A 57,779-nucleotide genomic window follows, 5' to 3' on the forward strand; every position below is an offset into this window, starting at 1 on the left:
AATGGCACACATCTATTAATCCTCCTAAATGTAATAGTTACATTCTTGTCCAAACTCTAAAAACAAAAACATTTATTTTTAAAAGCTTGTTACTTTTGTTTTTAGTTTTTAAAGTTTTTAAACCTTTGGTTAAATGTAGAGAGGAAATTTGAAGATAGAAGAAGGCTGCATACTGACTTGATTTTCAAAAACAAAATAGTCAAGGTTAAGGGCTAGCCAACATAATTAAAAAGTAATAAACAAATAAATAAATAAAACAGATTCAAATATTAGAAATCTGTAAATGCAGGATTTGAATGTCAGCGACTTTAGGTGCCCTACGTTCAAAAACACAGAAAACACTTAATAAAGACCAAAAACGAAGTTTGGATGATATATTGATGTTTTGAGGGGGGGGAAAACTTACTGAAGGCAATACAAACTCGAACTTACCCATGAGGAATTTGCAAGGATCGAGTTCCCCTTGTGAAAAATCACCCTCTGTATTGTTTTAAAAAAAATCAATTAACCTAAATAAAATGGTTAGTTACGGCCCTCATTTGCCTCGGAAATAAATTTCATTAATGAAAGGCTGCAACTTCTTCCTTGAAGTGGTTGAGCAAGCTCTCAATGCTCATCACTGAATGATCAGCCTTATCTCTCACTCGAACACTCACCTGCCAAAAACTCAATTACTTAAGAACCGTTTAAAAGGATAATTACAAAAATAATAATAAATTCAACTGATCTAAGAACATTTTTCAGAAAATTTCAATTTAAAAAAAGGAAACTGTGATGAAGGGTGGAGCAATAGAAGAAAAACTATGTAGGAACAATAAATAGGCTAAATATCTTGTTTTCTACAAAGACAACAAATTTTACTAAAATTTAAAGATTGATGGAAAAACCTGTCCAGTGTTGGCCTCCTCCTCACCAACAACCAGTATGTAGTTATATTGTGCCAACTGTGCTTCTCGTACCTGCAAGAAATTACATATAGCGATTACAAAATACACAAACTTAAACACAAAATCATGGAAAAATTACAAGGACAAAAGTAGATTGGACTCACTTTCTTCTGAATCTTTCTGTCTGTCACATCCACATCAACAAAATAACCAGCATGATGAATTAGATCACGCACCTACAAAATACAATACCATGATGTACCATGGTCTGTAAACATGTACTATACCATAATAGGAAACAAGACACGTGGCATACTCAATTCTTATGGAATGAATTTCTTACTAAGTAGTTCCTTAGCGCATTATTGCCGAAATTTTTTAATACTAACAGTGACTTAGAAAAAAAATAGAAATATGAAAGAAATCAATCCAATAGATTAAATAAGTCATAACATGCGCTACCTTCAGTGCATAGGACTGGGATTTCTCTGATACAGGGCAAACAATTGCTTGACGTGGACTAAGCCAAAAAGGCCACTTCCCCTTGTAGTGCTCCAACAATATAGCAAACATCCGCTCAACAGAACCTAAAATAGCTCTGTGAATCATAACTGGGCGTTCCCTCTTAGCCTCGTCCTCTGCAGAGTAATACAATTCAAAACGTGCCGGAAGTTGGAAGTCCAGCTGCAAATTAATATTCAAAATAATATTCAGAATTTGTATTATATTTCTGCTGTTGCATTAAAGCAAAAGTAACGAACGAGGAAACAGATTAGGAATATAAGCACACAATACCTGAAGGGTTGCACACTGAAATTTCCTTTTCAGTGCATCAGATACACTAATATCTATCTTTGGTCCATAAAATGCACCATCTCCTTCATCGATCTGTATCAGATGCATTAGAAGTAGACAGAAACCTTAACAGTTCACTTACAAAAGTGGAAATTAAAATGGAGTGCTCATAGGCATATGTAAGACTTCAAAAAAGAAAAACCATGTAAGATGTAAAGAGCTAAAAGAGAAAAATAGATTATATACATATAAAATATAAATCTATCAAATAAATAAAAATAATCCAAATTGTCGCTGCTTCTGTTCAGATTAGTTATTATTCATTAATATCAATTCAATTGTAAAAATATTATTAAATAGCATGAGAAGATGATTCAATAGACGTTCTAATAAAAACTAAAATAATCTAATTTTTTTTGTTAATATCAAATAAATTATCACGATAAAAGATATTAATCCTGAATCAAAAAAATAAGATAAGTTAACTTTTTTTTATAAACTATTTCTTTTTAATTAAAAACTATACGGTTCTTTAAATTTAACTTTAAGTAGGTTCAACCGTATTAGAAGTACCTGCCATGGTTTCCCAAACTCATTCAGTGCTTCTGTAAGAGCAGCTTCAGCCTTCTCCCACGTTTCCAAATCTCCAAGGTATTTCTCTGGCCTCTGCAGCATAATAATAAATATTTATAACAAAATGGAGAGATGATACTCAAAGCACACTCTTACAAGTAAAGAATAAAAAAGCACATAGATTGAGAGTTGAGCAGAGAGTAACGATGTCTCTCTGATTCCGCAAACTCTTAGTTCTTTCTGTGTCAAAACTGCATGCAAGAGTCTTGATCTAAATCTCGAACAAAAGAGTTTAGGATATCGTGTCTGTTCTTAATCTTTGGAAATTGATGGTTCGTGATCAGAGTTGAGAGGATGGGGTGACCAAAGATAAACAAGAAGTTGGGATCATTGAGTTTAGAGAGAGAGAGAGCCATTTTTTTTCACTAATCACCTTAGTTGACAAAGATTACATGTTTTCTTTTTAAGATTTAGGATATATAAGGAAGATCATATGATAGTGCATGAAAATATCTGTCACTCAAGTGCAGAAATGATGGGTTATAATCATCAAGCCTAAAGGTTTCATGTTTTCAATACCCACAAAGTCAGCATGGGCATTATAGACAGTATTGTTTCAAACAAGAAACAAAAGAAGTCGATGTTTCTAATATTTTCACTCCCGAGGAAAAGTGGAAGGCATCCTATCTAACAAAAAAAAAATGTATCAACACTGCTGGAATTCAAGTCAAATGAGAGTAAAAATGAACGTAATTAAAATTATTTTAATTATTAAATATATGCGTTGTCACCAATTTCCCATTGATATATAAAATTGCAAATGGGAAGGGGGAAGGAAGCCCCAAGCCAAAGAAGTTGGAAAAGATACTCCAATTGGTCAAAAGAGAATCAATATTATATGAATGGAAGAATTTAAACAATTTACACCAAGACAGCGATGAAAGTAACATGCTCCAAATAATATTGAACTACATACCGTTGATAGCTTCAGCTCAAATGTGAACCCAAAAATGTTATAAGCATATTTGATGAATTCTAAGACGGCCCTTACTTCATCTTTTATCTGTAAAATGAACACAAGACAACAACAGTGAAGCAAGTCTTAATAGTTTCACAAGCAATATTGTCAGCATATCAATTAAATATTACTAACCTGGGACTCCCTGCAAAATATGTGAGCGTCGTCCTGCAAAAAAGTTGGACCTTCATAAGTAGATGTACACATGCAAATCCTGAAACAATTCACATACCTTAAGGACCAAGGTAGAGAAACAGCACAAAACTAGATTATGGGATACTGAAAATATTATATACTAGCCTAGTTCTATGTAAACACCAAGATCTAGAAATACCTGTTGAAATCTTCTCACACGAGTCAATCCAGTCAATGCCCCACTAGCCTCATTGCGATGCAAAACCCCAAAATCAGCTAATCGAAGAGGAAGTTCTGCAGAGCAAAAGGATGAAATGACCGATTGAGAATATCCCGGAATAAATTTTAAAAAAAAAAAGAGGATAAAGGATTAAATTCAATGAACATAACTAGAATGCGAAGATTTGAAGTAGGTGCATTCAACTACCATTACACACTGACTAGGAGAGTTTCAAAAGAGATAATAATAACAGCTTTACTTGCAAGAATGCACATGAACTTACCCCTATATGAACGAACTCTATGCTGGAACATCAAACAGTGACCAGGACAATTCATTGGTTTCAATCCAAATTCCTGCTTCTCTATCTGTCCAATAATTTAAAAATGAGCTCAAACCAAGCATTACATGGCCATATATATGGGACAATTAATTCACTCTGCCAAAATAGGTAAAGAAATTAATGCTCAAGAATATCACACATGCTCACACAGTTTGCAAAACCCATGGATTGCATTTTTAAAAATGAAAAAGTAACCATGTAACCAGTAGTTCTTGTTTCTTCAACAAAAGCTAATATCAAAAGGATAGATAAGATTTGAGTTAAAAGGAATAGAGTACAACAAATGGATAAAATAGATATCACCAAATTGTTTATAGGAATGATATTAGAGAGTTAGAGGGATATTAAGGCTGTATTAGTAATTAGTTAAGAGAGTAATCAAGTATGTTGATTATAAATAGAATGAGTCTGGAAGGAGGAAGATAGGCAATATTTTGGAATATGAATTAGGGCTTGAGAGTATCTCAAGATTAGGAGGGTCCAATGTAGAAGTACCTAGAACACTTGGTTTATTTTGTAATTCAATTATCTTTTATCTTTCAATATATTAGAATTACATCAGTTTCCCAAATGTTGCAACACACATCTAGATCTGAAAAATAACTATACAATTCGTAGCTAATCTTGCAAGTGAAACTTTATTTACAGCTTACCAGCTTTTGGTTACTTCTTCATTTTATGATGTCACACCTATTCTTGGTGGTGAAACTTTCTCTAATTTTTCTGTGTTTGCTTGCTTCTTTTCTCTTCTATGGTGGAACTTTAACCAAGTGATTCATTTTTTAATGCCATAATGACGTCACCGTGAGGTCGGAGAAGATTATTAAATGTTTTTCAGGAAAAGGAGCGGCAAATGATGATGTGAAGAATCTTGTTAATTGGAAAATCATTTATCTACCCATGAGCAAAGGAGGCCTACACATTGGTAATGGTTAAGCCCCTGATTGATAAAACGTATTCTCGAAGGGGTAGGAAGGGAATGTAGTAAGTTTACAATTATGAAGGAATCATTTTGTGTATGTTCTCAAGGTTCTTATAGTTGTGGCGAGTTTGTGCATAGGGATGATTTTGGTACTGGAGTGAGTCTACAAGAAGTGGAAACCAGACCTCTCTCTCTAGAGTTTAGGAGATTGTATCTTGTCCTCTTAAGTGAACGGGAGCATAGTTATTCTCTCGGATTCATAAATCTCATTGTATATTGAAGAGCTCTCAATTGGAAAGAGAGGCTGAACATATTTTGATCCTTCTTTGTGTTATTTTGGTCTATGTTTGTTGTTTACTTGTATTTTCCAGGATCTATTTGTTAGATATCTAACAAATTGGTATCAAAGCACATCATCCTGGGCAAAGACAGACACGGTCGCAACAACAAAATGAGGATCAAATGAACGAAAAAAGAAAAAAAAAAGAGATATTGGGAGTGAAGAATTCGGTTATTGACTGGGTGAAATCAAATGAGGAGCTACAAGGAAAGGGGATGTTGCTTGCGATGGTCACAAAGTTGTTTGGGAAGAATCACGCTTGTGTTGACTCTAAATAGCAGATCATCTCTAAAACAAAAAACAAATAGAAGGTTTGGAAGGGGAACAATCATCTCATACCAAATGGGAAGAGGGACCTATTGAGTCTAATGACTGGAGAAAGTTTAAGAAGCTCGAGATGTTCGTCTTATTCAGCACAAATCTGAATGCCTGGTTCTTCGGAGCTAAAAGATATTTTAAAATTTATGAACTACTGATTTTGAGAGAACTTTTTATTTGATAATCAATTTTGACTAAGATATGGTAGATTGGTACTGTTGGATGAGTAATCGAAAGAAGTTTCGGTCCTAGGACGACTTGAAAGAGAAATTGTCATCCAATTTCACCCCACGCACGAAAAGTCGTTGTGTGAGAGCTTTCTCATGGTGAAACAAACTGACACCATATTTGAGTTTAGGCAGCTATTCGAAACCTACTCAGCGTCGTTACCAAAGTTGGCTGAAAATGTCCACCAGAATACGTTTATGATTGGGCTTCAACAAAATATTAAGGCTAAGATTATCACCAATGAACCGATTGGGCTGGAAAGTATTATGCAACAAGCCCAAATTATTGAAGACCATCATTTAGCCCTCAAATTGGCTTCAGAGGTTGTCCTTTTCAAAAAAAGAAAAAAGAAAAATTGGCTTCAGAGGCATTGGGTACCGAGCCCCAAAAACAATGGCATGGAATCTGCCCAATATCTTAGGGCAAATCTACTAATGTGGTTAACCCAAAACTGTACCAGTTAGGGCTATTATTCTTCCAAATTAAACCATTGTTCCAAGGAAAAATCAATCATCATGTCATCTCTCCGATGTCGAATTTCAAGCAAAGGCGGATAAAGGACTATGTTTACGTTGTCACATGAATTACTTCATGGCCATGATGCAAAAATCATATGTTACATGAGTGTTGGTGTGAACGATATCGATGAGATTGAGATTTTGATAGCTCCTACAAGAAGGACAAATCAGCCTAAAAATTGTGAAATTAAACCTACAATATATGTAGGTTGTTCATCCTTGAGCACAATACACAGTGATCTCATAGATAAAGTATGGAGCTGTTAGGTCCCCCTGTCATTCACACATACAAACGTAGGGGCAGAAAAGGTAATAACCAGGGGGCAGCTTAACCTATTAGGTTTATGGAAGGAATATTCTGAAGTAGGACCGGGGGCAACTTAACCTATTAGGTTTATGGAAGGAATATTCTGAAGTGGGACTGACAGGAAGGTATAGGAGTATATAAGGAAATGTTTTTGGGATTGCTGAGGCATCATGATAGAGAAAAGAGTAGCCGCAGCTTGTGGAGGAGAAGGCCAGCATTCTCGAATTAGCTGGAGAGTTATCCTTTAGTGTGGTGTTTCCTTTGTTAGAGGATAGTATATGAACCTTGTCTTCCGCTATAACTATATCAATATATAAATACAGAGTATTGTCTCTGTTTATCTATTGTTTGTTGGGATTCTATTGAGTGGCAGGTGTTGGGACCTTACAAATTGGTATCAGAGCTCCAAAAAATCCTGGAGAGAACATGAGCAATGGCACAGAGACAACTAGAAGAAAGAATGGAAATTAGTTAGAAGGAAATATTGGGATTGAAAGAGTTGATCCTTGGACTAACTAAAAGCGTGGAGAAGTTATCAGAGGATGTGAAGGAAAGCAGTATGAGCAAACGCCAAGAGGAATCTTGTGGGTCTGATGGGTCTGGGTTGAAAATGAAAGGCAAGATGGAGGAAGCTAACATGATGTCGGGCTTCATGGGCGGTGTTCTAGATAGAAACAAATACAAAAAGTTAGAGATGCCCATTTTTGCAGGGTGAACCTAGAATCTTGGGTGTATAGGGTCAAGCATTATTTCAAGATCAACGACATAGCCGAAGCGGAGAAAGTGAAGGTGGCAGTCGTCAGTTTTGCACAGGACGAAGTGGACTGGTTTCGGTGGAGCAATAACCAGAAAAGATTCACATCCTAGGAAGATTGAAAAAGAGGATGTTTGAATATTTTAAAGTTCCGAGAGAAGGTAGCTTGGGAGCTCATCTCATACGCATTCAACAAGAGGAGTCGTATACAGAGTATGTAAAAAAATTCCTCAACTATTCCCCGCCATTACCGGAGATGGCAAAAAGCGTGTTGATGGATGCATTCGTAACAGAATTGGAGCCGTCTTTGCAGGCTGAAGTGAAATGCAGGCACCCATTAACCTTAGAAAACTGTATGAACGAGGCACAATTAATCAATGACCAAAACTTAGCCCTAAAATTAGCATTAAGTGAATTGGGCAAGGATAGTGGGTCGGGTAAGGTTGGGGCCCAAAGTAATATTAAAAACGATGAAAAGGGGATGAGTGCGGAAAAGAAAGAAACGTGAAGAACCGAATACGCAATGAAGCAAATTGCGATTCCGATCAAGGGAAGTTATGCGCGAGGGGAACGACCGATGAAGAGGTTGTCGGATAGTGAATTCAGAGCAAGATTGGATAATGGTTTGTGCTTTCGTTGCAACGAAAAATACTCTCCCAAGCAAGATGCAAGATAAAAGAAAACAAAGAGCTGATGTAATTATTTTAAATGAAGAGGAAGGTCGGGAAGAAGCAGCAACCAACGAAAATACGAAAACGAAGAGGGAGACTGGAACCGAGATAATCAAACTGAAAACATTGGAAGTGACGGGAGAGACGAAAATTGCCCTCCAAACCATTTTGGGTTTTACATCCAAAGGAACCATGAAATTAAAGGGAAAGGTGAGAGACCGAGAAGTGATCATACTTATCAACAGTGGGGCGACTCACAATTTCATTCATCAAGGAGTTGTCGAGGAACCTAAATTGCCACTCGAGAAGGGAACTAAATTTGGGGTAACGATTGGAGATGGGTCTATGCTGGAAGGGAGAGGAATTTGCAATCATGTGGAAGTCAAGTTGCCAGAGTTGACTATTGTAGCAGATTTTCTTGCCTTTGAATTGGGAAAAATTGTTGTTGTGCTGGTTATGCAATGGTTGAGCACTACCAAATTCATGGGTGTGCATTGGCCCTCGATGACTATGACAATTAGGATTGGGAAGTCAAAGATTATACTAAAAGGGGACCCAACATTAGAAAAGACAGAATGCTCCTTAAAAACGATAACCAAAACATGGGAGGTAGAAGACCAAGGATTTTTGCTGGATTTTAAAAACTTGGAAATTGAAGAGCGAACACCATATGACAGTGAGATTGAAGAGAAGGGAGATGAATCCAAGCTACCCATGATTAGAGAACTTTTAAAGCGGAACAAAGAGATTTTCGAATTACCAATCGAATTACCTCCAAAGAGGGCGGTGGATCGCTGAATATTGACAACGGAAGGGCAGCAACCTATAAATGTTCGACCATATACGTACGGGCACATCCAAAAGGAAGAGATTGAGAGGTTAGTTGATGAAATGTTAAAGGCGAGGATCATCCGACCAAGTAGAGGCCCATACTCCAGCCCTGTGTTATTAGTGAAAAAGAAAGATGGAGGGTGGCGTTTTTGCGTAGACTATCGAAGATTGAATCAAGTGATAGTGGCTGATAAATTTCCCATTCCAGTAATCGAAGAACTTCTTGATGAGCTACATGGAGCCGCGATTTTTTCAAAGTTAATTTTACAATCTGGGTACCACCAGATTAGAATGAGGGAGGACAATATTGGAAAGATGGCATTTCACACTCATGAAGGACACTACGAGTTTATGGTTATGCCGGTCGGATTAACCAATGCGCCTGCCACCTCCAGTCATTGATGAACCAAGTTTTCAGACCGTTCTAGAGGCGATTCGTATCGGGCTTTTTTTTATGATATTTTAGTCTACAGCTCGGATGTTACTGAACATGAAAGACACCTTGGTGTGGTGTTTAATATTCTAAAAGACAACAAGTTGTTTGCCAATGAAAATAAATGTGTCATTAGGCACTCCCGAATACAATATTTGGGCCACTGAATATCGAAAAAAGGGGTAGAGGCGGGCGGTGAAAAGGTGAAAGCAATGGTTAATTGGCCACAACCAAGGGATGTATCTGAATTCAGGGGATTTTTAGGCCTCACTGGCTACTACAGAAGGTTTGTTAAAAATTATGGAGACATTGCTGCCCCACTCATTAAACTATTGCAGAAAAATGGGTTTAAATGGAGTGAGGAAGCAACTCAGGCTTTTGAACAGTTGAAGCAGGCCATGATTTCCATCCCCATGTTAGCTCTTCCTGTCTTCTCAATACGTTCACCATTGAAACAGATGTATCAGGGGTTGGGTTAGGGGTCGTACTATTACAGAAAGCTCGACTTGCTTATTTTAGTCAGAAATTATCTCCCTGTGCGCAGGCCAAGTCCATATATGAAAGAGAACTTATGGTTGTTGTGATGGCAGTACAGAAATGGAGGCATTATTTGTTGGGTAGAAAATTCACTGTACTTCCAGACCAAAAAGCCTTAAAATTCTTGATAGAACAAAGGGAAGTCCAACCCCAATTTCAGAGGTGGTTGACAAAACAAAACTCCTTGGGTATGACTTTGAAATCTTATATCAACTTGGGTTGAAAAACAAGGCGGCAGATGCTCTATCCCGAATGGAACCACGAAGTGGAACTTAACACAGTGACTGCTCAAGGGCTGGTTGACGTCGATAGGGTTTCGCGGGAGGTGGAAAGCGATGAGGAACTCCAAAACATAATCAATATTTTGAAAGAGAATCCGAAAGGGTAGGTAAACTATAAATTGGTGGATGGACGCTTACTGTATAAAGGAAGGTTAGTGATATTTAGAACGTCAACTTTAATTCCAGCACTAGTTCATACATTCCATGATTCTGTTCTAGGAGGCCATTCCTTCGAACTTACAAGAGGATGAATGGATGAATGGAGAAATCCATTGGGTTGGTATGAAAAATGATGTAGAAAGGTATGTAGAACAATGTGAAGTATGCCAAAAGAATAAAACGGATGCCCTTTCTCCGGCTGGACTTTTACAGCCCTTACCCCTACCTAACCTAATCCTTGAAGATTGGACGATGGATTTTATAGAGGGACTTCCAAAGGCAAGGGGATTCGATAAAATCATGGTAGTAGTCGATCGTCTGATAAAATGGCCCATTTTATCAACCTTAAGCATCCTTTTACAGCAAAGCAGGTTGCTGAAAGATTCATTGAAGAAGTGGTCAGTAAGCAGGGGATCCCGAACTCAATTGTCACCGATCGTGAAATTATTTTTGGCCATGGGTACATCTCTAAAAAGAAGTTCCACATTTCATCTCCAAACCGATGGCCAAACCGAGCGTGTCAATTGTTGTCTCGAGACCTACCTACGCTGTTTTTGCAATGAGCAGCCTAATACATGGCACAAGTGTATACCATGGACCGAGCTGTGGTATAATACCACTTTTCATTCCTCAACTAGAATGACCCCGTTTCAAGCCGTTTATGGAAGGCCTCCACCACCACTAATTTCATATGGAGATCGAAAGACAGCCAATAACAGTGCTGAAGAATTACTCAAGGAGAGGGATTTGGTGATTAGTGCCTTGAAGGAAAATTTAGTAGTGGCCCAAAATCGAATGAAGAAGCAGAGTGATCTCCATCGTAGAGAGTTGAAGTTTAAAACAAGGGACGAGGTATATCTCAAATTGAAACCGTATAGACAGAGATCGTTAGCCCAGAAAAGGAGTGAAAAGTTGGCTCCAAAGTTCTATGGTCCTTATCGCATTACGGAGGAAATTGGAGAAGTTGCGTATCGCTTGGATCTTCCTCCCAAAGCCATGATCCATAACGTGTTCCACATTTCTCAATTGAAACTCAAGTTAGGGCAAAACCAACATGTTCAGAATTTACCACCAGCATTGACTGAAGAGTTTGAATTACAAGTGGAACCCGAAGCTGTTTTGGGAATTCGTTGGAACAATGACATTGGGGCTAACGAGTGGTTAGTGAAATGGAAGGGCTTGCATGACAGCGAGAGAAAAGAGTAGCTGCAGCTTTTGGAGGAGAAGGCCAGCATTCTCGAATTAGCTAGAGAGTTATCCTTTATCTTTGTTATTTTCTTCATGTTGATATTGTCTAGTGTGGTGTTTCCTTTGTTAAATGATAGTATATGAACCTTGTCTTCCGTTATAACTATATCAATATATAAATACAGAGTACTGTCTCTGTTTCTCTATCGTTTGTTGGGATTTTACTAAGTGGCAGATGTCGAGTCCTTACAGGAGCCACCTCTACTTTAAATCTGAGAAGTTAGTTGACAAGTTCAGTTACCATTGACAGACATCTCACGAAGGAGTGATCATGGGAACTAGGCCAACTGTAAAAGGCTGAGGAATTTAGTAAAGGCTTGATACTTAGTTTACACAAAATCACAACGAAAGGGTTCTTCTCTATAGCTGGAAGATTAACTCTGATTAGATCAGTGTTGAGTGGCATTTTGATGTATTATCTTACGTTGTTCAAGGCCCCTAGCTTGGTGTGCAAGGGCATTAAAAAATACATAAGAGATTTTCTGTGAGAAAGGATGGATGAAGGACACGGTTCCCATCTGGTGAGGTGGTGGGGCGCTCTGTGAGTCAGGGAGTTTAGAGATTGGTAATCTTATAATCTGCAATCGAGCTTTGTTGCCAAAGTGGCTCTGGTGCGTTTCTCTCTTGAACTTAATTCTTTATGGCATAGGATTATATAAGACCTCGGATTATATAAGACCTCTGATCATTCACCAATATAAAAGAAAGGGCAAGAAAGTCATTACACAGGCACAAACTCAGGAGAGAGCTGGAGAAAAGAATGATACTGGTGGGTTCCAGTTCCACGAATGATTGAGGAATAAAAATAGAATGTTTTAAGGATTGGTGAGGTTAGGTTTTATTATAGAAAAATGATGTGTCTTTAGGGAGAAGCTGCCAGCCTTCTCTAAGGTGCTAGGCTATTTTGGTGTGTTTTTTTGTTATTTTTCCTTGTTATTTTCCTAGTATGAACTTTTGGTTGATTGAATATAAGCAATATCACATAGTACTGTCTCTGTTTTTACCTTTTATTGTGAGTAAGCATGGTTCTCATCCTTTTGAGTGGATGACGAAAGAGGTTAAAAACACTTTCCAAAATCCTAGGAAGGACCAGTGGGTGGAAAGAACACTTTGGGAGGACGAGTGGGTGGGGGAGAATTCCCTTAGTTCTTTATTTTCGCACATGAATCATTTATCCTCCTCCAAAAATTGTACTATTTCAAATCTTTTGGTGGGATTTGAGAATCCTGTGTCTTTTTCTTTTAGGTTTTGTCGTAATTTGACCACGGGGAAATGACAGAGTAGACCTCTCTTCTTACCTTGCTTGAGAGGTGCTCTTTTAGGGAGGGGAGAAGGAATGTTCGAGTTTGGAACCCTAATCCTAGTCAGGAATACACTTGTAAGTCTTTGGTTAGTTTGTTATTGGATCCCACTCCCTATGAGAAGTCAATTTTTGATGTGGTCTAGAGGACTAAGATTCCTCAAAAAGTTAGGATCTTTATCTGGCAAGTCTAGGTAAATACCATTGATAGGCTTGTTAGGAGGAGAACTTCACTTGTTGGACCTTTTTGTTGCATGCTTTGTCGGAAGGTGGTTCACAAAAGAGTCATTATTCGGATCCCATTATCAACCGTCCTTTTTCTGGCCTTGTTCTGTTAGTCAAAAAGATAGATGGGGGTTGGAGATTTTGCGTTGCTTGGATTATCAAGCGTTGAATCAGCCCACAATAGCCAAACCGTTTCCCATACCATGAGTGAGGAGCTTTTATGTTACTTTGTCGGTGTCGAGGATCATGGTGATGCACCCAAGAGAACCAAGTTTAACTTGGCATTGAAGAATCATTCCCACTTGCTGGTCATTGAGTTTGTTTCAAGTCATCATATATTCCTCACTTTGTATGGTTTGAGGTTGCTTGAATGAAGTTCTATTCTTGGTGCTCTCCTTGAGTACAAGGTGTCTTCGACCCTGAAGGGTACTTTTAAAACATACTCACAAAGGGTAGAAAGGGAATTTAGTAAGTTTACCAGTTGTGAAGGGGGCTATTCGGTGTACATTCTCAGGGATCTTATAGTTCTGGTGAGTTTGTGTGTAGGGATGTTTTTGGTATTGGAGTGAATCTACAAGAAGCAGGAACCAGCCTTCTCTATAGAGTTTAGAGGATTTTATCTTGTCCTCTAAGGCAAAGGGAGCATAGTTATTCTTTCAGAACCATAAATCTCTGTATGTTGAAGAGCTCTCCATAGAATAGTGAGGCTGAACATATCTAGATCCTTCTTGGTGTTATTTTGGTCTCTATTTGTTGTTTAATTGTCTTTTGCAGGAACTATTATGTTAGATACCTAACAATAAGTTGAAAGGAAAGATTTGAATCTCCTTGCAAAATGGGTATGGCGCTTCATGAATGAGGAGATTACATTGTGATTCCGTAGAATTGTTGTCACCAGCAAGTACAGTGTAAAGATACTTCAGCTGTACCTTTATATATATATTCACTTTCTTCAACAGTAATCAATAAAACTTCCAACAGTCACAATATAGAGTTCGAAATACAGCAGAAAGCTCCAGAACACAAGGTTTAACAACTGACGTGAAATAAAACTAAGAATCAGGAAATTCTAATAACACTAAAGCAACAATCAACAATCAACAATGAACAATGAAGACCAAGAACAATGGAACCTGGACTCCTTGCTTTCTCCCTTCTCAAGGAAGAACAGCCTCCACCCTTTCCGAAATGATCTTCAATGCCCTTTCTCTCTCCTATTTATTCTAATTTCTAACTAACTAGTGGACCCCACAGACGGATGGTCCTGCCCTTATTCTTCTCCCCAGCCCCACGTGTAATTCTGTCATTCCCTTTCTTTTTCCTACTATACGTGATGAATATCAGGGGCCCAGCTTACAGTTTTACTAATGGAGCTAGGCAGGCAATTTCTTTACAGAGAGAAAGACCTTAGGATGGGAATGATGAGTGAATTTCTTTGGTTCATTTAGCTGGAAAAATGTAACAATCCACAAAACAAGTATGCCTCCAATTAGTAGATATCATTTCAGGGCCAAACCTCAAATACAAACATATTCTCCTTGTAATTTGAAGCATGCCCAGAAGTTTCCCATAGTTGCATATTGTACATATTTGGTGACAAAACCTGCAGAAAAAAATAAAAAGTGTTACTAAAATATATGGAATTTTTTTAACAAGGACCAAGATATTGGATTTGACCTCTTCATAGCCGCGATCCTTATATTGAGCTCGCATGAAGTCCATCAATTTATTGTAGATTCGAGCCCCATGAGGGAGGAAGAACCAACTTCCTGGGCTAAAATTGATGTGAATTACAAGAACAGTTATATGACATGGGGGTGAACGTTGTGTCTTCAAGTACATACCTGAGTGGATGACAAAAGAAAAGCTCCTGTTTTGTACCCAATAACCTGTGATCATACTTCTTTGCCTCTTCAAGCAAATGAAGGTACTCCTACACAAAGAGATTGACTTCAAAAGAAGGTAACGCCATTAAATGCAAGGAACAAAAACAACACACATTTGAAACTTAACTTGCCAATTAAAAACCTAACCTTATCAAGTAATACTTAACCTTCCCACTTGTAATCAAAATCATCATTTTAAATTTTCATTCATAACCCAATGGCTCAACACACCCTCATAGAATTAGCAAAGTTCACAAGGGCTAATGACAAAAAAAGCTACCAAAAGCACCTTTAAACGCTTTTGATCAGGATATGATATCCCATAAACTCTTTGTAAGCTTTCGCGATCTTTATTTCCCCTCCAGTAGGCTGATGATGCCTAAAATTTCAAACTGTCAAGTCTTACAGCATCATAATATATAGACATATATAAGAAACACTCAACATTCCATTAACAAAAACAAGGAATATGTATATATAAGGCAATAAGATAAGAACACCTGAGCACTCAAAAATGGGTCTATAATACCACACAACCCCACTTTCATAGTACTAAAAGAAAAAATGGAGAAGCTCTTACGTAATTTGCACTACAGGGAGCAGTGTGGTGTACAACCGCTCAAAAGCTACAAAAATATGTTCTCGTCCTTTTAGAAGTATATTGTCTTTTTTTCTCCAATTCAACTCAAAGATAACTCCCGTAGCACTCTTACAAAACAGTAATTATGGGTTGCCGTTCAGTCACCTATGATACTAGAACCAATAGGTCAAAAAATGGGTTTATGCTGCGTTTTGTTATCATTTCCTTTACGCCATCAACCGAAGAAAAATCCAAAAAATGTGCTGTTAAAATCTCCATGTATACACGAAGATATACCGAACATGTTTCATAATCATTTCTTTATAAACATGTTGTATTATCATGATCACTATAATCTCTTCATGTATGCACATCTATGTGCGTTTTTAAGAACATAGGTAATTTTTTCATTCAACTGTAAATATCAAATACAGTTTAAACATTACCTTAAGACACGCAAATGCTTTGACAAATGATGTATTTGGTATGTGAGGACCACGACATAAGTCAACCAAGGGCCCACATCTGTAAACGGTGATAGTCTTGTCTTCTGGCAAGTCATTGATGATTTCAACCTGATAAACATTGTTCAAAAATAGGAACCTAAGAACTCCAGTTCTCAATTATCAAATGAAATATAAATTTTTATGACAATATTCAATTGCCTTGAATTTGTTGTCTGAAAACATTTCAAGAGCCTGTTGCCTTGTAACTTCAATGCGCTCAAAAGGTTGTTTCTCCTGAAAGTTAAAAGGAAACAGATTAAACCAGTCTCTCCAGGGACATCCAAAAACAAACAGATCATAGTATTCCCCCAACATTAAGTATCCTCTGAAATGATGACATTTTATGCATGAAACTAGATTATTAAATACTTCATCAGGAAAGAAATGAAAATTTCATGCCCCTAATCACTCGATGAATAGATAATATAAGCAAAGCACTGTCAAAGAAGAGAGATACATATGCTCTATGAGCTTCTAATTAATCAGATATTTCATGTCAAATTATTAATTCACTTCTAGAATTAGAAGGTTAGTTTCCTTGCACTAAATCTTTCCAATTCCTTATCTATAATTAGAAGATTAGTTTTCCGATAATGAATGCTCTGGCCAAAATTTGTCTTGAATACATACACAAAAATGATGTTTACAAATAGATTATAATTATGAAGGTCCAGTTCAATAAATACTCAATTTCTTTTTATAAATTAAAGATATATAGTTCTTATGAAACACATCTATTTCTTTCTTGTCTCCATAAATCACCAGCTTTCAAGAAACAGCAGAGCGATACCCATGAGGTAATAAATTGTCTTATTATGCCACCTTTTGTTATCAATTATATTTGACAAATTTTATTCCATTTACATGTTATGTATTTTAATTTTAGGGTTGTTTTCATATATAGCAAAATGAACTAAAATATTCACAAATGTAGCAAAATATCATTGTCTATCAGGGATAAACAATAAAGAACATTGATAGACTACTATCATCTATCACTGATGAACATATAGATGTATATCACTGCCTATTAGTGATAGACAGTAACATTTTGCCATATTTGTAATTATTTTCAATAGTTTTCTCATTTAAAACAATTACCTTTTTTATGAGAAAGAATTAATGAATACACGGGCACAAAAAACCAAGCTCCCAAAGTTATGGAATCTCACGGTAAGAAGGGGGAGAACTATACAAAATCGAGTTCATAGAATAATTACAAAAGATCTTCAAAATCGAAGCCCTATGGGAGACATGAACGCAAACAAGAGAGAAGAGACCATACACAACCACTCATCCTCTCAACTCCCTTGAACACCTTACTATTTCTCTCATTCCAAAGCACCCACAAGATAGCATAAACGCTAACACACCAGAGAAAGCAGCCTTTCTCCCCAAGCACGGCTCATCAACTCATAATGCCAAAGAAATATGGTCCAAGTCTTCCTCCGCCTTCCAGCAAAGAATGCAACAGAAATGCCCAACCAACAAAGGCATCTTCCTCAAAAGCCTATCCTTCATACTAATGCGGCCATGAAGAACCTGCCAGGTAAAGAAGCAAAGTTTTCTAAGGACCTTAATCCTCCACACCAACGAAAAAACTGACTCAACCAAAGGAGATGGTTGACCAAACACTGAAAGAAATACTTACACAAGAACCCATCCAAAGGTCAAGGATTCCAGACAATCAAATCTCTCCTCCCAAGACAAAAATGGTGATTTTCGAGAACCGAAAGAAGAGGCATTGCCTCCATTGTATCCCTATCAGTAAGAGGGAGATGGAACCCAAAAGAAAACGAATAAGAGCTCCCAATCCACACAAGAAAGTCAAAGACAAAATGATTTTTAAGCGAGGACAACTTATATAAACGAGAAAAAGCCCTAGAGAGGGGACACCCCCATCCAATGATTCTCCCAAAAGTACGTCTCTCCTCCATCCCCCACCACACAACAAACCCAAGGAACATAGTCAGGGGGCTCTTTGAAAATATCTTTCCATGGATTCAGGTAAGTGCCTTTAACCCCTTTTAACCAACCACTCAAAGGGATGAGGTCTATGTTTACTCACAATAATCCTACACCAAAGAGAATTGAGCACCGCATAAAAGCACCACAACCATTTGGCTACCAGGATTTTGGAATTTTATTCATCTATCCATTTCTATTATTTCTTTTTCATTACGTCTAAATTTCATGTCAGACATTTAAAGCTTCAACTCAATCGATGTATATTTTATTTCCCTAATAAAAGTTATGTCTAAAAGCTTTTTTTACTAAACCCAATGCATTTCATATTCAAATTAACTTAAAACAAAAAAATATATATTGTAGACACTAATGCTCATTTCATGGCAAACATTTACTCATTAAATTCTAAATTAAAATTTTATCATAAAAAGTATCTCATCAACATTGTAAGTCGTGTGCATCACAACATTTACTAATATGAAGTAAAGTAAAAAAAATACAATGTACATCACAAGTGGTCATAAACTCGCATGTGACGTTAGCATCACAAGATTATAAAATTGGCCCCAAATGAGAAAGACAATGATGTTACAAGCAACACTATTCCACTTCCTATCATGCGTCTATTAACATCCTTCATCCACGTGGAAATACACAAGAAAAAACATATAGAAGAACCAGATTTTAATCATATTACATAAAACTGGTTCAAATTCATTGCCAAGAGACTAGAGAAAACAATACCGATACAGCTTTCAGGGCACCAGATTCAATTTGCTTGAAGTGATCATCATTCAAGCCTAAATCATCATAAAAAGCATCATAATAGAATCCCTGTCATCAAAATCCAACTAATCAATAAGGAAACTTTAGTGCAAGCATAAAAGCAAAGGTAGACAAATACAACATTAAAACTTTATCACTCTTACGAAGGTTGACATAGATAGTGCAAGAAATCATTCATCCTAACTGCCACAATCATCCCTTCAAATTATAGCAATGAAACTTACTTCCTACGAAGAAAGAGTGGACAGTACAGTACAGATCTCTTCTAATTCTAAAGCTACAGGGCTGCCGAGATACTTGGATCCTGCTTTTGGGGAACCTAGGGTAAGGTAATTTCTCAAAACTAGAAGTAGAGCATATTTGAGAGACAAAAATGAACAAGAGTCAACTCATCCAATGATGGAGACTTGCCCTCTTAGAATCTGCTATTAAAATTCTACCTCAATTTCTCACATCCTTTATGGAATTCCAGGAATGCTAGCAGGTTCTGTTGACAAAATTTGAAGAGAACTTTAATGGAAGGGGGCAGATTGTAAGGGCCGTAAACCATGTCGTGAAGTAGAATAAAGTACTCCTTTTATTCCTTTCAGTATGCTTCCAACAGGAAATGGAAATCTTGATATTGGCACTGTTTGATTGAGAAACTCGTTTAATTTCCAAGTGGCTCTGTTGTTACAATTTCCTATTGAAACTAAAAGCTTGTGGTCTAAGTTACTACAAGTAAATATAGGGTGCCATATCTTTTATGGTTCATTAAATGTGGTCAGGTGCGTAATGCCATACTTGCCTACACTAAATCATATGTAAGAAGCTTGTTGTGGATGTTTAATCCTTAAAGAGGGGGATGGTAAGGTACAAGAAATGATTCTGGTAAAATAAATTGCTCAGTTCAAATTTCATTGGTCACACTTCATCACTAATAGACAGGACCACATCAGAAGAGGTTCATCTAAATCAAAGAGAAAAATGTTGACGATTATAGGTCTCTCAAGAGTCGAGTTCCACAACTTTTGATTCCAAAGATCTGAATCTTTCATCCAAGAAGACCCTTGTTTCGGCCTATGATGTCCGAAATTTTATAAAATTCTCAGTGAAGCGAAATTATTTCACTGTTCGTTAACAAAAAAATAGGTCAACTTTCTTGATAAAATTTAAAAGAAAATTTCTTTGTTTTCTATGATAAATAAAATTTTGTGTCACGTCTGGTCGATTCCAGAATTATAGCCGACTCAAGAAATCCAATTGAGTGTTTTAAAGCAGATTATAGCCAACTCCAGAAATCCAAGAGATCCCTGTCCAAAATACCCCTGAAGTTACTAATTTTGATATTTAAAGCCAGTTGTAAAGCTCCTTCTCGTGAGTCGTGACCCATTTTTTCCATGGGAGAATATACATCCTCCATGTCTATTGTTTTTTAGGGTTCAATGGCATCCACTGACCTCTGGGTCAAGTGGATATGCATTAACGACTTGAGATATATGCTCAGGTTTGGCTTCTGTCCTCCATTTCTATTGCTTAATTCTTTGGCTAATGATATTTAAATTGTCGCAAAAGAAAAAATATATTTACCTCTCCTCTAGTGGTACAGGGTCCAATGCAAAGCTTGCAACCATACTCCATCTCAAGCGACTAAACCCAGGAAAAAGAAAACAAAAAAAGCAGGGTTACGGTTGTAGTTAATGAGCTCAGATAGAATGCACCAGAATAGATTGGACTATCTACCTGTCCGAGTATATGAGCGCTTGAATGCCAGAAAGTATCGCGCCCTTCGTCGCTGTCAAAGGTGAACAGTTTAAGTTCACAATCGTTCTCCAGCGGCCTGCTCATGTCCCATAAAACTCCATCAACTTGAGCAATCAAAGCATTTGCAGCTAAGCTTTTGGAAATTTCTTTTGCTACGTCTAACGGTGCAGTTTTCCATTTCTGACCCTCCTTCATCGTCCCATCAGGCAAGGTGATCCTAAAAAGAAAAGAATCAAATATAAAAAATGGAATTGATAAAACCAAGCATAGTCAAGAAATTGGCACATATTACTAACTTGATTTGATGAGAGGGAAGAGAAGAACGATCAGCGAGTATCTGTGCTTGTATTGACTGAAAAAGTTGAATGCGTTTGGGAATGGTGGTACTGAGGTAGGCCTCGTCTTTGGGGTGTTTGGCCGCCATGAAAGCAGCTTGAGTGTTGTGGAGTTGGTTGTGCAGAAGGCGGAGGAAAGATGAAGAGAGGAAGTGATTGGAGTATGGAACTGTTTTAGGGCGGCAGTGAAAGGAAATGAGAAACTTCGCCTTCCAGATTTTCCCACACAGCATATGCAACTTTGTCTACGGCGGCTGTGGTATTTTTGCATACACCATCTGCAGTTTAAACCTAATCAGAATTTTGGACGACAATGCCCTTCCAATTGGAGGGCGGGGAAACGCCTTCAAAAGCCTCGCTCGCTCATGACTTCTTTTCTTTTCTTCACTATTGCATCTTTGGAAATTTATCTTTGTGAATATTGATGTTATATTTCCCTTTGAGATGGGAAGTCACTCATTTCCGATCAATTATTCATATTGTTATTTTGTTTGAAGGACGAGTTTAGGTTGAAGGTGTTTTTTTAAAAAAGAAGTATTTATATGTCTTTAATTTATCTATTTTGCAGTCTTACATATCGTTGGGGGTTGACGTGGAGCTATCAAGAGTCATATCGATGACTTAGACTTCAAAGGACACGAAAAGACTAAAATGCCCCCGAAGGAGCTAGCACACTTCACTAAAGATCCAATGTTGCACTTTTATGAAATGCATAATATTTTGTGTCCATCTATATAACCATTACAATTAAGCTGATCCTTGGAAAAGTTCTTTTCAATTACATTTGGTTAAATTACTATTTTACCCCTGCAATTACATCTTACTCCTTATGTCGCATCCCCACCCCAAGCATTCTCTTGCTCGAGAAAAGATGTGAACCCAACAAGCATCAACCCTTTTACGACACCCTTTGACCAATTTAACTTGGAACTAACTTTACTCTACCTTGTACTATTTAATAATATATAAAATAAGGCAACTCCGAATTCAACACGAAATCTTAAATCACACAAAGGAAAATATTTTATGATACATTTATGTACAACATTACTAAAGGGGTTCTATAGAAAATCATAGCAAGTACTATACTCTCAGTGTTGATATTTTTATGTCCTAAAACTCGTAGATTGTAAATAGAATCTATTAACCGTTGTAAATAAAGTGTTATTATTGTAATATTTGTTATTGATTATATTATTAGTTTTGTCTTAATAACCCAAATCCAATAAACTAACATCCTAAGTTGTTTAATGAGTCTTGAACAGTATGTAAAGACATACAGAGATCAATGTTCGAAACCAGCTTAAAGGGTTTATATTATAAGGATAAGGCTGGGTACCTTATCCTAATAACACTATAGATACGACTCACTTTGTATTTGATACAAACACAATGATCCAACGTGTTTGTGTAGTTGATATGCGAGTTAGGGTATCCTATGTAATGAGTTTACATAAAATCGAACCGCAAAATAGTAACCACTAGATGTAACTTCGTTAAATAGTTAGGTTTCTATTTCATTAAGATGACCTAAGTAACTTAGTCTTAATCTTGAGTGTATTATGAACTCATCTTTGCAAGGGATTGCCCTTTGATTTGTATAAGTGAAAGTGGTCAGATCGCCGACTCAATAAGATTATCATTTTTGAGACAAGATCGAGTGGGGAGCTAGAAACATAATTACACAAGATGAAATCCACTTCTTTCATACCTTAAGGTAAGTAGATAAGTGTTCCCTTAAATGGTATCTCCAAAACTTGAACAAATGGCCCTACCCTCTCTATGGCACGAGAAGGGTTTTTGTTTATTTGTAGGACCATAAACAGGTTGTTCATTAGAGGAGCACTTGTATTTAAGGATTAAAGGTAACCCATGGGTAAAACTGTAATTTGACCCAGATAGTGTTACGAACACTCGTGAAGGACTAACTTACTATTATTGATTTATATTTGTGGACACATAAATATATCTACTGTGAGAATAGTTCAACTATGAGTCTTTAGTGGAGTGTATACACAGTTAACGAATATTGATTAATGTAGTTAATGAGTTTAGTCAATTAATCTCGTATCGTTGTAGTTTCTGATTTGCAGGTCTATTAGGGGCCATTTGGAGAAAGGGTTGAGTTATGGAAGGGTTAGGGTTATGATAAAACTAGTTTTATGATAAAAGTTGTTTGGGGAAAGGGTTATGTGAGTAGTGTTATGATAGTGTTATGATAAGATGTGTTTGGGGGAAGGTTTATGTGATTAGTGTTATGATTGTTTTATGATAAGATGTGTTTAAGGAAAAGTTATGTGTGTAGTGTTATGAAATTTATATTTTATACATTTTTTAAAAAAGATTCATATTCTAAATCGTATATTTAATTTATTAAATTATTCTATTTTCGTAAAACAATTTTCAATAATTTCTTTAAATGTGACATCTATTTCCAACATTTTTTACGTTGTCGTCACGTGCAAATAATTTATTGATTTTTTAAAGAAATTTGTATTATAAATCTAATACACAGATTTTTTTGACGTAATTGTTACGTGCAAATAAATTATTGATTTTTTTAAAAAAATCCATATTCCTACTCCAATACACAAATGTTGTATATTTAATTTTTCTAATCGTTCTAGTTTTCGTTACACAATTTTCCTTAATTTATTTAAATACAATATGAACTTTTTTTAAGTAATCGTTTCGGTTGAATAAATTACTATTTTTCTTTTAAGGATAAAACATTCTCAGTTTTCTTCTTATCTCAATATTATGTTTTTTTTTTCTCCTCTTTTTTAAATTAAATGATTGTTGTTCCAGAAGCAACAAAAATGATAAAAAAAAGTATAATAAATCAATGAAAGATATAAAAATAAGGAAGAAGAAAGAGAAAAAAAAAGAGTATATCTTGGAAAACTATAGCATAATTTGGTAAAAAATTAGATTCAAAATTTAATTCAAATAAATCTTAAATCAAATTTCACCATTAAAGTTTAAATACTTCCAAAAAAAAATTTGTTATACATTTTTTAGGTTGTTTAAGAATTCTAAAATTAGTTAATTTAATATTAAATCGTCTTATTTGATTTTATTTTGATTTTTCTATAAGTTTAATAAAATTCATTTTTTAGAAATTTATTTAACTCAAATTTATGCGAAATAGTTTAGATACATATAGATTAGTTTTAAAATAAAATATTTGAAAAGGTAAAAAACAAATAAAAGACATAAAATAAAAAATAATTAAAGTAAATACGAGTACTAAATGTATAAACTAATCACAATTAATATTTATTTTACAAATAAAATAAATTAAAAACAAAATTCTTTTAAGATTATTAAATTAATTAAAAAACAAATGTCATTTGATAAATAAAAGAGTAATTTTTTTAAAAAAATGAAATGGTAAAATTATGGGGAATTGAAAAGGTAGTATTATGGAGAATTGAAAAAGTAGATTATGGAGAATTGAAAAAGTAGGATTATGGAGAATTGAAAAAGTAGGATTATGGAGGGTTGAAGAGGGATTGAGAAGGAAGAGAGAGGGAAGATGTGTTATGATAAACCTAAAACAAAGGTTATGATAACCCTTCCCCCAAACAAAGGTTGGGTTACCATAACCCTAACCCAATAGTGATAATCCTTCCCCCAAACGGCCCCTTAGGTCTCGTTCCTAGTTAGTAAAGGGTAATGAGGTTTATTTATATTGGTTTGTAATTTAAAATGTTCAAAATTAGTTTAATGTTTAGTGATACATTCTAATATAAAGTTTATCAAACTTTTTTATATAAATTTAATTTTGGATATGGTTCAAAATTAATTTATGGAAGATAAAATATTTGGATGAGTTCAAATTTTAATTTAATGTGAATTGGATTCATATTAAAATTATTGGTTACGAGAGAAACTTATATTTGATATGATTCAAATTTAATTTAAGTTAAATATAAGATATTTAATTTAGCTATCAATTAATTGAAGAATTAATTGTTTTGTTTTGTTTTGTTTTATTTTATTAAACTTGATTTAATTAATTAGTAGATTTGAATTTTTTATTAATTTAGTATTTTTTAAATTAATAGAATCACATGATTCTCTCCTACTTCCTTACATACTCCAAGAAGGAAAGAGAGTTATAAATATCTAAAAGAAAACTGTTTTCTTTAATGAATTAATCAAGAAAATAAGTCAATACTTTTACTCTCTGCAAAAAGAAAATAGTTTCCCTCTAAACATTTTCTTCATCCCAATTGGTTCCCACAAATCAATCTCATCCTAGAGGATAGTAAGGTCTTCGATGAGTGGTGTTCCAATTTAAAGATTTACTTTGTAGATTCAGAGACATAAGCAAGTAAGTTTCTCTTTCTCTAATCTATAATTAGAAAACATGTCTAGTCTTTAAGTCTTAATAACAGAACTAGTTTCTTAATTATTTTTGTCAATGTACTGGTATTTTGGGATTCTTAAATTAATTTGAGGAATAGTTCTGTAAAATCTTTCGTTGTTGTGGGCTTTTATCCCTTCACTCAAAATCCTGAACAAGACGCATATACGCATGAGTCAATTATACATGACTTAAGCAAAACATCAAAATAAACTTAATAGACAATGTGGCAGACTGGCAACAGTAGATCAAGCTTTAGGACCACGATTGTTACACCCCCTTCTAGATCATCTACTCTCAGTCTGAAAGGTGACGTGAAGTCAACAGATACTATTCTTTTACTCGATAATACCTGTTGACCCTACTTGAACTAAAACTAAACCAAACTTAAAACACAACACATAGTAGAATAAACACAAATTATCATACTTATATATAAACACGTAGTGCAACCCAAAACATAACTACAAGTCTGATATATACATGTAACAAAGTACTGAACCCAAAGATTATACAACACTATTACAAAACATTTACTATCTACGAATATTAGATCATAAAACCCAACATAAATCACTTTAGAAATTCATTTTGTCACTCACAAATGAACGCTACCTCCTTCTATAAAATTGTCAATTTCTTCTTGATATGAAACTAATTATAGAATTTATACCCATATTAATTCTCTAAAGTCTGAAAATATCACAACTTAACTAAAAAATCTCAAAAACACCGAAACAACCTCAAAATGGTGTCATGACACTGCTAGCTGCTAGGCATGGGCGATAGGTAGCATGTGTGTCTGCAGCAAGCTGCATGTGCGCCTGGACAAGCCATCTGGTCACCTGGGTATGTGCTTGTCTCGTGCACCTAGTCGTGTGATATCGTGTTGTATAACGAGCATGCTTGTCCATGTCATTGTTTGTCTATGGTTATGTGCCCAAATACCTTCAATTTACTTTGTCTTTATATTTTATATTTAGTTTAGCTTGTTGCTTTCCTTTTTATGTCTTAAACCTTGGGTGTGACGTTTCAGCTTTTTTCATATGCAAGCCTACCAGAGCTAAAAAAGTCCAAAATATATTATAAGGGAGGCATAATAGTTGAATCCCCGCCCAAGCATTGTTGTACTCTTTGCAATCAAAGCTTTTCTTTGTAAATGACAATCTTCTTTGCTTGCTTTAACGATGTTTTCAATGAATTTCTTTCTCTTTCACGTTTTATAAAATATTTTCTCAAGAACGAGTTTGTCTGTGATTTTTGGATCTTGATTGGCTGACTTGTTGAGTGAGTGGAACAAATGTTGCACTATTGCTTGTCCCACGTTTGAAAGGTTGCAATTGTGGTAGTTGGTACTAGAGTCATGCCTCTAACTTAACCAACCATGTTATTATGATCCTTAGATGTCGAACAAAAATGTAGTAGAGCCTCGAAAGTCTCAAAAGTAGGTCATGATGAGATCCATGGTTGCTATCAGATAGACAGAGTTCTCCAAGAAGACGAGTTAGCTTAGATAGAGCTTGGTGGATGGATGACTATTTAAGGAGAGGATCGTGGTAATTTCTTCGAGGGGAGGAAGATTGTAATATGGGACTTGTACAAGGAGAGAATTGTAAATCCGACCAAAGTTCCACATCGGTAAGATAAGGGGATAATCTTGGGTATATAAGTGCGAACAAAATAATCATAATACACATAATCGCCCTCCCGACTGTTTCATATGCAAGAGACAACATCTAGCTAGAGAGTGTCCAAATCGAACTGCCTTTCAGGCCTCTTTAACCTCAGATTTGGACGATAAATCGAATCAAGTGAAGGACGAAATCGCTTAAACAAAAGAAGGTGATAATCCGAGAATGAGATAAAATCTCTTAAACAGAAGAAGGTGATAATACATCGAATCAAGCGAAGGACGAAATCTCTTAAACAAAAGAAGGTGATAATCCGAGAATGAGATGCAATCTCTCAAACAGAAGAAGGTGATAATCCAATAATAGGGGCCTTGAAATTTCTATCATCTCTCCAGAAGAAGGTCCCGAGACTATTATTAAGTAAACTTGAACTTTATATAGAGACATAAAAGTGGATCAAGTTCGAGTATATAGCCTAAATAGTCTATAGTACACTAATATGGTTGGGCACCTTATTTAGGGAACATTAAGAATGCGACCTGCTAGTTAGTATAAACGATATAATCCTAAATCGTTCATGTAGAGACATGAAAGTGGGGGCATCTTATGTAAAGAGTTTACATAAGACTGTAACCATGAAATAGTCACTTTTATGTTATAACATCATTAATTTTGTGAAACTGACTATTTCAATTATAGATATTAAGTGTAACTTAATTTTAATCCTCAGCTAACTATGAGCTTCTATTCACACAAGATTATCCTTAGATTTGCATAAGTGAGAGCAGCTCATTACTGCTGGCCCACTAAGCCTATCATTTCAGGGGTGAGATCATGTGAATTGTTAGGGACGTAAGGTGCAAGATGGAATTCATTTCTACTCGCTTTATGGTTTGTCGATAGGTTGTTTCCTTAAATGACTGGATCCAAGTCTTGAGCAAAGGCCCCCATTCTCTCGTTGGCCCGAGAGGGATTCAATTTAGTGGTTGGACCTTAAACCAATTGTTTAATAGTGGATTAGTGGGACTTAAGGAGCTCATATAATCTCGGGGTAAAAAGGTATTTTGACCCAGTCGAGGTTATAAACAACTTGTGAATGACTAACTTACTTATCATGGTTATATCATATGGACACAAATATATCTATAGTGAGGGGAGTGAAACTATGGGACTTTAGTGGAATGACCCGTTAATTAACTAAAGTTGATTAACTCAGTCTAATAAGCCTACTATTTTAGGGGTAATAACGGGTGGCTAGCTAGGGACATAGGGTGGAAGTCGAAATTCAGTCCTACTTGTTGTAGGGTTAGTAGATAGGTTGTTCCCTTGGGGACTGAATCCAAGTCTTAAACAAGATGCCCACCCTCTCATTGGTCCGAGAGGGATTTGGTTTAAAGGTTGAACCTTAAACCAATTGTTCAATAGTGGATCAATGGAACTTAAGGAGCAAGTTGTAGTCTCAAGGGTAAAACACAACTTTAACCTAGCCGAGTTTACGAACAACTTGTGAATGATTAACTTACTTATCATGGTTATATCACATGTGTTGGGATTTATGTCCTAAAACTCGTAGATTGTAAACATAATCCATTGGCTGTTATTAATAAAGTGTTATTATTGTAATAATTGTTATTGATTAAATTATTAGTTTTGTCTTCATAACCCAAATCCAATAAACTAACATCCTGAGCTGTTTAATGAGTCTTCAACAGTATGTAGAGACGTACATGGATCAATGTCCAAGATCAACTTAAAGGGTCTGTAGTATAGGGATAAGGTTTGGTACTTTATCTTGGTAACATTATTGATACGTCTCACTTTGTATTTGATACAAACACAATGATCCAACACGTTCGTGTAGTTGACATGCGAATATGGGTATCCTATGCAATGAGTTTGCATAAGACCGGACTGCGAAATAGTAACCACTAGATGTAACTCCGTCAACTAATTAGGTTTCTATTTCACTAGGATGACCTAGGTAACTTAGTCTTAATCCCGAGTGTATTATGAACTCCTGCTTGCGAGGGATTGTCCTTAGATTTGTACGGGTGAGAGTGGCGAGATCGTAGACTCAATAAGCTTATCATGGGGACAAGATCGAGTGGGAAGCTGGGAACATAATTACACAAGATGAAATTCACTCATTCCATACTTTAGGGTAAGTATATGAGTGTTCCCTTAAATGGTGTCTTCAGGTATTGAACAAAAGGCCCTACCCTCTCTATGGCACGAGAGGGGTTTCTATTTATTGGTAGGACCATAAACAGGTTGTTCATTGGATGAGCATTGATATTTAAGAATTAGAGGTAACCTAGGGGTAAAACAGTAATGAGATTAGCAAATTAATTTTAGATCTTTGTAGCTCTAATCTGTAGGTCCATTAGGTCTCATTCCTAGCTCGTAAAGGGTAATGAGATTTATTTGTATTGGTTGTAATTTGAAATGTTCAAAATTACTTTGGGAATTAGTTTAATGTATAGTGATATATTATAATATAAAGTTTGTAAAACTTTATTATATAAATTTAATTTTGAATATAATTCAAAATTAATTTATGAGAGATAAAACGTTGGAATAAGTTCAAATATTAATTTAATGTGAACTGGATTCATATTAAAATTATTGGTTATGAGATAAACTTATATTTGAATATGATTCAAATTTAATTTAAGTTAAATATAAGATATTTAATTTAGCTATTAATTAATTGGAGAATTAATTAATAATTTAGTTTTATTTAATTAAATTTCATTTAATTAAATTTATAAGATAATATTGCATAGATATTCATTCAAATAAGATTTGAATGGAATATTAATTAAATATGATTTAATTAATTATTATATTTGATAATTGGATCTCATGATTCTCTCCTACTTCTTTTTATATTCCAAGAAAGAAAGAGGGTTATAAATATCTTGAAGAAAACAGTTTTCTTTAACGAAATTCATTTTTTCTCTCTGCAAAAAGAAAAGATTTTCTCTCAAATATCTCAAAACATTTTCTCATCCCAGAGAATAGGAAGGTCTCCGATGGGTGGTGTCCCCAATTCAGTGATTTGTAAATTCATAGACGTCATCGAAAGTATGTTCTCTGTATTCTTTAATTTAAAAGCATGCTTAATGTTTATTTAGAATTTTGATTCTAAAATTTTGCCAATGTATTGGTATTTTAAGATTCCCAAATTAATTTGAGTAACGGTTCTTTATATTATTCCATTGTCATAGGGCTTTTATCCCTTCAACATGGACACAAATATACTTATAGTAAGGGGATGCAACTACGGGACTTTAGTGGAATGAGCAGTAAGTTAACGAAGATTGATTAACTCGGTTTAAAAGAGTTTAGCAAGTTAATTTCGGATTGTTGGAGTCCATGATCTATAGGTCCATTAGGTTCCCCGCTAGTTCATAAGGAATCAACTTAAGACATTATGATGGAATGATTCAAAATGTTCGAATTAAGTAAAGAGAGAGAAATCGACGAATATATTTGATATAATCATCAGTTATAAGCTTAAGCTAGAGCTTTATGTTTAAATGTGATTTAAATATTAAAAATAAGAATATGGATTCATATTTGGAAGCTCGAAATTGATGAAAATGGTCAAAGTTGTGAAAAGTCAAAATGTTGACTTTTGACTTTCAAAAGTTAAACTTTGACCGACTTTATATTTAAATATGATTTTAATTTTAAAGAACTAAACGCAAATTCATGCTCGGGAAGTCGAAATTAGTCAAGACCGACAAAATGGTAACAAGTCAAAATGTTAACTTTAGACTTGAAAAAGTCAAACTTTGAATTTGATTTAAATGTTGAATTACCATATCGCCCTTAGACTAATTTAAATAATAACACCTATTGAGATTTGACAAGCTTATAACTTGCATGTGATATGCAAGTGGCTTATTGCATGCAAGACATCTACTCCACTAAGAATGCTAGGTGGTGAGATAGGAAAGCTCTTACATGTAGCTTACTTGTAAAGTGATTTTATGCAAATTTGAAAGAACTATTTGTTAGAGAAATAAATAAATAAAAAACCAAGAACCCTTTTTTTACTCTCAACAAAAAAATCTTTAGGTTCCTCTATAAAAGTACCATCTCTCTCTATTTTTCTCTTCCATTTTGAGTCCCACAATTTGGTTCCAAGTCTGAAGAATAGCGAGTGAACACAAGTAGTAGTCCCGGTTTCGAGTTCGTGAGGAGATTGCGAAGAGTTCGTGAGGAGATCACAAGAAGAGAAAAGCATCAAAGATTAGTTTTTCCTTTAACCCTATCTTTGTTTCTTTTAGGGTTATTATGCATGTTGATTACTAAATTTGTATACGTTTTGATATGTTTTGATGTGTTTATTGATAAACTGATTTGTGTTGGAATTTATGCTTTGGCAAAAATGATTTATCAAAGGGCATTGCAAAAAGGATTTCCATCATAAAATCTCACTAAGACTTTTAGACTTACGTTTTAAAAATCTCATCCTCTAAGAACAAGCGTTTAGGCCAAGTAGAGAAGAAGGTTGACGAGTGTGCGGTGAATTGAGAAAGCTACCAAGCGTTAAGGAGTTTTGGATAAATGTAATTTATTTGGTCATAAGGTTGTAATTGTATGTTCTTATCAAACACTTGTTGTTAATAAAGTATACGTTTTGGTTATGTGTTTATTATACTTGGCGTTTAATGTTGATCACCGTTGTATTTTGAGTTTTATTGATAGTTTATAAGGAGTTGAAAGTAAGCTTAGCGATAAGACCAATTGTAAAGTTTAAGCTATATCACATCCTATCCACTCTACTTTCTGCATTTTGGTTGTCTTGTGGATTGGGGTGTGACAACACATGTGTCAGGCATCCCCAAATTCTAAAGTGACGTAAACTTCCTTTACACCATTTCCATAACTCATAAGGTGTTTCTAAAACACTTTTAGAAGGAACATTATTCAAAATATAGACAGTTATCTCTAAAGCATATCCCCAAAATAAATCTAGCAACTGAGCAAAACTCATCATAGAACAAACCATGTACAATAAGGTTCAGTTTCTTCTTTCTGATACACTGTTCTTCTGAGGCGTATTAGATGCAGAGAGTTGTGACTGGATTTCATGTTCTATCAAATGGTCTTAGAATCGTAAGTCCATAAACTCTCCACCTTGATATGATCGAAGTGTTTTTATTGTTTTACCTAATTTATTCTCAACTTCAGCCTTATATTCTTTGAGCTTTTCAAGAGAATCAGAGTTATGATGTATTAGATAAATATGACCATATCTGGAACAATCATCAATGAATCTAATGAAATATTCATACCCTCCTCAAGCTTTGAGATTCATTGATCCATAAAGGCTCGAATGTACAAGCTCTAAAGGTTCTTTGGCTTGAATACCTTTTCCACTAAAAGATCTCTTGGTCATTTTTCCTTCAAGACAAGATTCACATGGAGGTAGAGAGTTATCTTCTAATTGATTTAGAAGTCCACTCTTAACTAATCTCCCAATCTTATTGAGATTTATGTGACCAAGTTTTAAGTGGCATAAATAGGCGTTATAAGAAACTTTTTGTCTTTTATTTTGAGTTCCGGCTGTTCTAAACATTTTAGTATTTAAGACAAAATTTACTCTAGTTGGTCTTAACTTATATAAGTTGTTTTCAAGTATAGCAGAACAAACTTGAATACCTTTATGGAAAACGAACACTTCATTAATTTCAAAAGATATTATATACATTTGTTCCAAAATACAAGAGATAAATATTAAATTTCTTCTCGTTTAAGGCACACACAAGACATTTTTAAGTATGACATATCTATCTTTAAAAAACAACTTTAAATCTCCCATTGCTTAAGTTGAGACCATCTCTCCTGTTCAACCTTTGAGAGTGATCTCGCCTTCTAAAAGTTCTTTCCAAGAACTATTTTTTTTAAATGAGAAGCAAATATGGTTAGTGGCTTTTGAATCTAGTATCCAGGTTGAATTTTTATATTCCACTAAACATGTTTCAACAACTAGTAAATCATATTTACCTTGTGTTTCCTTCTCTACCTTTTTATCTACAAGGTATTTTGGGAAGTTCCTTAACTAGTGCCCGTTCTGGCCTCAGTGGTGACACTTACCTTTTTCTACAGCTTTCTTTCCCTTGTTTTGCTTGGGAGTCTTCCTCTTCCTCTTCTCTTTAAATTGAGCATTAGGTTTTGAGGGTCCAACTTTGGTTTTAGAGGACGATCCTGTTGTAAACTTACTTTTTGTGGTAGCAACATATCCTCACCCACTTACTATAACTACTTCCCCTATTCACCTTGATATTGGTCCATGCAAACACTCTCCAAAGGGAGTCTGCTCCTATGCACGACCCAAAGCCCGATATGGACCTCAGGGTGTGAACTCTTAGGAACGGTAGAGCCAAAAGTATATTATTTCTCTCTAGTTGAAGTGTTCTATAAGGGTTTTCTATTACTTTAGGATTACATTTAGGCTAACTTAAACAAATCATAAGTCTAGGTGAAACATCCGAGTATAACCATTGTACTGGATTTTAATCTATGATGTCTAGGTGATTAACCATTTTTATTACCTCACATCTCTCCCATATGCTCATAAAACTAGGTTAGTTAGACTTAAGAACTGATTACGATCTCTAGGTAGGAGGTGTACCATAAACTGTCAACTTAAGAACCTTTAACCTTAGTCATCTTATCTAACTTGTTGACAAGATCGAACTATGTGAGCCTCTTGTAACCAGTTTTACATTATATCGACTTATTTCTATGAAAAGTTAGGGTGATATGTTTAACCTAGGTGAACATGCAACTTATCTTTGTTATAGATTTTAAGAGTCTACTTGATTTTATAACACTTATAAAACTTTTAGACAAACCAATAACATTCAACTAACAACCATCATATAACCATTATATAAAGAAATTAATTAATATGTATTTTAATTTATTTATCTCTTAATTAAATCATATTTAATTTAATTTAATTTAGTTAATTACTTTTACTAAATCATATTTAATAAAAGATAATTTAATTAATTAAACAATTAAGTAGTCATATTAATTAATTAACATGCATACTATACATGATATATAGCAGTTACAACATACTTTTATGTTAACCTATGATGGGATTTTAAATTTATATGACATACAAATTTTAAAAATAATTAAACATACATCTCATGCATAATTTAATTATAAACACCCTAAAATGTACTAGTTTTGGCTCTTAAATTAAGCTAACAACTAAATTATTACAATAAAAGTTTGATCTAGTATATAATTATTCCCAAACCGCTCGAACCAGCTAAAAAACCATAAAAAATATGCTAAACCGACCAAAGTCAACCACCAAGTGGGGGTCAACGGAGCAGGTCATCCAAAACGAATCGGGTGAATGCAGATCACCAAGTGAAAACACGGACCAAGTCGGGTGGGGTACCAGGTTAGATGCAGACTAGAAAGAATGGCAACATGTGGCGCGTAACTGGCAGAACACGCAGTGACGCTAGGCACGTGCAAGGAACTGGGTTGCGAACCGAGTCGCAGGTTGGGTTAGGGTAGTTTCTAGAGGTCTAGAAGTAGATTTTCGGGTCTTTCTTTCTAATTTCATCAAATTTTCTCTTTTCTCTCTTCCAGTTTTTGCAATTACAACCTAATTACAACTCTATAAAAATTACATACCCTAAAAAATAATATTTAAGCCATAAAACTATGCCAATTACAATAATTGAAAGAAGCTTAAGCTTAATTTAATTGCTAAAACCACTAATCCATTTTAGTTTCCAATCACATTTTATCAATTAAATTGACACCCACCATATGCAATTGGGTAAAGTTAAATCATGCTCTGATACCACATGATAGAAAATAAACATGCATGGTAGAAACCAAATCGAAATTCTACCCTAATTGCACTTAATAAAAGAGAAACTCTAAATCGAGAAAAAAATTAGGGTTTTTTTAGAATACTTACATTCAAAGCTTCCGTTTTTGTTCGAACTACTACCAAAGTTGACCTACTATCCTTCGAACTCAAAACTTGGTTGTGGGGCCCGTTAGATGAAGGAAACAGAATAGAGAAAAAGATGGAAAAAAGAAATGGGCTTGGTAGAATACCTTTTCTTTAAAAAAAAAAGTAAAGAAGAAAAGGAAATTTAATTTCCTATGAGAGCCCAAAACTGAAAACCAATCCATCAAATGGGTTCAAAGGCCTTATTTAAAAGGAATTTCCATGCAAAATTGCATGTTCATGCATCACAAAAGCTCAACAACTAAAAGTCCACTTTTTCTAGTGAATTTTTTGCCTTCATCGAAAGACAACACCTAGTCCACTAGAGTCGGTGGCATTATCCAACAAAATGTTGGATTTTTCCACTAACAAAGTCAAATGGCAAAATGGTCATTTGGTTAAAAGTCAAAATATTGACTTTTTATCATTTTATCCCTCTTGAATAATTTTGACATCTCGAGCATGAATCTGCATTCATTTTCTTGAAATTTAAATCATAGTAATATATTGTCAATCAAAGTTTGACTTTTCAAAGTAAAAAAAATCAATATTTTAACTTTTTACAACTTTGACTATTTCCATCATTTTTTAGCTTCGAGTACGAATCCACGTTCATATTTGTAAAATTTAAATCCTATTTAAACATAAAACTATATCTCTAATATAAAATCTTACGGCTATATTACATATACTTGTTAGTTTTTCTCCTATGGCCTAATTCCAACAAATTGACTTATTCCATATACTGGGCGTGCCCTACACAACGTAGATTTGTCATGTTAGTGAAAATGTTTAATATACTTGACATGGCTCACTAGATTTCAATGTCAAACTTGCTGAGTATCTAAGAAAGATGTTATTCTTACACCTTTATATTTAAGGTTTTGATTAAATGAATTTATATGTATAAAGTTTATCATGTGCTCTAATTTCCAGATTTACAGTTTTGTATTAGCTCACCCTTTCAAAATGTTTTATCGCACTTTCTAGGTAGATATCCTCTACAACTTACTTGAAGGAAATAAAATCTGATTCCCAACAAATTGCTACAGAAATCACCCAAAACAGAGGTTGTCCAAATTTGGGTCTTCCGCTAATCTCTAACTTGTTCTTGAAATTAAGCTTACTTTTAGTAATATTTGGCTCACGAATTCTTCATGGAATTCTTCATGAAAATTTTAGAAAATGTAATACGCTTTTCAATTCACACACCACCCAAACAAATCATGAAAATTTTAGAAAATGTAATACGCTTTTCAATTCACACACCACCCAAGGCACACCCACCCAAACAAATGACAATGCTTGTGTAGAGATATTGACAAACTCATTTTTGCCTATCTCCTCTCCACTTTCAAAACTTGAGTGCCCCTTAAGACCCAAATATGTAAGTGAATGTGTGGGTATTTAAAGGCGCTTCTACATTGCTATCTTAGCAATGTGGGAATGCGTACTTTGAATAAAATGATAATATAATTTTTTCTTTCTCAAATTCTTCATTTAACACTAATGTAATTATATAGACGAAAAAAAATACTAAAAAACAAATAAGAATAGACCCAATAAATCTTAATTAATTTTAGCACTCTTTCAAACTTAAGGTGGTAGAAACAACTTAAGTCTGAGGCAGTGTGATAAAACATTGAACTCAAGTAACTCAATAAAAACAAAAACAGACTCCCAAATCAAACCATGGTAGTTCAGGTTGGAAACAGAGGCCCACCAAGAATAAGAACAATGAGAACTTTTGGATTGAAGAACTCACGAACAACTAAACACACAGATAACTTCTAGGCTGGAAGACTACCACAAATAACTTGAACACTGAGAACTTGGAAGCTGGAGATAATACCGACAAACTGTTGATTTTACAACAAAACAAAGACATCAAACGTATAACTGAAAGTATAACGAAGACTAGTGAACTTAAAACTAAACTCATGAGAGAGGCGGTAAGAAGCAGAGACAAAATTAAGGAGGCAAAAGCTTAATAATATAGAAGAGACTTTAGAGCTCTAGTGTCATGTTGATTTGTTAATATTATTGAATAACTGGTTTTAATTTGGAATACAAAGAACTTACAAAATAAATAACAGATATGTTTGGTAATGATTTTAACAAAGCCAAAATCACTTTTTGGATGGTAAAAATGCAAAAAGTGATTATCCTATCATCTCCACCTTACTTGATATAGTATTTTAAATACCAAAAATACCCTTATATTTAATAAGGAAAATTTTAACCTAATTTCACATTTGCATCCTCAGTCATTCCACACGCCACCACATTTTCCTTCTATATAGTATTTTGTTATACAAGTTTGTTCTTAAATGGATAATATTAGGGGTGTAAAAATATGAGTTGAACCCGAATAACCTGGACTACCCAACCCATATTATAAGGGTTGGGTTGGGTTAAGTTAAAATGTGGGTTGGGTTGGGTTAAAAAAATTGAATTTTTTCAGGTTGGGTTGGGTCTCAGGTTGGAAGGTTGAAAAATTCGGGTCAACCCAACCCAACCCGAATTAATATAATATATATATATCAAAAATATATTTTTATATTTTTTAGATATATATTATTTATTTAATAAAATAAACCTAAAAATTAGGTTCCCTCACTCTTCAATTTTCATCTCCTCGCGTCCCACTCACCCGTCTTCATTGTGTTTGATTCTTCTCTTCCATCTCACCTCAATCTTCGGTCTTCTCCCTCACAATCTCATCGTCCACCTCCGTTTTCATTAGAAAGTAGAAAAAAAAAAACAATATAACACAACTCGATAACCCAACCCAAATTTTACGGGTTGGGTTGGAAACTAAATTCGGGTTATTTGGGTTGCCAACCCATATAACCAGAAAATATGGGTTGGGTTGAGAACATTCTCAACCCGATTACACTCCTAGATAATATATAATCTTTTTGTAATGATACAAACTTTTTTAGATTAGATGAGATATATGTATTGATTTTCTTTTATTTTTAATTTGTGGAGTTTTTTACCTCACCTATCAATCTCATATACTAATCTAAGAATAAAATAAACGAAAAAAGTAAATAAATAAAATAAAATATTTATTATAATTCATTTTTATAAAAATAAACTTTCAAATATAAAATACTCCTTTTAGTATTTGATAGTTTTTAAATCACTTTAGGTATCAAACATAATAACTAAAAATCAAATTTAAATACATAAAAATCAATTTAAAGAGTTTGTTACCAACATAAATTTAAGGAGTTTTTTTTTTTTAAAAAAAATATAACAAAGTAGAAAATAAAAAATCACAGATCTACGATGAAAAATACCAAAATGTCTCAGTCAAAAAGCGATTTAGGCCACTCATGCGCATAATATATTTGGTACACGACCTTGTACCAAGATCGTTTAGATTTAGCTACACGATCGTTTAGATTGATGCACATGTAATATATTTGGTACACGAACTTGTACTAAGACTGTTTAGGTTTGACTACACAATCGTTTAGATTTGGCTATCCAAATCTAAATAATTTTTTTTTAAGATTTTACGATCGTTTAGATTTGCCTATCCAAAGCTAAACAAAAAAAATTCAAGATTCTGTAGTACACGATCGTTTAGATTTGTTTTTTTTTTTCAAAATTCTTTGGTACACGATCGTTTCAAATTTAAACGATTTTTTTAAAGATTCTATCAAATCTAAACGACTGTTACCATCCAAATCTAAATGAAAGTGTACCAATATCTCAACGATTTTGGTTCAAGATCATGTATCAAAATCTTTATGATTGAATAACACTTTAAAAAAGTACAATATTTATGATTAATTGAAAACAAACATTATGTTCCAAAAAAATATAAAAGAAAAAAGAACAAAGATTGTGATTTCAAAACAAAATATAAAAGTGGAAGAAGAGAAGAAAGACAATCAAAAATTGGAGAAGAGAAGAAAGAAGATGAACAAAAAGGAGAAATCTAAAATATTTTAAAAAATTAGCCGACTTTATGGGCTTTTTGATTTTGTTGCACGTGTGGTAAATATTTTAATATTTTATTATATTTATAAAATTTAACATTATAAAATCAATTATGTCTAAATCTTTTTTCCAAAAACAATTTCTCTACCGTCAATTCGCAATCACACCCTAACAAACGAGAAACATAAATAAATAAATAAAATAAATATGAATAATTTCAAGAAAGCTAATTGATTGTAGTAAGTTCTAAGAACTTAACTTTTATTTTTAAAATCCTAAATAAAAAGTGGAAAATAACAAGTATTTGTAAACGTAATTTTATGGGTTTTTTGTTTTTTTTTTTTTAAAAACCAAGTAATAAATGAAAGAGAAAAGAAGAGTTAAGCAGGAAATTGAGGGTTGGTTTGTTCTATATATTTCTATATACTACGTTAATGGATCAGATTACTTTTAGGGTAATTGTAATAGATGACCATTTGAGAAATAATAATTAAGGATATAGCAACATTTTTAAAAAATTACAAATATAGCAAAACTATCGCTGATAGACTTGTATAACTGATAGACTCGTATGATCTATCGGTGATAGACCAATTTTTACAACATGATCTATCAAAGATAGACTCTATCATGGATAGAATTTGACAAATTTTGCTATATTTGCAATTTTTTTAAAATGTTGTTATTTACTTAATTATTTTGAATGTAATTGCTAAATTTGCAACTATCCCTTACTTTTATGCCTCTTATAACAAATAATCCCATAATTATTTGTTTTTAAACAACAAATATTATGTATAAATACTTATTTTTTAATATGGTAAAATTAACCAAAATATATATATGAATAAGTAAAAATTACAGAAAGAAATTAAAAAAAAAAAAAGGCCTACATGAACTGTGCTCCATTCTCTGTTCAGTAACTATTTGGCTTTTTATTTATAAAAACTAAGCTTAAAAAACATACTTGCACCTCTACATTCTTTTACTATATAGTTTTTAGCAATGTTTAAAAAATATCAAGTTAATTCTCAAATTCTTTTTTTTAAATGAAACATATTTCTGTTTCAAGAACTAGGATAAATTAAACTTTTTTATACTTAAAAAATACAGTTATTATAAAAAATAAGCTTAATTTAAAAAAAAAAACAAAAAACAAAAAACAGAATAATCACTCAACAAGGCTAAAATGACTATCAAATAAAGTACACAAAACTGGTTTCTTGTTTTTAAGAATTTGGCTAAAACTTTTGAAGTAATTGGTTAAAAAAATGAACGTGAAAATAAAAACAATTATAAGTGCACTAAAGATATGAGACTGATTTCAAATATTGCACAAGGAACAAAAAAAAATACCCATAAAATATAACAAAATTAATTTCAAAGTGTAGAAATAAGACATTGACAAACTTTCTATTAGTGTTTATAAATACATTCATACTAAAACTTTGCTATATTTCATAGATATTGTTAACAATTTTGACTTTTACAAATAATTTTAAATGGATTCCAATGAAGTCTTGGTTAGCGATGAATAGTTTACTCACTTATATAAATTCCAAGCTGTCCCTTCTTCATTACTCACTTAAAGGAGAAATATTAATTTATCCTCGTCTAAAAAAGTTCCAACAGTAGTATTGATAAGTTACAAGATGAAGCATATACCCCTAATTGAGAGGTTAGAGATTCAATCTCTACACTCAGTGAAAATAAAATACAAAATGAAGTAATCTGTATATTTTTCCATCAACTAGATAAGAAATTTTGGATGTAAATAAGAAAACAGACCCAAAGCTCTTTAATAAAATAACAGGTCATGGAATAATCAAATGAACTGGACATGAAAATTTACCATCAACAAATCAAAACTAAGAAAATCTAAATAAATTACATCACAACTCGTTGTGGTATCCCATGCCCAGGCTGGTCGTCCCGATTATAAGTCAACTCTCAAAGTCAAGACAGAAGAACCCTAAGTTCTCACTTCCCAAAACTGATCATTGCAGTTACTCGTTACTGAAATGCATTTCCAAGCACTTAAAATGGTGCAAAGTTACAAACACAAACAAGATAAACAGAAATGACGATAACTATGGATGTGTCAATCAAATATTACCCCCCACAACGCCTGTGTTTTTCCAGCAGGATGTGCAGCAACCATGACACCGTCGACAGTCAAAATTGACTTCATCGTTGATGTCCGAGCCAGTTACCTGTGTACTAAAGTAACACCAAAGACAACCCAAGTAAAGCAGTGACGAGGTCTATAATTAAGAAAATGACAAAAGATAGTATTATCCTCCATTCATTATATATAGTTCTTAGGATATAAAATATTTAAAGGCATTTACCTGTAAATACATTACTACGTCTCATTATCCCTATATCACATGGAGCAAGTGAATCAAACCGGGAAGATTATGATAAGCTTTACATGCACCAACACGCCAACACAAGTAGGTAGTTTCTATTGTTCAACATTACACTGTCTCATTAACTACCTTTTGATAATATTACATCGTGGGTTACAGAAGCCACTTCAGCTTTGAAAAATCTACCCTTGCATCTTGAAAGAATCAATTGAGAGCCCAAACATTTGGTACAACAACAGAGATTATAGAACAACGATAAATCAAAATTGACTAAAAGAAAAGGAACTAACTAGTGACTCTTCAAGCTCCTTAAAGCCTCGATAGACAGCCTCAGTTTGGTTTTGTGGGAGCGCTAACCTACGAACCTCAGTCATATATCTGTTACAAAAGTTCCAGAGGTAAAGTTAGCAATCATAACTCAAATATTTTCCTTACAGAAATGCTGATTCATCAATTTAGATCCGTTAATAATTCCTAGTAAATTCTTGTTCAATTATTGTTCTCATTTGGATTTTGCCCTAGGGAGAGTGAAGCCTCATCGACATTTAGTGGGGTGGGCAGTAACTATCAAAATAATAATAGTAATTGAAATCTTCAAAATAAATCGGTTACTTATTATTTGTCGTGGTATGTATGACCACAACTTCAAGTTGAGTATTTGTATTGCTAAGCAAAACTCAAATCAGAAACTTGACAATTAAAATTCAATATATCAAAAAAGTATCAACAAGCAAAGAAAAATCATGAAATTGACCTGTTAGCAGCGATGGCTATCTTGTCCCGAACCCCTTGGTTGAAAATAGCTATTTGATCCAAAGAGTATTTTCCAGCAAGAACTAGAGACGCTGCAGTTGCACTTCTACCCACAGTCTGTGAAGATATTGACATAGCCCACTCATGGAGTACCACTAACACAGATTGGAGGAGGCGTAACCTGAGTTTGGGTGACGGTAGAATTGCACCATTCAACAACAATTGATCATAAGCATTCAACACTGGCTCAGTTGCACCCTTGCAAACAGCAATAAGGGCTCTTGCAACATCATCGTTCCCAATAGATTCAACACCTGATTCTGATCTCTCCTGTATAAAGAAAAATATTACAAGAGCTGATACTATAGGTATAACAACGACATTATGAATAGAAAAGAGTAACGACAATTTCATACAATTGCTTATAATAATCAGAATAAGATATCATCAAACATGTCTTTACTTCAATGTGCACAACCATACCAATGCAGCCTTCTCAAGGTGAAGACAAAGAGACTCCAAAGGTATTCCACCTCCATCACCAGGGTAAATGTTGACGCCAACCCTTTTAAGTACTGAACAAGCTTCAGCAATGCCGCCCGTAGAAAGAGTTTGGTCAATTAATCTTGCCCAAGTTTCTCTGATAATACTAGTATTGCCATCAGAAGAATAGTTTGCAAAGTACAGCATTTCCAAACATATCTGAAAAACCCCAAGCAGAAGAATCCATCATCAAACAGAATAAAGAACAATTAAACGCAGGAATCCATATATTGATATTCAATGTCAACCCATCAAATACTCAAAAAGTAAAAGAACTCACCATAAATTTACCAATATGAGTGTTGTTAAATTTGTAATATTTTAATGAGTTTTAAGTTATAAAATGAGAAAGTCAAAAATTAAAAAGGTTTTATTAATAAATTAGAGAAAAAACAAAGTGAGTTTTAAATGGTATTTAGTATGTGTAATAAATATTTGAAGTAAAAATTCACTAAAAGACTCTTCCCTTACTCTCAAAACACACAGCGTAACTTCAAAACAAAAAAAAGAATTGTATTTTTTTTAAACGGAGACAAACTTCTTTTAATAATTAAACTCATAGTACAAGACAATTATACAACAAGAGTAAAAAAGAAGCCTAAAAGAGGGAACCAGGGGATCAGGAGGCGCACAAAAAAAAAGAAAGAAAAAAGAATTATATCTTTCACTCTTATCTCTCTAATTAGCTCTTTAAGAGCAATTAGCCAAAAGAAGGGTGTTATTAGTTGTTGAGCAGTGAGTTCAACCACAACGTTTCAATTGGGTTGTTGTATCTTGAAAGGGACAAACCAGAGAAAATCTGCTGCGCCAGTAGTAAACAAGATTCATGTCTCAACCTAACTGTTAACGTATTTGTTTCCTCAATATTAACTTTATTTTTCTCTGTTATTTGTAATTACCTCATGAATAAGAATAAACAAAGAGAGAAAATATAAAATCCTCAAATTGAATGAAGTAAAAAGACGAAATAGTTACCTCCCATAGCTCAAATGGAACAGCATATTCGTTATATAGCTGAGTTATAGTCTTTAACTCCAATGATAGTTCTTTAGCCTTTTGCCGAGCAGTGTTCGAAATAATGGAATTAGCAGCCAAATCATTATCTGTCATCATTTCATTTTGGACTGAATCAGATGTACTAGCCACGGATTCTATTCTTGAAGCTAAAGCCTCCAGCTCCTCCTTGATTTTCATCTGGAAACGAAGAACAGCAAGTTTCCCTTCGAGCTGTTCAAGCAATCCATTGTCTAAAGTATCAGGGGTAGAACCTGCCAAACCCTTGCTACTGTTTGCATTTTTTGCTTGTAAAACTGCATTGCTCAAGTATTGGCACCTGAAGACAACAAGTCACATAAAAAAGATAAACTTTTCATTGAGGAAATGAAAAGAGACTAACGCTTCGAAGTACAGATGTCGTAACCTTTTCTTTCTCAAAAGAGAAAAAATTAAATAAAATTCATTAGAAGTGGAGAATATTGGTAAAATGCTTTGAAAACAAACTCCACATGAACAATCCCTTTAAAGACATCCAATAGAAAGTGAAACAAATAAAGAGAAGAATGCATGGGACTAAAGCCAGTATGTCAGACACAGATCGGGAAATGGTCCAAAGAAACCCACATCGACAATGAAGCTTCCTAACTTGAAGACTTCGTGCCTATTTCTCAATATTTGTTGTTGAAAACTGCAAAAATTCCAATCATGCCTTTTCCGTTTTAGAAAATACAATTTATAGCCCTAAATTTTTAGGCTTGTATCAAAGAAAATCCTAAACTAATAAGTGTAACAATTTAAACTCTACACTTTTGTAAGTGTGCCAATTTACACCCTGCACTACGTACATTTGAAAAAAGATCATGAGACTAAGCATTGAATCTTTGTATTTTTTACTCTCTTTTCATTATTTCAATGAGAAGTGTGTTCTCTTTCAAAAAAAAAATTGAATCAATAGAACCCTAAACTTTCACAAGAGAATCAATTTAGATTCTTAGTCAAGATTTCCTTAACAATTTAATCATATTTGTCCATTTTATAAAACTAACATTTGAAGAAATTTGCACGTGTAAGAATTGATGCATGGATGATTCTCAAACGTAATCATAATAACTAGCATAAATTAATTCACTTATAAATTTGGAAGTTTAAATGATATAAGTTCTTCAAGAAGAGAAATAGATTTTATGTCATTGATAAATGAAATCATTCATACAGGGATACAAATTATAAGTGTCCCACTATGTTTTTCTTAACAAAATTGGGAAGGTGTAAATTGGTACACTTACAGAAATAATGGTTTAAATTGATATAATTAGTTTTGGGTTTTAGTCGATACAATCCTCAAAGCTTAGAGGTATGAATTGATCTTTTTCCCACTTTTCAAGTTCACATATCGATTGTCAATGCTACATGTTTACATGGACTAATGCTCTTACTAAGCACCAAAACAGATGTGATTGGTAACTGTCACTCAAAAGTACATATTAGGAATTTATACCTTTCCTCTAAAGTAAGAACATCCCCAGGGTCAGATGAGCGTCTACCAGCTAGTCTTAGCAGCACATGAGCAGCAAGCAAATGTTGCCGCTTCATAACATAATATCGAGCTAAAAGATCAAAATACTTGGCTTCATTTGTCGCACCAACTGCTCCAGATTGACCAATTGGAGAAGCCCCAGCTGTTAGAGCTGAGACAGCTCGAACCTAAACCATACAAATGTAATAAAAATGTGAAGACTGTCAAACCAAAAAAGATTCTAAAAAAGAAATTTCAATCTTGATAATGTTCAATACTAATATTTCATAGCCAAGAAACTGGTGTGTAATAGTCAGTTCTGAGTTGATAATTTGAAGCAATTTTGGATTTGTGACCTTATCATTGCTATTAAATGTTTATTTCCACTTCTACAATATCTTGGATAATAATGAAAATTCCGGCATCTTGATTGGACAGGAAACATGAAGTACATTATATAATCTTAACCATCAATATAACATACAAAATGAAACCTTATAACATGAGAAGAAAATTTAAACCTCTTGTATGGGATGCCGTCCAGCATTTTGTAGGAACGGTACCAAATCTGGTCCTCCGTACTCTAACAATTCATTGTCAAGCCCCAAATCAATCATAGACCGATATAAGTAATTATGGAAAATTTTGTCAGGGGATTGGACTCCAAGCTGAACAATCTGGGATATATATTTACTACGTGTTGCCATATCAGGAATGGCCCTTGAAGCAGCAGGCTTCATAGGAGACCCAAATTCCTTCAGTGAGACATCACCTTTTAGAGAACGTAGAGCACTTATAATTATTTCATAGCACTGTTCACGCTCGGAAAGTGCACATTCTCGAGCAGCCAAATCAGTTTGATCATTACAAGCATTGCATCCAGGGTCAAGAGCCTGGGCTTTCTGCAGAGGCAAACGAACCACTGCTTCATAGAATCTGAAATGGTCACTCATATTAAGTACTGACCAAATTAATAAAACGTTGCCCTGAAAACTCATGTCAGTATTAGCAATAAGCCTGAAAATAAACTGACCTTAAATCCTCAAAACGTTTGCATACAGTTCGTAAATCTGCAGACTCAGGGATTTTACTCAAACAATTAAAGGCTTCCCTAGCAAGATTCTCTTTCTCCATTGGGTCAAGAGCTACAGCAGCTCTCTCCAGACATTCCACGGCTAAGAAAAATTTATAGTCGGACTCTTTAAAGTAGCTTGGACAACCTTCCCTTAACCTCCCACTAATGTCATCTACAGTTCCCCTGCCATCAGGACCAGTATAGTACTGGCAAAGATAAACACGTCAATTCAAGGAATTTGGTCTCAAGTGAGATATAAATATTGAAAATCTTTTTTAGCTTAAAATAGGGTGTACATTAATAGGAATGATTATGTGGGAGGCATAATAAAAACAGAAGCCAAAAGGAAAGAAAGGAGCTTCCAACACATAATCAAGCCAAAAATAATAACAAAAATAAGGATGACATTATAATACCAAAATAATAACAATTTAAAAAAAAAAGAAGAAAAAAAGGAAGCCAAAGCATAGAAGAAGAAATAAAATGGCCAGGAAAAGAAAAATGATATTTATACTGTGTTTGTTCTACAGCCTGACACCTTCCCAAACTACTATAAAAAGCTTCAAATGAAGGAGCCTCCCGAATTACTAAAAAGTTCAAAACCATTAATAAACAAGAGGAACATGAAACTTATGCTGCTAACTTATGTGTGCTAAATTAATGGATACTCTAATGTTAAACTAGAAACAAAGTCAATCACCTGCATTAGAGCAGATATAAGTCTTGTAGCAAGATTATCACCCTCTGATGAACAAACAAGCTGATTAAAAGTCAATTGAGCTATTGCCTGCCTAAAACTATCATCCAAGCCCTGAACCAAGCGTGTTAAGTGATGTTGAGAAAGAAGCTGAAGCAAAAATAAAGCTTCAGCAGATCTAAGCAGCAATTGCCTAATACACTCCATTGCCCTAACCTGCAGTGTCACAAGCATAAAATCATGAAAAAATAACAAAGTAAAAACATATCCTAGGAAGAAAGAAAAGGCATCAATATTCGTTCATCAAATTTAAACTACCTCCATGGCCGCCAACTCAGCAGGACTGTAAGGTAATCTTTGCCTTTTGTTAGAAGTTCCAGTCCCAGCAGATTCCATGTTTCTTGTGTATGCACCAAAAATGCTTTTTACCATATTCCGATCACTAGATACAAGATCTGAACCACTACCGTAAAGAATAGAACCAGTAACATCTCCCAAGCCAGCTACACAACCGTAAAGACCTCTTCTCTGGTTCCTTCTCGACCTTAGGAACTTTTCAAGAGCACGGAGCTTATTCTCAAGGATTTGCATGGCTCCAGCAGAAAGTCTACAAACAACTAGTCCATTGTGTGAAGTAGTTGTAGAATCTGATATACCTTTAAGAGCCACGACAGGAAGTTCCCAGAGTGGAAAAAGCAACCTTGATGAACACAAGCAGAGCCCTTCATGTGCACCTGAAAATACTGGCACAGCCTCCTCAGCAACCTGACCCATGCTAAACCCACCAGCAGCAGTTCTTGTGTCTGACACAGCAGTATTGCCTCCAAGCTGAGGCATCCCAACAATTCTTGGATCCTCAAAAGCTTCACCTGCCTTGTCTGCAATAACATTGGTTATGAGACTTTCACAGTGGACAATCCTTGAAGCCAACATTAGACACATGGCAGCCGCTTCACCAGCTCCAAACCTTTTGAAGAAGTCTTCTAAAATCGATCTTGGTGAATTAGACTCGAACAACCTTCTCAAAATATCCACAGGCCTGTTGAAAGCAATATCCATCATGCCCATGGTACTGAATACAACAAGTCTCCTTCTAGGTAATATGTGTTGGGTAGATAGGTCTCCTCTCGCCCATAGTTTTCCAACTGCTTTTTCACTATGCTCGTCTGGTAAATCTGATACCCCAAATTCAATCTGTGAATATAAAGATTGCATAGTGGATGCAGCATCTGGTAAGGGCAAAACATCTGCTACAAAAAGCATTCGACCTTCAACAGGAAGAGAATAAACAATTTCCCTTAAAGCAAAAGAAGTCCTTGCATTTAAGGCTGAAGTACCAGACATGGAAGATTGTGCTACAGGATCCTTGCTCACAAGGAGAAGTGAAGATATAGTTGGTGGTGATGAATCAGAGAGAACTAGAGTCCCAGCAGAGTAAAATGCTGTCTCGACCTTCGGCAACAGCTCTTCATTTTGAGGTCTACCAGAAATAGAGTTGGCACCAAATGTAAGTCCTCCGCCAACACCTAGAGGAGGAGAAGGCCTTGTAGCCACAACTTTTAAACAACTTGGCGTCTGAAGGCTGGAATTATATGCACCCATGTTTCCATTTGATGGTGAAGTGGTTAAATACATCCTTCTACCATCTGATAAAACCGCTAGAAGGTGCAATGACTTTGATTCAAGTGTAGATAAGAGTGATATGCAGACAATAGATGGCATTGGTGATCGACTCATAGCTCTGGGTCCTTTTGTCTGTCTACTTCCATAAGATCCATTTCTCTGATTGATCAAATTTCTTTCTTCTGCTACTTTCTTAAGCGGTCCGTCACCATTGGATCCCAACACAAATACTTGGACTTTCATTTCCTCAGTTCTTGTATATAAAATGCATCTTTCACTATCATAGATCATTTCAACAATGGGATCAACAGCTCCAAACTTGAATACATTTGGCACAACCCATCTGAAAGATACCAGGAGCTTTTAGGTTAGTGTAGAAACCCAGAAAATTCAGGTACCACAAAAGAAGTAAAATGCTGTGAGCATATTCATCAAACAGTAAACTTAATCAGACAAACACAGCACTACTTAGTCATCTGAATTAATTTGACTGGGGCAAAAATCACCTTTTCCAGCTAAGAATGCAAAGGAAAGAGCAATTCAATGTCCAAATATACAAATTTATAAATAAATAAAAATTTTAATTTTAAATCATTACTTCATATCATTAATAGACCAGCATACACAAATGTAAAACCGCCAAAAAGGGGACTACAGCCAACAGTTGTAACTTTATGAATTTAATTCACTGGATACCTTGATATCACACCTCCTAAACCAGAAGTAAGGCAAATTTTACGACATCGCTTTTGCCAACCAGAACCAGATGTGTAATGAAGCTCGTAAATGTTGCCATCACGACCAGCCAAAAAAATTCTTCCTTTGTCAGTGCAAGTGATGCAAGTCATAGTGACCCCATCTGACGCAATGGTATACTCTGGCAAAGGCTGGAGCGAAACCTCTGCATACGGATCCATCCCATCAGCACCACCAGAAGAGCATACTCCTACAAGAATCAACTGGTAACAAAAAGATGCTGAGAAGAAACAAAGAAACCATTGGCAAAAGAAAGATCTAGGAGGAGTTAAAGCAGTTAACTAAACTTCGAGTCTTGGAACTTCACAAGTTAACAACGTAACACAACGGTTGTCATTTACCTAACTTGGTGAAAGATGCCATTAGATGATGAGACAAACCAAACAAGTGGGAGGAAGAAAAATTATGTGTATTTTTATCCATGTACATCCATTTGCATAGAAGTTTCAACAATATCTGGTACCAATAAAGTTCACAAAAGAAGCTTGAAAATAGCTATACGGAGAAGATTAGCATGGCCCTGCGCAAGAATGATATGCCCAAATTGAATAGAACCTAACATGTATTATACCTCAATAAGTTGTCTTTTAATGATACATTTAGTTTATGACATTATCTATGTAGGCATTAACTGCTTCATTTATCAGTGGGAGTGGATTTTAAAAGCTCACAAAGGGTGATAGTACTTTTTTTTAATGTGTAACATGCCCGTTGGACAGACACCCTGCGAAAAGTAGAATGCATGTTTATAATCAATTCAACATAATTTACTTTCTTTAGCTCCACAAAAGAATACATCAGTAAATGAGCAGAAAACAGGTGGATTGAATGCATTGAGGGTCTCCTCTATTTAGCAGCAGCAATACTGCTGATTTCTTGTGCTTTAATCAGGTGAAAAGTTGAGAAAATGAGCGATCTTGAACAAACAGTATAGCACATATGCTGATAGGAAAGCACTTGGAATCCACTGTAAAATATGGTATAGAAAAAGAAACTTTACATAGTTAAACCTAAACTACACTAGTGTTTTATCCCATGTGAAAGAATTTTGAAAATGGATACCTCTCTAAAATTTGGGGAAACAATCTACAAGAACAATACAAAATCTCTCAATACACCAAATTGTTAATGTTCTTTTTAAACTGCACAATCTTTATCTTTCCCCTACTAATGGAGCTCTTGGCATCAATTACAAAGAGAAACGTGGACATTTTATCTAAAGATGATATGGGACCTTCTCTAAGCAAGAAGAGACATTGTGGCATAAAGTTGTAGCCAATAAAAATATTAAGTATCAGTTCTGTTTAAGCTGGCTCCATGAGTGTAAGAAATTTGGTGCTTTCCTTCTGTAGACCTAGTAAAGCCAGTAGTAATAACTTTTGGAAGAACATCTGGATATTGATCAATGAATGACCTTTCCTGTATTTGTTTCTTAAACTGTGAAATGTACTGCCTTCCATAAAAAGGCTAATCAGGGGTGAATGACTTATGAAGAGGTTGAGCCTACTTTTTAGAAAGAATTTTCTAACCAAGAGGTCCCAACATCCAAGTGGCCTAACTTAATGATATGGTGCACAAAACCAGCCAAATCAACAGAGTAACTCTAGGTACTAACCTGCCAGAGTTCTGGTATGTTTTCTTCAGAATCTCTTTCCCTTAGTACAACAACTATGGAGATGGGGTATAGAACCTTTGACCTCTAAGAAGGAAGATCGTACTAATTACTATTGAGCTAAGCTCACTTTGGCACCATGTACTGCTTCAAGATGCCACCATGGACAAGAACCTTACCTTATCGAAGTATTTGAAACCAGAAAAGTCCCCAAAAAGTTAAATTCTTTGCCTGGACGGAAGCTATGGGTATATCAACGCAATCAAGAATATCTAGAGAAAACATTCTATGTGCTAGTTTTGACTTTATCATTTTGCATGATCAATCATTTTAGACCAGTTTAAAGTCTTGATTACTGTTGAATTTTGCATGATCAAATAATATATACCAGTCTAAAAGATAAAAGTAACACATAAAGGAAAAAAGCAGTGTTGGGAAATTATTACCTCTGCTGGTGTAGCTAGAATCAAAAGATATTGTATTGCCTCAACAAAAACACCAGGCTTGGATTTGGTTAGCCCAACAGCACAGATGGCTTGCTCCTCCACATTAAACTCAGGACATTGACCATCCCTGACCAAGTGGTAAAGTAAAGAAAAGCACCATTAGTTGACGAGATAGTTATACTTCAATGAAAAGTACTCTATAAACACCTAACAATCCACTTCTGTAACATGTGAACAGCTTCCTGATAGATTTTTATAGGATTACTGCTACAGTTCAGGAGAAATTAGCAGTAGCAAAACCACTAATGTGTCCAACAGCTACTAATACAACACTGATGCACAAATGCTAGAAGCTAGGCAACTTCTTGAGAAGTGCACCACAAAAGACTTGTTAAAGATTCTGTCTCTGTTTGGAAGTCCTTAAAAATTTTCCTTGTTTGTCGCACCTATCTAAGTCATGATACTCGGTGCAAAAGGTAGGATAGTTATCTGGAAGCTATTAATTCGTGTTATCTTGGTCAAACTATGATCGAACTACTGGAGTATTCGAATTTCGACGAGAAGAATCTTCATTTTTCTTCCTAACCATGAGCTTGGACTAGTTTGTGTGCATATCGACTATTCTCGCAAAAAAAGACATCTAACCTAACTACATTTGATTGTCAAGGGAACAACCAAGATACGATATCCTAGACAGGTGACCATTATAGTCCGCACTCATTCCCTTTAAACACTGTACAGAGAAATACTAGGAATGTTATTAAGTTATTAACAGAAGCATAGTTATAAATTTTTTTAATAAGAAACAAATAGTAGCATGATTGTAATTGTGATACTGCAAGGAATGTTTCCACTTGTTTGTACACCTTTCCCCAAGGGCTTTCTCTCTCGAACAAGACAAATTCACAAAAATCTAACTGTAATCCAAATCACCAAATACCCTTTATTAATTGTAAATTTGTTTTTCCAAATACCCTTTATTAAAAACCAATCTACCGTACTAATATCCTAATAACATTCCCGTTTACCTATTAATGCTCCAACACAAACCTTAGGTAGCTAGGTGATTAACAAGTTCATAGGTTGCTTTGGGTTGAATTGAATAATAATTTAAATTGTTGTTCATGTTCCAATTTTCATTTTATCCAAGCAAAGTAAACTTTTCACAATATTTTTCACTTTATTACGAAGAAAAATATGAACTTTTTTTTTTGAAAAGATAATATTATTATACAACAACAAGGAGGACCTCAGGTTAACCTAAGGCCAAGGCACACGAGCAGAAAATGCTCACAAACAGATAGACCACCTATTAAATTACAATATAGTAGAAGGGGAAAGTTAGATTATTGAGAAGGAGTTGAGAATTCGAAAAGGCCAGGGGTTAGTGAGTTGGGCAGTAGGTTGGTTAGTTGGAATCTAAATAGGAAATCTGTTTGGGAGGGAAAGTTAGTTAGTTACTAAAGAGATTAGTGAGTCTTCAGAGTCATCCTTGAAAAATAGGATAATAGTTGAAGTCTTTACATTCCTATATTGTACTAAGGATTTACATCGTTATTCATCACGTTCCAACAAATTGGTTTTAGAGCACATCGATCTTGGAAGCGGATTTATCATGGCTCAGACCTGAATCAAGGAGAGGTTGCAAGCATACGATCAAGAACTGATTGGAATAAAGAAAGAACAGAGCAAGTTACCGGCAATGGAAGAGAAATTGATGTCGATGTCGAAGAATATGGAAACTCTTAGTGCTTAAATAGAGAAAACTCATCAAATGATGTTGTTGTTTAAGGAATCGATAGCGAAGGAACGTTCACTAGCGAGCGACAAACTAGCCGAATCAGATGCACGAGAAACGATGTTGATGAAATCCAAAGGAGAAGGTTCGTGAGCAAGAGAATTAGAAGCGAAGCACGAGAGAAGAAAACTAAAAGCGATGATGGAAACAATGATCGAAACAAGTTTTAAAAAGTTCAAATGCTAGTCTTCAACGGAGATGATCCAGATTCATGGTTTTTCTGTGTGAACAGGTACTTTCAAGTCCATAAACCTACCGATTCCAAAAAACTTATTGTAGTGACTATTAGCTTTGAAGATCCAGCTTTAAACTGGTACCGATCACAAGAGGAGAGAGATAAGTTTACAGATTGGTTGAATCTGAAGGAACAATTATTAATTCGATTTTGATTGATTCGAGAGGGATCCATTTATGGCCGATTTTTTAGAATCCGGCAGGAATCAAGCTTAGAAGAATATAGAAATCTTTTCAATAAGCTGGTTGCACCTTTATCGGATCTTCAAGAGAGTTGTTGAAGAAACATTTATGGGCGGTTTGTTACTATGGATTAAGGCGAAAGTGGAGTTTTGCGAACAGTTAAGATTGTCTCAAATGATGATATTGGCGCAAATGGTGGAGAATCGAGAGATTCTAAGGAAGGAAGCAAATCTTCCCAGATACTCTAGAGCGAAATTCCCGAATTACCCTTCCACTAATGCCAAAACTAATACCGTTATAAACGGCAATGATAACAAAGGCAACACTATTTTTCCAATAAGGACGATTACGTTGAGGGGAACGGCTACAGGAGAGATTCAAAAGGAGGGAACATCCAAGAGATTGTCCGATGCAGAATTTCAAACACGAAAGGAAAAAGGGCTATGTTTCCAGTGCAATGAGAAATATTCCGCAGATCACAGATGTAAGCCAAAAGAACAAAGGGAGCTTTGGATGTTTGTGGTAAAACCTAACAACGAAGAATGGGAATTCATAGAGGCGATACCGGAGGAGTCAAAGGAGTTGAACGCGTTAGAACTAGCAGTAGATGGCAACGCCTGTGTAGAGCTACCCATTAATTCAGTAGTGGGCTTGACTAACCCGAGAACAATGAAGATACATGGAAGAATTCAAGGAAAAGAGATTGTGGTGTTGATAGATTGCGGGGCTACCCACAATTTCATCTCAGAAAAGTTGGTCAATGAGTTATAACTCCAAACCAAAGAAACCTCACATTAAGGGGTAATTCTTGGTTCTGGAGCTGCCATCAAGGGGAAAGGAGTCTGTGAAGCAGTAGAGTTATTTTTGAATGAATGGAAGTTGAAGGATGATTTTCTGCCCTTGGAGCTTGGAGGAGTAGATCTCATCTTGAGAATGCAATGGTTGTATCCCTTAGGAATGACAGAGGTTGATTTATTTGAGGAATTTAACAATGACTTTTGTACATTAAGGGAAAAAGGTGAATCTAAAAGGGGAACCTAGTCTTACTAAGGCAAGGGTGAGTCTTAAGAACATGATCAAATCCTGGGATGAATCAGATCGGGAATTTCTAGTGAAGTGTAGAACTCTAATTGCCGAAACGATAATGGCCAAATTTTATGGGATTGATGAAGTTTACACAGTGGAAGAATCTGTTCCAGAGGTGTTAAACAAGTTTTCAGATGTGTTCGATTGGCCAGAGAAATTGCCACCTAGAAGAGAGATTGAACATCATATACACCTTAAGAAAGGAACTGATCTTATAAATGTAAAGCCCCATCGGTATGCTTGGCAGCAGAAAGAGGAAATGGAGAAGCTAGTGGAGGAGATGCTCACATCTGCAGTGATAAGGCCGAGTAACAGTCCATATTCCAGTCCAGTATTGTTGGTTAAGAAAAAGGATAGGAGCTGGCATTTTTGTTAGATTACCATGCACTTAATAATGTTACTATACCAGATAAATTTCCCATACCGGTCATTGAGGAGTTGTTTGATGAATTGAATGGGGCGTGTATGTTCTCTAAGATCGATTTGAAGTTCGGTTACCATCAGATAAGAACGAATGCTAAAGATATTGAGAAGACAGCTTTCCGAACGCATTAGAGGGATTATGAATTCTTGGTTATGTCATTCGATTGAACCAATGCTCCGTCAAGTCTTTAATGGATCATACATTTATGCCATACTTGAGGAAATTTGTGCTAGTTTTATTTGACGCCATCCTGATCTACAGCAAGAATTTGGAGGATCATCTACAACACTTGAAACTGGTATTGGAAGTGTTAAGAGAAAACGAATTATATGCCAATAAAAAGAAGTGTAACTTTGCGAAGGCCAGGGTAGAATATCTAGGACATATCATTTCCGGACAAGGGGTGGAGGTTGACCTGGAAAAAATAAGGTCTATTGTTGAATGGCCTTGCCTACGAATGTGAGAGAGGTACGAGGATTCTTGGGATTGACTGGTTATTACTGGCAGTTTGTGCACCAATATGGAACTATAGCAGCCCCTTTGACGCAATTGCTAAAGAAAGGGTCATTCAAGTGGACAGAAGAGGCTGAAGAAGCTTTTATGAAGTTGAAGAATAGCATGATGTCGTTGCCTGTGTTAGCCTTACCAGATTTTAGTATACCCTTTGAAATTGAAACAGATGCTTCTTGGTATGAAATTGGGGCAGTGTTAGTTCAGGCAAAGCGACCAATAGCATATTTCAACCAAACACTAGCCATGAGAGACAAAGCGAAGCCAGTATATGAGAGAGAGCTAATTGTTGTTGTATTAGTAGTACAGAGATGGCGACCGTATTTGCTAGGGACTAAATTTATGGTTAAAACTGATCAAAGATCCTTGAAGTTCCTTTTGGAGCAAAGGGTCATTCAACCACAATATCAGAGGTGGATAGAAAAACTTACGGGATATTCGTTTGAAGTTCTGTATAGAAAACAAAGCAACAAATGCCCTCTCAAGGATGCCACCAACAGTCCACTTGTACAATCTATCAGCTCCAACTCTTATTGATCTTAAGATAATTAAGGAAGAAGTAGAGAATAATGATAAACTGAAGAAGATAGTTGAAAAGTTGTGGAGGCAGGAAGAGCAGGCAGAAGGCAAGTTTTCCGTTAGACAAGGAATGCTGAGGTATAAGGATAGGTTGGTGACTTCCTAGTCATCGACATTAATTCCTGCTATACTACATAATTACCACGATGCAGTGTTTGACGGACACTCGGGTTTCTAAGAACCTATAAAAGACTAACAGGGGAGTTATATTGGGAAGGAATGAAACCGGCGGTTAAAAAATACTGTGAAGAGTGCATGGTGTGTGAAAGAAATAAAACTATGGCTCTGTCTCCTGCAGGGTTATTGTTTCCTCCGGAGATTCCCAATCAGATATGGAGTGATATATCCATGGATTTTGTAGAGGGCTTGCCAAAATCGAGAGGTTTTGAAGTGATCTTTGTGGTTGTTGACAGGTTTAGCAAGTATGGACACTTTATGACAATAAAGCACCCTTACACGGCTAAGTCAAAGGCGGAACTATTTGTCAAAGAAATTGTAAGGTTTCATGGCCATCCGCAATCTATAGTATTTGATAGAGATAAGGTGCTTCTCAGTCATTTTTGGAGGGAGCTTTTTTGATTGGCTAGAACAAAGCTGGATAGAAGAATTGCATACCATCCACAGACTGATGGGCACACAGAGGTTGTAAACAGAGGAGTAGAAATTTATCTGAGGTGTTTCTGTGGAAAATGTCCAAAGGAGTGGGTATGTTGGCTTCATTGGGCAAAATCTTGGTATAACGCGACATACCAGCGAGCATTAGGGGTAACACCCTTTCAGGCTATGTATGGTCGAGTACCACCACCATTGATTTCGTATGGAGAAGGTGCTACTTCAAACTCTACCTTGGATGAACAACTTGTAGAAAGGGGTGTGGCCTTAGGAGCCTTCAAAGAGCATTTAAGAGAGGCGCAAGAGAAGATGAAGAAGTATGTTGATGCTAAAAGAAGGGAGGTTGAATATCAAGTGGGTGATAAGGTGTTTTTGAAGTTGAGGTCATATCGAAAAACATCGATGAGAAAGAAAAGAAATGAAAAACTATTGACCAAGTTTTTTAGGCCATACAAACTCCTTGAACGAATAGGGCTGGTTGCCTATAGTTTAGAATTACCAAAGGAAGCAACCTTACATACGGTTTTTCATGTATCACAGTCAAAGAAGTTGCTCGGGGAACATGTTGTTGTTCAACCCACAACTCAGTATCTCACAGAATCGCATGACAGACCACCTATTATATTACAATATAGTAGAAGGGAAAAGAAAGGTGTAGTGAACATCAAAGGAGTTGAGAATTCGAAAAGGGTAGTTACTTAGTGAGAGAGGCAGGGGTCAGTGAATCGGGCAGTAGGTCGGTTAGTTGAAATATTTATAGGAAATCTGTTTGAGAGGGAAAGTTAGTTACTAAAGAGGTTAGTGAGTTTTCTATTTCATCCTTGAAAGATAGGCTAACAGCTGGAGAGTCTTTGCATTCTTATATTGTACAAAGGATTTACATCGTTATTCATCAATAAAGTTTACTGTTGAAATACTAAATACTGGAGTTCCAACACAAACAGAGGAAGAAAACAAAAGCACCAAAAGAAATGACAACAAAGCACCAAAGAACGACTAAAACCAAAAACAACAAATCCAAAACAAACCCACAAAACAGGGGGAAAAAACAACACAAAGAGAACAACTTCTCCACCTCAAAACTCATAGCTCTTTAAAATATTTAAATAAGAAGGTTTCAACACTCCAAAATCATTGATTCTGTGGATA

General features: G+C 35.0%; 2 protein-coding genes and 1 long non-coding RNA gene across 8 annotated transcripts in view; all 3 read right to left on the reverse strand.

Moving 5' to 3' along the window:
• Positions 1-222: 222 nt before the first annotated feature.
• Positions 223-21,237, reverse strand: LOC101212232 (threonine--tRNA ligase, mitochondrial 1). 2 transcript variants are annotated; one of them, XR_004216703.1, is made up of 21 exons: positions 20,809-21,237; positions 20,492-20,729; positions 20,339-20,398; positions 18,728-18,817; positions 16,175-16,249; positions 15,956-16,084; positions 15,219-15,308; positions 14,888-14,976; positions 14,721-14,817; positions 14,560-14,646; positions 3,912-3,996; positions 3,608-3,702; positions 3,409-3,441; positions 3,232-3,318; positions 2,256-2,348; positions 1,683-1,775; positions 1,350-1,571; positions 1,052-1,123; positions 888-959; positions 433-656; positions 223-317 (listed from the first exon to the last, which is right to left on the reverse strand). XR_004216703.1 is itself a non-coding variant. In XM_004142251.3 (20 exons), exons 1-20 carry the CDS (start codon positions 21,078-21,080, stop codon positions 561-563), a joined length of 2,175 nt encoding a protein of 724 aa, XP_004142299.1. In that variant the 5' UTR covers positions 21,081-21,237; the 3' UTR covers positions 245-560. The 2 variants fall into 2 exon arrangements, 1 of the variants encoding a protein (XP_004142299.1); XM_004142251.3 differs by having other exon boundaries at positions 245-656.
• Positions 17,103-18,721, reverse strand: LOC116403836. The gene is made up of 2 exons (XR_004216704.1): positions 17,667-18,721; positions 17,103-17,557 (listed from the first exon to the last, which is right to left on the reverse strand). It is a non-coding gene; the product is annotated as an uncharacterized LOC116403836 (long non-coding RNA).
• Positions 21,238-40,586: 19,349 nt separating the features above from the next.
• Positions 40,587-57,779, reverse strand: part of LOC101212476 (nuclear pore complex protein NUP155) — an 18,382-nt gene continuing 1,189 nt past the window's right edge. Inside the window, exons 3-15 of one of the 5 annotated variants that reach the window (XR_004216498.1) lie at positions 51,205-51,331; positions 49,087-49,349; positions 47,086-48,733; positions 46,771-46,983; positions 46,029-46,276; positions 45,517-45,931; positions 44,978-45,183; positions 43,459-43,816; positions 42,424-42,642; positions 41,942-42,270; positions 41,167-41,565; positions 40,932-41,035; positions 40,587-40,831 (exon numbers count right to left, since the gene is read on the reverse strand). Coding sequence is in view for 2 of the 5 variants with exons in the window: in XM_011656214.2 (XP_011654516.2) it covers positions 41,448-41,565; positions 41,942-42,270; positions 42,424-42,642; positions 43,459-43,816; positions 44,978-45,183; positions 45,517-45,931; positions 46,029-46,276; positions 46,771-46,983; positions 47,086-48,733; positions 49,087-49,349; positions 51,205-51,331 (4,144 nt within the window). In the remaining 3 variants the exon portion in view is untranslated. Of the gene's footprint in view, positions 41,566-41,941; positions 42,271-42,423; positions 42,643-43,458; positions 43,817-44,977; positions 45,184-45,516; positions 45,932-46,028; positions 46,277-46,770; positions 46,984-47,085; positions 48,734-49,086; positions 49,350-51,204; positions 51,332-57,779 lie in introns of those variants that run through there. The other 4 variants (XR_969413.2, XR_004216497.1, XM_011656214.2 and 1 more) reach the window with 4 other exon arrangements.

This window comes from Cucumis sativus, chromosome 5 (assembly GCF_000004075.3).
Source record: "Cucumis sativus cultivar 9930 chromosome 5, Cucumber_9930_V3, whole genome shotgun sequence".
Lineage (NCBI taxonomy): Eukaryota > Viridiplantae > Streptophyta > Magnoliopsida > Cucurbitales > Cucurbitaceae > Cucumis > Cucumis sativus.

Coding starts and splice junctions, on each gene's coding strand:
- LOC101212232 (XM_004142251.3), bottom strand. CDS start 21,080: ATGCTGTGTGGGAAAATCTGGAAGGCGAAGTTTCTCATTTCCTTTCAC. Junction 3,997..14,559: donor AGAATATGTTTGTATTTGAG/GTTTGGCCCTGA, acceptor ATTATTGGACAG/ATAGAGAAGCAGGAATTTGG. Junction 3,442..3,607: donor GTGTGAGAAGATTTCAACAG/GTATTTCTAGAT, acceptor ACTTTTTTGCAG/GACGACGCTCACATATTTTG.